At 41.1% G+C, this 72,089-nt stretch overlaps 1 protein-coding gene across 1 annotated transcript; it reads right to left on the reverse strand.

Moving 5' to 3' along the window:
- Nucleotides 1-21,051: 21,051 nt before the first annotated feature.
- Nucleotides 21,052-44,044, reverse strand: ZNF704 (zinc finger protein 704; the record flags this gene model as incomplete). Its single annotated transcript, XM_082499238.1, has 7 exons — nt 21,052-21,507; nt 23,282-23,376; nt 28,422-28,526; nt 33,540-33,801; nt 35,841-35,941; nt 39,438-39,670; nt 43,963-44,044. 7 exons carry the CDS (start codon nt 44,042-44,044, stop codon nt 21,396-21,398), a joined length of 990 nt encoding a protein of 329 aa, XP_082355364.1. The 3' UTR covers nt 21,052-21,395.
- Nucleotides 44,045-72,089: the final 28,045 nt, after the last annotated feature.

Raw genomic sequence — 72,089 nt, forward strand, 5'->3', positions numbered from 1 at the left:
CATGTCTAGTGGGGCAGGTGTAGGTGTAACAACATGAAAGGGTGCCTAGTGCAGCTGGACTTCCGAGTCAGATGAGAATGTGAGTAGTCCTGTCCGTCTTGTCACAGCCCTCAGGCTTTGACAGTTCACTCCTGGCAGAGCTAGTGGTATCTGCTTCCTGTGACCTTAAATGGGCTCACCATTGAGGGAAGTTATTGCAAATATTTGGTTTTCCACTTAATGACTCATTTTCTGATCCTCTGGAGTCTAAATAGAATGGATAAATTGATTTGAGTGATATGGACAAATGCTTAGAGGAGTGAATAATGGAGACGTAGAGCATATATGCCTCACTGTGACAGTTGTGTTATACCATACTGGTGGGAAACAGAGCAACAAGAAAGATATCAGAAGCAAGACAGGAGACTTGGACTTCCACAGATTTATTAGGGAAATGCACTCAACCACAAGTAATGAGAGATGCTCCATGCCTTGTACATAATGAGATATTTCAGTATTGGTGATAAAATGATACAAATACAGCTCTGATCTGCAAGGATCAGTGATGAGATTTACGTTACTCTAGCGCTTCCCAGCTAAAGCTGTTCCTAAAGCTTTCTGAAGAATATAGATAAATCCTTCTCAAATTTAAGAACTATTTTTATCTGATAGATCTGCCATGTTTGCGTTGTGTAAGATGGAGGATTTTTGTGTGCTCAGGACTTAAAAATGAAAATTTAAAGGGCGGTGTGAGGGGGTGGTGTGTATGTGTGTGCCCTCTGGGATGTGTTTTTTGTGTTCTTTGAGTTCCCAGCCTGGATCTGGAGGATCAGCCTACCGGTATTTCTCCAGCATCGCCGTGGTGGTGTTGACTTTTGCCACTATTTTTGGCGACTGCAGATTCATTGCGTACCACAAGAGGTCAGCACTGGATAAGGGTGCACTTCCCGTGAATGGTCTTAAAAAATTTTCAGGGGTCGAGAATGCGCAGTTCCTATCCGTTTCAGTGAAACTGAGAGCACTGAGTTCCTTTCAGTAACGGTTTTATGTAATACAATTTTAGGTTGCACATATTTTTAATCATCTCATGTCTCCTGAAAAGGATTGTTTTCTAGTTATTTTCCCTTTTTCTGCATGTTCTCATTTTGAAAACTAATTTTGTGAAAAGGGTCTCTGAACCATATATATATACACACACATACTCCCTCTCTAGCTCTCCCTGTATATGTGTATATGTATTATTATACACTTATTATATTGCGTATGTTAAAGATGCTGCTTATAGTACTATGAAAGAAAGCTAAAAAGCCTGCAAAGCTAACAGTTAAAAAGTCTGTCAAGGAAGGGTAAATCTGCTTCTAAACAAAAGGGAATATTGACATATTACTGGAAAATACTGAAGTTAAAGTTTGCTGGACCAGTGATCCGCAGAGTCAGATCAAGACACTTGTAGCTATTCCATAAGATTGGTTAAAAACAAGTTTCGTTGTTTAACCCAGTCCTTGGTAGTGATTCCTCCCTGTCTCCCTGTCCATAAATTTTTTGTTTTGTTTTGTTTTTACAACCCGACAAAAAATCAGTGAAATCCTGTTTCACAGCAAGACACTGTACTATAGCGACTACAAAGCAAAGCTAAGACAAAGAGTAGTGAGAAATTTGCTTGTCGTTTACCTTGCATTGAAACAAATGTGCTTGAAAACTTTTCTCCTTCCCCAAAAATTGTAAAAGAAAAAGAAAAAGCTGCATCTGCTCATGGTGATATCATCTGGGGATAAAGCAGGAAAATATAATTCAGGAAGGTGCAAGTTCTTTCTTTCTCTTTCTCCTCTCCAAAGCTAAACTTAGAACATAAATCTTAGCATAATGTTTGCTTTTTATTTTGTTAGCCAAAAAAAGAAATGTAGCTTAGTCTTTAAACCAGTATGGCAATTTTTATAATCTAAATATTTTTCTTGGCTGCATAAAGAAGAGTGGGTGGGAGAGGGAGAAAAAATTTGGCAGTTTAAGCAAATAAACTAGAAAATAATGCATTCAATTAAGGGACACCAAAAGAATGTTACTGTTTGCTAAGTGCTATTATCATTGCTAAGAAGTTGCTTTGGGTGCATCAGGTTTCCACTAGGACATCACAGAAGAAAAGATTATAACATAAAGATTCTGTAACACCACATTTGGAAAACAGATCTCAAAGGTACAGCATTAAAAAAAAGACAATGGCAATATTTGAGGTATAAAATGCACGGGCTATTTGAACATTTTTTTTCTTGCACCAAGAGTATTTGAAGCCCAAATTTGAATTTAGTGAATTATTTTAGCTAAAAGAAATGAGGTTAGAGGAAGTTATTTATGCAGGCAGGGAAAGAATCACTCTTTCTCAAAATTTTCTAAAGGAAGTACATAAGGGTGTGAAATACTTCTAACCCGAATGTACCTAAAGTAGTCACTTCTTAAAACATTTCAGAACTGGCTCAAAAAGAGACCAAGCCTGTGCAGGAGGGGAGAAGAGGGACTATAGGTATGGAATATTGGGCTAAAATGAAATGCCTTTTCTTTAACGTACAAAAGTAGAAAACATGTTGTTTGCATAAAGAGAACTGTAATGGTCTGCGTGCCTGTCTTCAGAAACATCAATTACAGCAGATTATTATCTCTTAAAGTGGCATTTAATTAGTGGAATTTAATCTGAAATACCACTAAAACGTTTCCCTGCTAACAACTTCAAATACCTTCCTTTTTATATCTACAGGAATCAGCTGTAGGATTACCTGCTCTAATGGTACAAGTCAGACAGCTTTGGGTACCTGCCTGGCAGGAGTGGGGCTATGAAGTCAACAGACTCCTCCAAGAGAAGCTACAAGGAGCACCCTTCGCTCCAGCACTGCCCGTTGTCCACGGGATTACATGCATATTCAGGAAGGGACCCTTTGGCCAAGCCAGACAGTTAGTGGTGACACACATTGTTGGGCAGCAGGGCAGGGTCTCCTAGCCCGAGCTGTTTTGCCTCTGACTTAGAGCACAGATGAGTTTAGAGATCTTCTTTACTAGGGGTGGATGACCAAGTATGCCTGTGTGTGGTGAGGAGGTGTTGCTTGAAGGGAGGAAAACGCGAACAGAAAAAGAGTGATTAAACTGCTCATTAAATTTAATAGCCTTGCTATTTATATTGAAGTTGGCTTTGCAGCACTGGGTAGGAATGCATTAACCAAAGGAAAATCTAAATATGACCTAACAAAGCTAGAAGGGAGTTGAGAACTTGGACAGAAATGGTACTAGTTTACACTTTCCCTTTTTTTTATTTTCTTTAACAAACTACTCCATCTTTCAGGAATGTCTCTCCATAAAGCAGTAGCTTCATTAGCTTTACCATGAGAAAGGCATATCCTGTTCAAATGAAGCTTTGCCTATCAGGAGTGTTGCTTGTTGTGCACAGGGAGGCTACTCCTCCACTGCCAGGCAAGAGCAGGGCAGGAAAAGCGTTGTTAGCTTAATGCATCAGGAACACCAGTTTTATAGCATGAGCCTGGAAGTGGGAAACCATAGTCACTAGCTAAAGGCTGCATTTAAAATTCACAGGGCCAAAACTTAAAATTCAAGGGCCACATGCCTGTCCTATGTGTCTCAGCTCATGTTATGGTCTCTAAATATCTGCGTTCTGATCAAAAGGAAGGAATTCAGTCCTGTTTGTAATGAAGTCAATGGAAAGGCTATCATTGACTTGTGTCAGTCCTTGGTTGATGTGCTGACATTTGTGGCTGTAAAAGAACTAAAGTTCACAAAAACAAGTAGCAAAAGTTATACACAAGGGTTTTATTACATGAATAATTTGACATACTCCGCGGTAGTCATATACAAGTGCATTTAATTAATGTTTTGTGGACGTCATAACAGTCGGAATATTTCAGCTGAACAGTCAGTATTTGGCTGAATTCAAGCCAGTGCAATTCATGACATAACCATAAAGAGGAAGTTACAGGTCTACAATGAGGTTAGACTAGATAGCAACAGCATATTTATTGTCACATCAAAGCATTACAAAGTATGAAAGCCCAATATTTCACCTATCTCTAAAATGATATTTGTACAAACCTGTCATAGATATCTAAATGTAAGGATTCGTCGCATCAGTAATGGATCATGACTTTCTCTATTTTTTGGAAGTTATTTCAATAGTTAAAACTATTTGGGGCAACAAGAAGAAATGTAAACATCTGATGGTCCTTTGAAAGTCCCTTCTGAGAAAATACATTGTGTGCCACAGGAAAAGTGCATTCTAACTGCGGTGTCTGCTATGGCCAGTGTGACTCAAATTCACATAGCACCAGGTATTTATCCATTTCTGCAGTAAAAAGTTAGAAAATCTTTGTATTAACTCAGAAAAGAGAAAACAAAGTCAAAAGTTTTTTTCTTCTTCTTTCTGTAAAGGAACAACAATTAAATAAAAAAAACCCCACCCAACATTTAAACAGTTACCTCTTATGTACAAAGGAACCAACAGCTAGCAAAGCGCATAGCCAGTGAACAGTCTTTATTATTTTTTTCCTTCAGGTTCATGTACCTGAATATATGACTTTATTTACAGGTGGACAGGTATCCACAGAAGTAATAATCAGAATACTTCTATTTGGCTAAAAGTTGTATAAAAAAAGACAAAACACTTTTTTCAAATACTTTCCAAATATATATATATATCTTAAAAGTATTCAGTATTTCCATTAGTGCCAGAGTTGGAAGCTCTTTCTCATTTTAAAAAGTTAACTTTGTGATAGTAAGTGACAGCAAAGGACTGACGGTTGCAGTCAGAGCTTTGATTTGTGGGACTGCAGCTGGAGCTACTCCAGGCCCACGGGACAGTTGCAGATTGCAAAGAAATGCAGTAGTGTCTTTCTGTTGCTGTTATAGGCCACATCCTGGTAACGGAGATCTGCCAGCTCCAGAGAGCCTCCCGTACTGCACTGAGCGTCCCTACAGCCACCTCTGCGTAACCTTCCTGGGGGCAGGTACCTCCACTGATACCAACAGTCACCGCGGGAGATATGGCAGCTGATAACCGCTGAAGACGTCCCCTCAAGCATTTTTTTCAAGTCATTGGGTTCTGTGGATCACATTGTAGGGGCCCCGGTAAGGAATATGTTTTTCTATTGAGCAACATACAAAAAGCACTGCATTTTTTTTTTAAAAGGACAGTGTTTAAAAAAAAACAACAACCAAACCAAAACCAACCTAAACCCCTCTGAAATTGTGAAAATATTCTTTATGCAAATGGACAACTAGCATGGGCAGGTAGCTCAATAAATGGGAAAACATAATTTCCACACTAATTCTTGTAAAGAATATAAAATTAAAGGCCTTATCCCATCAAATACAAATACATACTGTAAAAATATTTCTCAATTAAACATAACCTAGATGAGTGCACATCTCTGGATAGATAAGAATACTACTGCTTTCATACTGGTATCAAATATTTAAAGAGTTTGCATATAAACAAAATCTTTCTTTGTTGTTGAGTCTAGGCTTGCTTTACTCTAAAGCAAGGATATTCTTAATATTTCTATTTTTTTCTTTCTTTCTTTCTTTCTTTCTTCCTGTAGGATAAAACTGTAAGAAACACACTTCATTCATTGACCAGACTAGGCTGATGAATATTACAGCAACAACCCAAAATTTAAGTAAGAATGTTGCATGCAATACCTTTTTCATTCATTTAGTAACACCAGCTACAAGAACAAGTCATCCACTTTTCATCTTTCCCACTCCCTTCCAACAGATGGTACACTAAAATCAAGATCTGATCCTTTTTTACACACCCTAGCCCTGAAGTCCAGTCAATGAGTAGGATGAAGGATTGAGTGTTTTGAGCAATGTATCATCTGGGGCAGCAGGTCACAGCCGTGAGACCACAACCCTTAAGGAGCCATCCGAGCCCCCTAAGTGGTGTGCTGCAGAGCACTGTGGAGAAGTGGTGGTAAGAACAAAACAGGGCTGGTAGGGTGGCTGAAAAGGTTCTCACAAGAGGGGAGATTATGGCCTCCTCCTTGGCATAGCTTGTTCTAGTGTTGCTGCAAACTCCTCCTGACCCTGTGTGAAAGAGCAGCTGCTGGTCCTGCTCTGCTGCCTGAGCATGCAAGATGCAGAGCAGAAGTGCAAGAGGTGCCGGGGCTGGAGCAGGAGCAGCTCTGGCTGAGTGAGCACAGGTACCACATTCCTCTGCTTGGCCAGGCTGGGCTCAGGAGTACAAACTGGTCCCCCAGAGTGTGCCAGGTCCCTGCCTTCAACACAGGCCCCCAACCACCTGTTCCTGGGGCCCTGCAGCTCAGCACTCCTCCGTCCTGCGTCTTGGGTTTTGGAGAGCAGAAACAAGACAGGAGACAAATACATGCTAAAGGACGTGGGAGCACCTTCAGCTCCTGAAGTCTGGGGGTTGCTAACCTCGGGGAAAAGGTTGAATTGATTCAAGATACAGTATGCAGCTGTATGAAAATGCATAGTTCATACGTATACATTCATTTACAAAGATCAAAGGAAGGTTCTTTGCTATGTAGTTTAATCACCATCTGCTTTCAACAAACATGCAACCTGACAAAGCTCCAGGAGAGCAGTTAAACGCACAGCTTGTGAGTTAATGGTAGCTGAATGGCATTTCCCAAATAAACAATTAGCTTTTCTTCTTGCTTTTTTGAGATAATTTTAAATAGCTTTTTATTCAAAGACTGTTGTTTCTGTAAAAATGTGTAACAGATTTGGGGATTTTGAGAGATTCCAATTCAACGGTGGTCTGAGTATTGACGCACCCTGCTAAGGTTTATTAACAAGTATAAGCCCTGTAAGACAAACAAGCAAACCAACAGAAACCTGTTTTTGACTATGGTCTGAGAGCTAGATTTAGATTAAAACAGGATACTTTTAAAATGCTGAAATTCTAGTTCAGTAGTGAGTAGTGCTTTTTTGCTTTTTTTTTGGCAATAGCTGAGCTAGCATTTTGAAAATCCTATGAGTTTGCTCACTTTTACTTTTATTTCAATTAACCCTTTGGAACCTAGCTGCTTCCCATGAGGAATGTCTGTTGTCCTGAGCATCCCTGAATGTACAACTGTAATGCACCAGGCAGGATGGGTTTAAAGACAAGGAGAAAACCTTGGTTTAAATGATCTATTCCAATCTTGTTTTCCATTTGTGCTTTTTCTGAAGAAAAACTGCTTTCTCACTTGTGATACTTATTAGAACAGTGGTTTGCTACTAAATGGAACTTTAACAAAGATCACTGCTTTTTACTAATCAAGATGTTCTATAACTATTTAATTCAGCAATGAATTGACTTTGTTGATGATACTTCACCTTCATGTTTCTTCATGTTCTTAATTTTTACTTCATAAAAGTGCTTAATACACTTACTAGATGACTTAGACTCTTCCTTGCAATTTTTATTCTATCATATATATGAAAATTGCACAAATGCATTTTTGCAACTAGAAAAAATATAATAATCAGATAATCGGGATTCTCAAGGAGTCAAGTAAATTTATCAAAGCATTTTTTGCAATCTAAGTGAAGAAACATTGCCTGTAGCTAGTGAACTGATCATTCACTGGGAAATGAAAAGCAGAAAATATTTTTTCCCTATAAACAATGAATATTAAAAATGCAAGAGGATGAGATTTGCTCATTCTAAACCCCAGTGACCAGAAACAAACTATTCATTACCTGAATTACTTGAGAAAAAAAAAAATCCTTTTTGATTTTTAGGAAAAGCTACTCTGTCCAAAGCTGGGTTAGTGCATTAACAAAATCAGGAGCTAGTGCTCTGCAAATTAGTAATTCAGTAGTCTTTCTTTCAAGTTTCAAGTCCAAGCACATACTTCTTAGTATTTTAACTCTGTTATTTTCATAGACTTTTAGGCATTAATATACACATTGCTCATTTCACAAATTTTTTAATTTAAGAAGAAGATCTAAAATGTTTGGAGCGTCTGGAGTTGTACTGGGAATGACTCCCCGCATATCTGAAGTCTAATGGAAGTGCTCTTGGTTGAGCAGGCAGAATCAACTCAGATGCAGACACAACACTTTTAACACTTTTTTTCATATAAAGCAACAGCAAAATTCTTAGAGGAATTTTGGAGAGCCCAAGTCTGTCTATTTTTGGTATAACACTAAAACATTCTCGGTGGTAACAGACTGCAGAGGCATTTTAATGAGTTATGGTCAAGGTCCCCTGAATTCTGGAGTTCTCCCCAGATGCCGGTGCTACAAGGAGACAGTGAGTTTAACAAAGGTCTGCATAGTGACATTTTGTTGTTCTGTGGGTTTTTTTATCTTAAGAAAAAGCATTGCTTCTAATAAGAAAGTTTTCTGCTACAGGCAAGTCACTGGCAGTGTGGAATTACCTTATCTAAATCTGCTGTGCTGGTACACAGATTGCCCCCAGAGGGCAGAATCAAATCAGATTGCAAAGGGGTACATCTACATCCAGAAGTCTTCTCTTTTAAGCTTTCCTTCAAATGTACATAAAAATACAGAAACTAGTCAGGCAACAGAGCTGTTATTTGTGCTGCCTGACAGACTGCCACCTTGGAGTAGGCTGTTACTGCTCTTGCTCCTCAGCCAAACACAGAGTTTTCAGAGACACCCTGTGCTTAGTGCAAAGGCTTTCAGCTTAAGTTTTTTCACAATTGCAAGACTTCAGCAGCGTTGTGCAGCACTCATCTCTGTGGCAGGATGTGTAGGTAACATTAATTTATGCTTTCTCTTCAGCACAGGTATGCTGCTCACCAACATTAAGCATGTAGCTTGCCTGCTACTGACAGTGCGCTTGCCACGCTCCAGGGACTCCCATTAGTCCCTGAAAGGACAGAACAGCTTTACAGTGTGCTGAAATAACCATATCCTGCACATCTTTTGTAGGCAAAACTGAAGCTTGATTAAAAATGACAAGATGATACATTTGCAACTCAAGGTGAGACTGTGCTCATGCTGTTGGAGCAGCGGTTAGCTTTTACTTTTACCTATGGATGTAGAAATGAAAAAGCAGAATGTCTGAAAGTCTCTTAAAAGGAACGGGGGGCTCTGGGAGGTCATTGGCAAACCAGGGATTTCACACCGTGGTGTCAAGGACTTTAGAGCTGTGTGTGGTCTGTGCACACACATGCTCATCAGCCTGGGAGAGGGGAACCCAGGAAGGACTCGCCCTGGGAAGGAAATGAGAGCATCGCTGTCTCGCTCGCTCTCTCCCCTCTTTACTGCTGTGTGCTTTGTTTTTCAGGTATTGTAGACTCCCACTTTTCTAGATGTGATCTGGAATAAAGAGTTTGGACAAAGTAAAAAAGGTCTTTATTTTTCAATATACTCCACAAGATTTGAAGGGATTGTGTGCTGTGGTAGAGTAGCTGTTCTATGTTTAAGGTGTTGAAACTGGCATCTAAAAATTCTTAAGCTAAGCTACATTGAATAGTATTAGGGCTGTAAGTTTAACACCAAAACCAGAGGGAAGATGAGTTCTTCATTAGCTCGTTCAGGAACAAAATTGTCTTTAGGACACCAGTTCCCAATATTAGAGGGGATGAAGGCAGGAAAAAAATGGAAATACCACTGTCAACCTAAAGTGGGGCTGCAAGTGTAAGAGTCTGGAGAACTACTGTTTAAAGCAGGAAAATACAAACTTCTGTACAACTGCTGGTGGTGTCTCGTACTTGCATGAGTTCGGCCCCTCCAGAGATGAGGGGCTTCTGTATACAGCACTGCATTAGCATACTGAAAAACTTATCTCTTTGGTAATTAAGTTAAACTGATTTGAACTTTTCTGTGAGCTCTTTTCATTTTAACCCGGCTATTAAATAGTTTTATATGCCTTTAAACTAGATTAGGCTAATTTTTTTAAGACCCATATAAATTAAACTAATGCAGCTTTTGCATATAAGCAAATCCAACGTCTAGAACTTTGTCTCCTGCTTATTCATACTCCATTTTAAACCATGCTGTCCATTAATGTATTGAATTTACCAAATAGTAAATCATTTCAGAAGCTATAATATTTCTCAGTGTACCATTAAAAACATCTCTGACCTAAATAGATTTTTTGCTGCATTTTATGGAACTTGCATTTATGGAATGTTTTTATAAAAGCATCTCAGTTTCATGCTTAATTTCTAGTTAAAACTAGATCATCAAACCCCTTATTGTTTTGTACATCAAAAATACATGGCCCAACAAGTGAAAAAATACATAAAGTGCAATGAAGAGCAAATTAAAGCTCAGTAACTTTACACTGAGTGAAAGAGGAAATGCTCTGGTCCTAAAAATAGTAATTCAGAAAAAATGTTTTTAAAAAAGAACTTAGATTTACTCTATATTCTCTAAAACAATATTTGACAGGAAACAAAGAAAGAAAATAGATGTGGGCAGACGTTTCCCTTTTGTGAGTGAAGCGAGACAAAAAGATGCATGGATCTAAATACTGCGGTCTTATGCAAGCAGAGCATATTGGAAATCCCATATTCATAAAAACTGGGCAATTAGGCTTTTGTTTGCCTACAGCTGCTTAACTTGTGCTAAATTCACCCCCTTCTATGATGGAAATACTTTTCTTATATGAAATAATACATGAGTAGTAGATGACAAGAAAACATAATTGCCTTTTTTTCCACAGAGTTTAAAAAAACGTAGTGCAATTGATGCTGACAGTTATCTTCCTTCAGTTACCTTACGAGCCTTTACCTTTTCCCTGGCATTCCCATTGCTATCACATTGATGCTGTAATAAAAAGAGGCTGAAAAGCTGCACTAGCAAAGCAGCTGAGGATCTTTCCTATTTGCTACCACGTCCCAATAAGAAGTATACCCTGGTTTTCTGTGGCCCAGAGATCTCATATATCACCTCTCCCCACCCCCCAATAAACCTTGCCAGGCCCGAGACTACCCTGAATAACATCAGACTGGCTCCAGGACGCCCCTGGGGTCAGGGGAGGAAGGTCCAGTACAGTTCCTTTTCACGTCCCTTAACTCCTCCAATATCTATCTGCTCAGCAAAACTGTAGCACAGTTAAGATGTAGTCTTAAGACTCATTGCAGGTAGGATTACTGATCCAAATCCTCTTTTTTCCCCTATAGACTCCATTTCATATCAAAATCAATGCTGTTTTAATGGTATTCTAGTAGTGCTAAGCAACCAGCCGTTAGTGGAGCCCTCTTGAGCTAGCTGCTGTTGGAGCACGTGCAACTCCAGGCCCTTACTGAGACTCCAGCCAAGACAAGGTGAGATAAAGGCAGTATTATCACGTCTGCCACACGAAGAGCAGAGGCACAAACCCAGCAAGCCATATACTGATTTAGCCTTCAGGCATTTAGAATCATAGAATCATAGAATCAGTGAGGTTGGAAGGGACCTTTAAGATCATCAAGTCCAACCATTAACCTACCCTGATAAAAACACCACCACTCCTAAACCATGTCCCTAAGCACCTCATCTACCCTTTTCTTAAACACCTCCAGGGATGGTGAATCCACCACCTCTCTGGGCAGCCTATTCCAATGTTTAATAACCCTTTCAGTGAAAAAATGCTTCCTAATATCCAATCTAAACCTGCCCTGACATAACTTGAACCCATTTCCTCTTGTCCTATCACTTGTCGCCAGGGAGAAGAGGTCAGCTCCCATCTCTCTAAAACTTCCTTTCAGGTAGTTGTAGAGGGTGATAAGGTCTCCCCTCAGCCTCCTCTTCTCCAGGCTAAACAACCCCAGATCCCTTAGTCGTTCCTCATAAGGTTTGTCCTCCAGACCCTTATACAGACCTACACTTTTAGGAGTGGTTCAAGCCAGCATAACCCAGGATATTTCTCTCTAGGAATGTCTCTGCCAGGGGGGCAGGAACAGTGCTTTGGACAGCAGCGCAAGCTTATACCAACTTAACCTGCTGTGGAACTCCAGCGTTCGGTGAAATGTAGAAAGCTAAATCTAAAATATTCCCAAAACCTCATGACTAACAAAGATATTGTCTGGTTCCTTGCAAATGCAGGGGTGGCTGGTGCTGTCTTAGAAATGCCACTGGGAAGTTATGCCTACTTTATAAAAGTCTGCTAATAAAAGACTTGCTTAGGAAGCGGAAGAGTTGGGAAACAGTTGGGAAGAGCCTCCTTCACCTGGGGATCAAACTCACATTGGCCTGGTTTTAGGGCTCTTTGCTGCGTTCTAGCAAGTCTTGGGAAAAGGACTTAGTTAAGGTTACGGGGCTCTGTGAAAGCCCAGATGGGAGCATGCTCCCACCGGCCAGTCCCAGAGCTGCAGCATGGCTCTGGAAGAAGGGAAACCACCACTTCTGATTTCTGCTCTGACAATACTGTAATTTATTCAGTGACCATCTGTAACACAGAAGTTCTCCAACAGTTTTATTTTAATCTCTGAAAGAAAGAATATTCTTCAAAAGAGCATTCTGTACTGTAGGTCATGACCGAATGCAGATAACCACCTCCCTCAAGCTGGACACAACAAGTGGAGCACTTGCTCCAGCTGGCAGCACACAGGCTATGATGGTGACTCCCTTCACAACAGCTTGGCTCTCCTGGATCCTGTTCTGAGAAACCTCCTCCTGTAGGATGGATTACAGCCTGAATACCATGTGCTTAACAGCTCTTAAATTTGTCAGGAGGTGACACACCCAAAGTACTGCTCCTTTGGTATCACTAGAAACGGAGCCAACATCCCCCGACAGCCCTACAAATGTGCATAGGTATGTATCCATCCCTCCTGCAAAGCTTAACGGCAAAATTCGCTTCTCAAGCACTCAGAAAAAGAGATTCACAATTTCACACTCCCAATTACAGTGGAAATAGTGACACAGAGGAAAACCCAGTGATTTCAATTCTACAATTGTGTGAGCAGTCCTGGTCAATGCACTTATTCACAGGAGTAATTGCAACTCTCCTGAGAAAACCTGTAATGCTTTGAGGGCTCAGCTAGCTACAATGCTATCTGCATTTTGCTCTTAATTGTGTAACAAGACTTTTTATCAGGCTTGTAATTACAAAAAAAAAAAAAAAAAAAAAAGACCAAACCAAAAAACTCCTGTAATTGACTGGTTAAGACGAGTTTCCTCCTATTAGCATCCAATCCTGAGCAATTTTATTTCAGGTCTAACCTGACTGACTCAAGCCTCCTTCAACTAATGTCTCTAAATTTGGCCCTTTGCTAGAAGTCAGTCAAACAGGGAAACAACCAAACAGCCTTCTGTTCAACAGATTATTTCTGTCTTTCAGTGAATTCTGGACTCTGAGCATAAGACAAAAACAGTAAGAGAGACAGGAAAATGATGTCTATGTCATTATTTAACAACCAAAAAAGAAGGTGTAAGATAGCAAGATATACCATATTTGGCAACCTGTATTCTATTGACCCCATGGTACAGATGGAGAGAAGAAATAGGTGAGCAGAGCTTTTAGTTTGATTGTTCAAACCCTTTTCATAACTGAACAATGAACCCTCAACATCATCTCTTCCTGTATAACCTTCTGCTTGCATGAACTCTCCACATAAATTGAAGCAGATTATGTTGTATGATCTCACTCAGACTGCAAAGTATGATGAAGAAATCTCTCAATTTTAAAAGTTATTTTCAAAAGAATACAATTTCAAGCCAAGTATTGGTAATTTAGGAATGTCTTCACAATCAGAATACAAACAAATAAAACCCAATAATAAAATGCAAGAGACAAACAAATACTGAACACCAAAGTTGGCTTTTTCATGATATCATGGGAAATTTCAGACTAAACTGTCTTTGTAACCAAGGGCAATGTATTTTTTTTCTTTCAGTAATCAAGATTTTGTATAGCTTTCTGAACGTGCTTTAGGTTACTTCCACCATGTAAAACAACATACCACTATTCTACGTGATTTACAATTCCCCTCTCCTTTTGGTTCTTAGGAAATCCCAAATCCTGTTTCATAATGTAGAATGAAATGGTTATAAAATGATACCAACATTATCATTTCAGAGAGGTAATAAGATCCCAGTGCTATAAAAGTCAATTTTAAAAGAGTGCACATTTTGCAGTGATGTACAAACACACATCACTTGTTTCCATTATTTAGCCCTTTGTAAGTATTGCACCTTGTTAATAAGGCTACTGTCTATCTTCTTTAAACACTAAAAATTACACATAGACAACATCACTTGTGGCTTAAAAGCACAGTATTCCTAAAGTTTTTAAGTCAACTTATTTATTTCCTTGCATACTCAGAGCTCCTATGCCTCCAGTTGCCTGGAGGAGTGTTGAGCATACAGGGAATATAGATACAACTATGTAAATTTATATAACGTGACCTGCTTGTCATGCCTTCTTTTTTTTTTCCTGCTGTGCTCAAATAAGCTCCTTTGAGCTTGATGGCAAATGGAGACCTTTTACCAACCTAAACAATGCTTTCACATGCTGAAATTCACAGTTAAACTTGTCTTCTTTCTCACTTTCCCTTTGCAATGCAAAAAATAATTATAAAAAAAAATAATTCTAAATTTGACTGGTCTTCTAAATACAAGAACAAATTGTATAAAATCAGAAAAAGATTGATTGTCTTACAAAGTGCATATTTCAAACAAAGCTGTAAGAGTATCTGCTCGTGCCAAGGCCTGATTTGAGAAGAGCATAAAAACGTGTGCCTAACTTCAGAAACATGGATAGTCTCATCAACAAACTCCGCAAGTGAAGTTAAGCACATACTTGGGTGCTGTGATGAATCTGAGCCTACATTTTATCGTTGGAATGCAGCCTCTATGCAGCCAGACCTGCTAAATTATAGATTAACCTACTGCACCCCTTCCCTGACAGATTTGTTGATATCACTGTAAGAATTAATTACTACAGTTAAATACTGATACTAAAAGTTCTGATGACAGGTGCTATTTACATTTTTAGGTCCCAATATTGAAGATTCTGATTTTTATTCACTTCAGTATAAATATTTGGGAATTTGCAGAATGGAGTCCCTTGGACACAGGAAAAAGAGTTGGTAAGAAAAATTATTACACACCAAAAATAATTTCTTTGCATACAAATAAAGAAAAAATTGAGAATTTGCATATGTATTTCTTCAAAACAGTAGTTAATGTGGTTCAATAAAACCTTGGGTTTACTGAAGCTGATACCTTTGCACATATGAAAAAAAAACTGTGGTGGCACATTTTCTTTTAATTTCAAGTAGAATTAGCGCTTTGCAAAGTGGAGTACTCAACACCTCCACGATATCATGCTAACATATTATGATTTTGCTTGCTGAAGTAGTCTGGTAAGAAATAATCCAATTAGAGACAAACTATGCTTTGACCAAGCAACTAAATAAACAAGAAGCCTTTATATTTACAGTAGATCCTGAAAAGATTTATACAAATGTATAGGTTTAGATTGTAAGTAGGCTAATGTATAGGTTTAGATTGTAAGTAGGCTATGGTTCAAGCTCATTTTCTATATTTTTATAACATCTTTTTTTCTATTTGGAATTTCATAAGCTATAGCATTAAGTTAGATCATATTCACTAATTAGTGCTTCCTTCTAATTCAAGTAGTGACATATTGGTCTTTAAATTTTGGCCAGAATAGGAAAAAAAAAGCAATTTCTTAGCCATCTTCCATTCAAATAAACCTACATCCTGTCTTTACAGCCCCTCTTATGCTCCCTGAGGAAATTTGTATTGACTATCTTTTTTCTTTTTTTTCTGTCTTCCCAAGGCAGTTTTTTACAAACATTTTAGTAACTTTTGTTTATCTGACCATTATACATCATATACTAATTACTGCAGGGTATATCATACTAAGAACTCCAAAGTCAAACCTGAAATTTTTCAGAGGATTGGCAAACGGTAAACGCTAACATTCAAACATTTTAAAATGTTCGAGTCCATCTTTACCATTGAATTACATCAAGAATTTGGATTTAATCTCGAAACCCTACCTCGTTAATATAATATTGTGTATACACCCAAGTAATAGGAAAGCTGAAACAGCATTTCTACTGCTAAATTAACTTCCCTCCAGGGTATATTAGAGATCTCACATTCAGATTCAAACACGGAAGGAAAAAAATTCTTGGTGTTAAGACATGTTAAAGAAAACCAGAACACTGTCTTGTTACTAAATTTATCCGTTCCCTTACATTTCATCAGCTAAATGGCCAAATGAATTCTTGCTGTGAGCATGAGCAAGCACAGGAGCAAACCAGATTTTATTTTGCTTGGTGCCATCAGAAACAGACTAATTTCTGTTTTCAAGGTCTTTCTGGATTGCTAAAAAGATGGTCTGTGTGAAGCACGAAGAACATGGATTAGTGTTTTTCATATTGAGTAATAAACTCAAAAAGTTGCAAGTGGAAGATACACCTCTTCTTCAATCTTGCATTTGGATAGAAGCGAGAGTATGGTCAACGGGAAAGCACTGCAGTCTAAGATGGAAAACCCAGCTCAAGTGGGCACTGTAAGTGCCACATCAACTAGAGGTGTACACTGCCTTTTTTGCAATCTTGAAGCTTTTGAAGCTCCACATAGATGCAGACAAGGGCAGCTTACATCTAGCAGACACAGATGTATTTAGACCCTCAGCTTGATTAATTTTTGCTTATGACTTACTTTCTAGCTATTTTGCTAAAGGTGCCATAAAACTCTCCTGAAGTTATACCAGAACAAAATCTACGCTATGACGCTTTGCAACAGCTCACCAGAAAAAACCTGACAAGTGCAGATTAAATCTGCACAGGTCTCCATTCCAGTGCTACCATCTTACAGGAAGATTGAATGAAGTGTAAATATGAGACCAAGACGAGACTTTGCAAACACTTCCGTATAAAAATTCTACGAAAAGGCGCAGCGCAACTTTCTCCAACAGATGACTGAAGTCTGAACCAAAAGAAACAAGCCTCACTGGCAACCTCCAATGTCTCTGCAGGTGGCTAGCAAGCTTCTGATTTCACATCCTGTTTCTGAGATGGCATTTCAACATATTTACAGGCAGGGGAAGAAAGAAATCGCTTTGTACTGCCACAGTTACAGTGATTGTCCTGAATTCTCAGCAGGGCCACTCTAGCTGGTCCCAGAACACAGCAAGAAATAGAAAACCAACCCGACTCACTGGATCAGAATGAATGAAAAAATGAAAGTCAGTGACAAGGACATCTGGGATATCGCATGGAGCTGGAATCCCTTCTTACATGCACGTTCTACAAGAACTTCTGGCTAAAGCTTTGCCTCCTATTGTGTCGCCTACCTAGTCGTTACCTTAAAAAATGAAGGGGAGAAGGAATGAAGAAAGTGATTTCGGTGATAGTGAACAGGTGCAAGGAATCTGTAGATCATTAGATGGTGAGCGTTCACACCAGCCTAATGATTTGGAAAAAGAAATTCACCTGATAAGGCATTCTGCCTAGCGTATTCACACAAGCATATCTGTAGGTCTGGCTTACACGACACCACATACCTGCTCGGTGACTACTGGTATTGGTTAAAAGTAAGTGTAAACCTGCAAATAGGAATGGACAAGTTTTTGCTCACTTTGCATCTTGTGTATCCTGTTACATACGTGCAAGGCACTAGAGAATCAGGCACATCGTTTTGGGTGGAAAGTGTTGTATGACTTAGATGATCCGAGTTTGTTAACATCCAACAGCTTCATACAGGAGAAGCTGGAGCACAGCCACATTTTTTAAATTGCCATTAAAATTTCCCACTTCTAAAATTATCTCCTTTTCCACATCTTTTGGGGAATGGGAAGTGGGAAATAGCTTTGTTATAGCAAGAAAAATATTTGGGACCTATACAGTTCATTTCCACTCTGATACTGATGTTGGCAATTTCTGTTACCAGCATCAATAACACTAAGTGGTTAAACACAATAAAATAGAACCTTTTGGTTTTGTATCTCAAGAAGAAGTTCTGGCTCTTGACATAAACGAACCCACATCCAAATCCCTGTAGCACACAGAGACAACGTGATGTGTTCAGGCCATTCTTTCTGACTTCGCCGGGAGGTCACAGACAACGACCTACCTCCCACAGAGAAACCAAAACCAGGGGAAATGGAGTGCACTGATGAGGATAAGTGACCAAAGCATTCAGGCTAGCTCTTCCTTGGGAAAACACAGAAATCTGACTCTTTTGGAGAGGCTGGTGCAGAAGTGTGAGATGAATCAGATGTCAAGGAGGACAGCGATGCAGCTTAAAGCAACACTGAAGCAAGAGACTGAAAAATGGAAGAGGTTATTCCAGATTACGCTGGGTACTGCCAGCACCAGAAAGGCTTTGCTGACGCTCCTGCTCTTGCTGGGTGTGTCGGGAGGGCGAAGGGAATCTTGGCGGGCGCCGAAGTGCTCGTGCGACATGAAGTAATCCGAGTTCAAAGCACGAAGCAACTGGTGAACGCTTCATGCAGGTCCAGACGGCCAAGCCATCTCCCTGTCGCTGGCCACGGTAACTCGAGGAGTGCCTACTTTTGAATCAAAATGCCACAGCCGTAAGATGCAAAACTGATTTAATATAAACTGCTGATTAAAGGTTGTGTAAAAATACTGGTAATTTAGCTTTGTCCTGGCAGGATTTATCAAGCGTCTTCTGTCCTCTGTTTTGTTAACGCCAACTTTCTATCCCGTTTTGATGATTCGTGGCTTTTGTGCCTATATGAAATCCGTATCAAATTTGTACCAGAGGGCAATCTGGTCTGGCAATGAAACCATTCTTCTGTGCAGAAATTTATAAAGAATAATCTTATTACAATAATTCGTAAAGTGCCCTCAGGAAAGGTGCTCACAATGCCATGACATTATAGAAACAATATACAATCTGATACATTATTTAAAAAAAAAGTCCTCCAAAGCCACAAAGGGAAAATATAAAAGGAAGGGAACAACAAATATGTAGGCAAATACTGTCAGTCTAACAATAGTCAAATTAATTATGGAACGCTTTATAATTAGTCTTGGAGTGCTTGTAAAAATGAGGGGGCAAATTGGCAGGAGTATCTTGGAAAAGACCCAAATTTTCTAAGTTCTACCAAAGTAAATACATCATCAGCAAGCTCAGTGTTTGAAGAGGAAATGAGTATGAATTACTATGAGGTATTTTACTAAGGAAATTGAAAAAATACAACATCCAAAGAAAACCCAGGACCCACATTTTACTAAGAGGAAAGATAACAAAGCAGTGGCTTTGTATATCCACTGACCTTTAGTGTCTTGTTTTATATGTATAAAGAAAACAATCTTTCTCCTTGTCTCTCTGTTGATCCCAGATTTTATATATATTAAAACTATATATATAAAAAATATATATAGTTTTATAAATACTCATACACACATAGATGTATATATATATTTCAGGGTCTTACTAGATTTCGGAGCCTATTTTCTTTTTTCTTTTTTAAATGACTTAGGAACACAATTGGGCAAAAAATCAAGTAATTGCGTGCACGCAAGCGTATCTTGCCACTTGTGCATGTAAATTACACAATTTGTAAACAACTGCAGAAATAGCACGCTCAATTTAGGCATCTGATTGCCCAATTAACTCGTTCAAAGAAAATCAGATGATAACCTTCGGTAGCTCCTATTAAGAATTTTACTCCTCAGTACTATTTTACCGAATTCATAGTGGATATTTGAAACAACTGCATTGTCAGTTTGTGCTTTTACATAGGCATAAGCAGCGACGCACGCTCAATAAAGCTATCAAGTGAACTTTGGACCAGATTTTAGAAAGCTGTTTGAATACTTACAGTCCCCTTATTTCAGGGAGAATAAGCCAGCTTAGACAAAAAAAAAAAAAAAAAAAAAAGAAGAAAAAGATCTGGTCTAATTTCAAATGGTATAAAAAAAATATCCAGGTATTTGTGGGCCTCCCTGCCTCTATTAATAGGCAAAGTTTTGCATCTGTGTCTTTAATTTTTTTAAGGTGCCTTGTTTTCTTTAACAGGCAAGTATTGTTTAATCATATACATTCATATCCTAGTAAATCCTTACTTTATTTTTGCACTGAAATAATCATTAATTAATGGCAATTTGATACAGGTTGAGACAGAACACCAGCTTGCCACATTCTGGTGTATACTTTCTGATGGCCAGAGAAACTAAAGTACCCAAATCTATCCAGGTACTACAAGTAGAGAAACTTGGTAATCCATGTATCAAAATGAGTGAAGAAATGGACTTCTACCATAAATACGTTGCTCCTTTGCTGTTGTACTTCTTTTTCTGAGATGACGTTGTGGAAAGGGGGTATTTTCTTTTCTCTACCAATTTTTTGCATCAAATAAATCTTAGCAACTTTCGGGGGGGGGAGGGGGAGCGGGGAAGCTGAGCAACCCATTATCTTAACAACGATCTCTCAAATAAGAGAAAAGGAAGCAAGAGCAGAACTGCTGGGCTGGATCATGTCCCTGAATAGGTTTTACATATCATCCTTGTGGCTGCATTTACCAGTTCTTTATAGGCCTCCTGCAGCAACAGACGTGCTGGACCAACTGTTCCTCCTCCGTCGGAAACAGGAGAGCAGCAAGAAAAGCTACTGGAGCCCCATTATATTCTTACGAGTTCCAATCAAGCATCACTGGATTTCTTCCCTCAACTTCTTGTTGTGACAGTATCTGCTGGTGACTTTCCACTGCTGCTTTTCTTCCTCTAGAGGATCAAAATCCAATTTGGTACTTAAATTACTTTGTTCCACTCCACTGGTCTGTGCCCAGTTTAAAAATCTTCCAGGAGCACTACTGCTTGTCCTTCTTGCAAACTCAGACTTTGCTTTTCTCCTATAAACAAACAAAAGAAAATCCCAACTCCTCCCCACATCCCCTTTTCAAAAATATAATATAATCATGATCATTTGTATCAGGAGAATTACTTAGAGGTCTCCAGTCTTAGTACAGCTTTTGTTGAGTAAACTGTAGCTTATATGACTCAGAAGTGTTTATTAGAAAGCTTTGAAAAAGAGATCTTCGTTTCAGGAAAAGAAAAATTGTTCAGTTTAGCAAATACAGATGTTCACAGCACAGAGACTGAAATGGTTAAAAATGATCCTAAGGAGCAAGTAGCTCACAGAGTTAGCAAAAAAATTAACTTTTTCCTTTCTTTTACAGAAAAACACTAATAGCTGCTCTGGTTTCCATACTTACTAAGACAGAATTTTGTTGTATGTTCTTGGTTTTGCTTTTTTTTTTTTTTTCTCTATTGCTCCACACAGGTTTTGATTAGTGCTTCTCCTTGGCTACAAGTGCTTCACTTTGAAATACAAAGCTCTTTTTAAAAAAAAAAAAAAAAAAACAAACACCCCAAAAGAACAACCAAAAAAACCCCAACACCACATCACTGGAGGGAAAATGGGAAGTGATACAGTGCAGCTGCAGCGATCTGGTTCTGCTGTTGTCCTCCCCCATCCCCAAATCCTCTGCATAATTTCAATCTTTAGTCGATGAACCTTTGGCAGGCCTTCTTCCATCGGCAGGCAGTACACCACATATCTCTGTTCTCCATCCCATAGACCTTCCGACACTTTTTCCCCTCCCCTCTAGGCTTCCTGTCAGAGAGAAAGGGAAGCTTGTTAATGAGATGCTTTCATAGCTTTGCTTTATCACCCTAAGATCAGGACAACAATCTCAATGGAGTGCAGCAGGCAGAAACCCCCCCAGTGTTTCAAATGGATTTGGGTTGTTTTCAAGTCAAGTGGGAGCTGATGAAGCAGACAGACATACGGCTGTGACTCCACAGCTCCGAGGGACGAGTCCTTCTCCTCGCCTGGCTTCTACAGCCTCTGCAGCAGCTGCTGAGCCCGCTCCTCTGCTCCAGGCCTCATCCCAAGAACACAGAGCCCTGACTTCAGCCAGCTCTAGATAAATGGTACTTCAGCCACGTTAAGCGCCAAGCCGCAATGGACAGTCGTAGCTATTCTACAACGCAGGCCAGGTCACAGCAGGCAGAAGTCCTCTTTGCTTTAGAGCTGCGGTACAAATATTTTGCATAGCTCTGACCGGCAGACCTTGACTGCCAGCAGGGAGGAGCTACGCAGAAGAGGGGAAAAGCCACCAGCTCTGATGCTCGCCATGGTTTGCTCGGAGCTCACTGACTGAAAAACAACAAAGCAATTGAAAAGAAGTTTTAACCCTTTCCCTCATTTACAGCACGTTCACGTGTGCTCCTTCTCTGTCATCCCCAAAGTCAGCAAGGTGGGCAGGATCTGCTTTTAAAGCTACACCAATTGTCTTGTTTTCCATCTTATAACCACACTCAAAAGTTCACAAGTTTAGAAAATGATCAAAATAACTGCTAAAATGGAACTTTTTTTTATTCAACACACAGCAAGCCAGCAAACCTGAGGAGCAATGCTAAAAGTAACCCAACGCTCGCTACGGCAGTACTGTTTGTCCCAGCGTCTTTAAATCAAATAATGGTACAGACACAATTGTTTAACATCTGTATTACATGCTGCATGGCACACATGGGAATTGCCTGGTGAATCCTCTCTTGCATACCTATTCATTTTTTGATTCCTGAACATTCATTAATGGGCACAATCCGTGAACTGGGAAGATCCTAAGTTTGGTTTGTAGCATATGCAATGATCTGAGAGTCATGAAGAAAAATGAAAAGCATGAAATTTTCCTTTGGTCTCATTTTAGAATACAGTCACCTTTAGGACTGTGGGAAATAAGACATTTCTTTACTGTAAGAAATTCAGCATCACAGTTTGATTTTTTTTAACACAACTTTCGGAACACTTTTAAAGCAGACTACAGTCAAACATCAGTTAGCTTTAATGGAAGTGAATGTAGCTTATGCCTAGGAAGACAATGTATAAAAAGCATTGCTTTAATCTAATTTGTTGTAAGATGTGGTTTCTCATAATTCAGTTGAAGCCAAATACCATACTGACTGAATGGTGATAAACACTCGAGACAGCCCAGTCTTTGAGGGGGCCACGTAGTGAAGTTCAGGATGCTTCAGCTGGAGCAGCGAATCTGGGCAGCGCTGCTTTACAGGACAGCTTAGATCCACATCTGAACTCCAGACACGCCTGGCATAAGGCCTGCAGTTTTGCTTCACAGTCTGCCTTTCTCGTTTCGCAACAACACACTCTCCCCTCAAACTTTACCTTTGATGGTAATGAGAAATGAGAAGCAAAATAGGTGCAGAATAGCTTACTCTGAAGCGTTCTAGTAAGAAACTGCCTGACAACTGCAATCATGGTTGGTGGTGTGGTTTTTTGGTTTCTTTGGCCACTAACGTCTTATTTACTAAATACCCTCCAGGTTCTGAGGCTGCTGGTCTGTCAGCAGGAGTTAATGGTCCCATACCTCAAGCCAAACGCTACTCTAGGCGGTGATGAAAGAACTGTGTGGGACTGTTTCTGCTCTCCACTCCCTGCAGGACGATTATGAGTTGGTGAGACCTGTCAATACAGACAAAAAAGCTGCTTACGAAGAACATACACATACGAATGCAGTATAAACACTTTTCCCAGAAAATGCAATTCATGATGCATGGTGCCAAGGATACCCAGGAAAGCTTATTATATAACATACAACACAAGTAAGTTGTAGGTCTTTTTAGACAGATGACCATTTAGCTTTAGGTACGTTATATTAGTTCCATTATGTTTCCCTGTACTTCCAGTCATCCAAACAGAGCAAACCAGAATACAGATCAGCATTATTTCAGGTTTGGGGAAATACAGAAAATGCATTCATTCTTATTTAAGAATTCTGTATAGCTCTTATGAAAACTTTCTCCAATCTAAACAGAGAAAACAGCTGGAAAAATAAACTCCAGCCTGTGCTGAGATCAATACCAGTTTCAATACCTATGAAATATCGGGATTTCATGTGTTGCTCCTGTCTACAACTTGGCACTTTTTGTGGAGAGACGGCTTTGGAGAAGGGGCTTTGCTGCAGGGCAGTTACGATGCAGCCCTCAAGGTTTTATTTGGAGTGCCTTCTGATCAAGGCTGCTAACATGATGTACTGCATTACTTATTTCCTTTATTCTGCACTGTAAACCTTCTCAGCAGGTGTCCTCCTTTGTGAAAGTTCCCGAGTGAAGGGTGCAGTTTGGTCTTCCAAGACTTTCCGAATAAGCTTCCTACGTGAGCCTGGGGGCTGGCAACATTATTTGACTAATCACATGGCATAAATCTTGGCCTTAAATAATTCCTAAACTATTTACTGCTAGGGTCTTATTTTGCTCCTGAGTAAAGGCCACAACCACTTGACATCTAAAACACCAGAAAAAATTTACAACCGCTCATTTTTTGTTATGTACAGAAGGTAGCAAGCTTCATTTGGGCATCTGGTGCATGGAGTCACTGCCTCCTGCAGCCAGGAGCTGCAGACATTGTCATCGCTCCCTGCATTGCTATGGCTTTTCACTCCTGCCCTTTTGAAGTCTCATAATATCTGGAAGCACGGGAAATGACCTGACTTGAAGAGAGTTACTGAATGTGCTTTGATTTTTAATATAGTCTATTTTACAACTACTCCACAGTAGCAAAAAACTAATACTTATAGTGGAGTGCAGACACTCTTTCAACTTTTACTCTTGGCTGGTAACTACAGAAATTTCTGATTTAACTGCATGCGCAGCTCATGCTCTGAACAAGTTTAGACCATTACTGATATATGAAATGGATCTCCGAAACTTGAAAGAAATTTCCTCTCTCTCTGCCTGCTTACCATAAAGTCATGTTTTATACATCCAGAGACTACCCTGGCTCCTTTTGTCCTATCACTCCACAATACTGAAGGCACCTTGTTACCTACTACTTTTTTTCCTGTCTTTTATCAACCACTTCTCTTGTTTAACCTAAGAATGATTGAAACACTGCAGATAAAATGCAAAGCGATAACACTTTTCTAGTCTTTGGCATTTACCACACGCTGCACCGTTTTCCGGTCATTACCAGCAACCAGAGATCTCCAGTCAATTCTGCTAGCGTTCTTAAACGTTTTAAACCACGAAGTTTTAATATGTACCACTACTAACTGATACTCAACATATTCCTTAGCTGTCACTGAACAGAAAAGTATTTTGATGGCCTCCTATGTTATCAGCAATTATCCTGATTGTTTCCAAACACAGAACAGGCTTGAGCAGTAATCACCACGTGCAGACTGGGTCTGCTCTCACATTCTCCCGAGAGGGTCTCTGCACGATGGTTTCCATGGATTGGCATACCAAGGCAGCTGAACTGCACTGAAGTGGAGCTTTAGTGTATTTTGATACGCTTTGCAGCAGGTCCAAACAATACCGGTTAGCTGTACTCCTTTGAAGGCGACACTAAGCGCTGATTAAGAGGAGGGCGTGAGAAGGCAATCCTTGCCCTCGGAGGCTTTTCACATTTGAAGTGTTGTCTAACACAGAGAATTAATGTGAAACGATAGTGTTTGTTTGAAGGCAGGACCTGGAGTTTCCAGTTACATCTCCTGGGGGAAACCGTGGAGGAGATTTGTGATCTGTAAACATCAGATTATCAAATTTAAAAGATATTCTCGCCTGTTCAACCTTTTCAGGTCTTATGAGCAGGGAGGTAAAAATCAGCAACACACGGTGGAGATCATGCTGGCATTCAAGAGAACTTTTATCCTACATTACATAAAAGTGGACTATATGGTCATTAAGTCCTCCAGTACCAAGAGATACAGACTCCACCGTTGCTCATACCACTTGCATTATTTAATTTGTCTTCCTTGTACATCCCCATGCTGTGCCTTATTTTTTCTCCTAGTTCCATCTCAAGTGATAGAGCAAACTTGAACTTGTCTCTTCTGCTTCATGCAGAGAATTGCACCTAGCAATGACTCATAGCTGTGCCAACGCTCAACCTTCTCTTGCACCTACAAAGTTATCTCGGCAAAATGGTAAGAAAAAGTTTATTTCCCATCTACCTTGGGAATCTAGCGTATGCATGATTCAGAGCACAAAGTCTAAGGACTTTGGAGGTTCCCTTAATTCTCTTCCTTTATGACTACAAGGCTTCTAGATAAATGCCTACAGTTAGATACCCTTGAGCCTAAAGCAGCCACATTCTGAACCCTGACTGATCCAGCTGTTACATACGGCTTCTTCTGAGGCGCTGAGGAACTTGCTGATAAGCACACTCACGTTCACAAAGACCTTTTGGTGCTGCTCTGCTAAGATCTGCCCAAAAACAAGGACTTAATGCAAGTCATGATGTCTGTCTGAACAGCCCAGTTCCCGGGACAGCAAGCAGGGAGTGCTCAGTGTCATCGAAATTCAACGTCCACAGGAATGAATGGGGAAACTCCTAAGGTAGGTGTCAAAAAACCACAAAAGACGCCTATTTTGAAATTTCGTCTCTCTCATGGACTTAACTGCTGACATACAGGTCTAGAAAGGACACTGTTCAAAACCAGGATTCAAGAGCCCTTTAGCGGGCTAAGGACATGATGGTCCCATTCCAACACCACCAGTAACATGAAGAAATGTGTAGACCTGAACACTTTTGCAAATCTGTACCTAATCCTTTACTGCTCAGTGGTTTATCCAGGCCCCAAAAGTATCCCAAAGCCATTTGAGAAAACTGCTTGAATAAATATTAAGGGTCAGGCAAAAAGTAATGGTTTGAACTTACTCTCTGAAGTTCCCTTAGGTGCCACATACGTTCATCTAATCTCAGGGACCATGTACATATACAATTGCATGAGTTTATAGTATGTCACATCGTCTGGGCTTAAATAAACCTCATAAGAAAGTCCCCTACGCTATAGCCTTCTGAAAGCAGTTACACTCAGTGTAAGGGTGGGAACTGACAGAGCCCTGTTTTCACAAGGCAACATCTAATTTACTTTGAAACAGGAGAAACAAAACTTTCATTCAATATACAGTCATTTAACACCACTTCGCATTTGCACCCTCACTTATTGCACATCCTTTTCCACTGCAGGCAAGTCCTTGTAATTCATAAATGATCTCACTGATGACAGAATAGTCTAATGTTTGCAAACCTAGAAGGTTTTTGTTCCTTTTTTTTTTTCGCTAAACAGTCTTATCAATGTTGTTAGACAGAGACATAAAGGCAGTTCATATGGTTCCCTGAGCAGTTTATAATTCTGCCATCATCACTGCTTCCCCAGGTTTTTGTGTGGGGATTATTTTTAAATTGTACTTAAATCATTGGCATCTCCATACAATTCTCGGAAAGTGATTTGGCATTTCTTAAATTATTTTGAGAACTCTCAACTCTACAGCCACAGATCAACGTTGTTGCTTGAACAAGTAAACTCAACGCATACATGTCTAATCCTGTCCTGTTAAGTGTCTGATTTACAATGTGACTAATTGCATTTTTAGATTCCCAACACTCCTGGCACCAATTTCCGCTACTCCACAAAAGGAGCCAGTTTCGTAATTACTCTGTATCAACCCCATTGTTGGGAAATCAAATTCTCGAGGAACTTTATGGATATCACGCTCTGTCAAGGCACTCTTGTTCAAATTGCTGCCAGCATGATGTCTTTCACTGTTAGTTGTTCCTTGATGGAATTTAATAAATATTCATTGGCAGAGTGCAGTGTAATTGATTCAGCCACTTTCATTTTTTATCAGCCCTGCAGGATGCCACAGCCTCTGCAGAAAATCTCCAAGATTTGCCAAAGGTTGACAGTAAGAAGCTTTGGAGATTCACTTGATGAAGAGAAGGGAGAGAAATAGTATCTCTTATCGCCATGTCTAATGTGCACTGTCAGGAGGAAAAAAAACAATATGGTTCTTTGGATGAGCAGTGTGCCTTAAATAACACACTTTAAAAATTCGCACATTCATAAAGTGTAATATTAAATGAAACGTTATATCAAAAAAGTTTATGATTACAGAATATCAATTTATACTGAAAAATGCTTTTCAATGAAAATTACGATACATTACATTAATATTTATTTCTATTTATTATACAGAAGATTTTCCACTACTCATAAATAGTGACTTACAGTTACTTTTAGTATTCACCATGCTAAGCACTAGAAGCCTAATCCCTCTGAACTCTTCATAAAGGTTTTTAACTCCCCCTACAGTATCCACACCTATATTGCGTTACATTCAGGACCACTGGAAGTCTATGTTTAAGCAAACATCCCACTTCTGCAGTCCTGTTCATGAAATTAGGCCTTGTACACTAGCTTTTTTGAGGAAACAGTCGGAGTTGACTTTAGATCTAATACATCTTCATTAAAATGACAAACTTCAATATATATTGATATCAAAATGCAATATGGATGAAGCATATTTTCTATATAGCATATATTTCAGTGTTAAAATCAGCCATCCTGGCAAATTGAGGCATATTTGTTTCTTGTCTGTACCTGTTATGTCAGATTTACTTCTACTGTGAGACACTGTAAAACAAAACAAAAATTTCTAAAAACTTCTCATGTTTTCTTTTTGTTTTCTTTTTTTTTTTTTTTTTGGGTGCCGTTCACTTACTGGAATGCCGGTGAAGGTAACTGGAGGCGACTGCCAAGAGATGCTAAAGCTACTACCATTGGGAGTGAATTTTGCTGACCCTGGAATGTTCACTGGAGGAGTGGCCTGTGTGAAAAGAAAATAATATTCCAGTAAGAACCATTCCTCTTCCAAAGCATTTCAAGGGATCTTTCACTCCTTGAAACTGTAAATCTACGACAGACTTTCTGAGGTGGAAAAAAACTGCATGGTCACTAGCATTTTACCTTTATGAGAGGGATAATCATGGATAAGCCAGTAAAGAAGGGACATATTTATGTATCACTGTTCTTAAAACCTTGTTTAGAGAAAGAAAAAAATCTCAAAAATCCACGCAAAACCCTTAAAAGCTAGATCTGATAAAAACCCCACATAAAATCAAACATTATATACAAATAACTTTTAAAATGCCAGCTAGTACCAAAAAAATATTACAAATTACCACCTTTCCCCAGTGAAAAACAAGGCAGTATTTAATCTGATGGCAGCTGGTTTAAACAACTGAAGACCAGTTGGCCAGTCTCCTGGGACAACATGGTTAATGATCAACACCACTGATCATTGGTTGGCCATTTCTCGTTCATCAGATAAATGTTGTTAAGAATCATCCCAATTAAAACAGTCTTTCCTATTAAAAACAAGGAGCTAAATATCATCCTTGGGATTCAAAAAAACCCAGCTCTTAAAAGACTAAGCTAAAGCTAGTATTTGAAGGCCCCCCGGTCCCCTCGAACTCTTAGTTCTTCCCATCTGGACTGTAATACCTCCTGCTGCCCTGGGGTGCAATACCTGATAATCTGAGCTCAGACCATTGAGCATCTTTCATCTTGTGCCTTCCCTCTGGTTTTCTCACCGGGATCTGAGCCCTCAGGAATTCTCCCCTGCCCGCTTTTGCATCCCATTTAATTTACAGAGTCGGGAAACTCATACCTTTGCAGTAACCCTGCCTAGCAGGAGTGCAAGCAGCCACCATGAACACAGGCTCCCTTTGACTCCTGGATTTCAAGCTTTCACCACAAAAAAAGGCTCCTTGGTTTAAACTTCTAAAGACCTTGCTATAAAAAAATTTTTTTACTTCTGCCTTTCAGTTGCCTGCACCTGACAATAATGCAATACACTTATTTAAGTAGTGTTTGTGTTTGAGGCTGCTGAAGTTGTCTCACCAATTCAGGGAACAGAGCGCTTCCCTGAGCCGCCAGGCTGAGAGCAGTGATGACAAATTACAACCTGATTGTCCCCATTAAAGATAATCTTCACAGTAAACACGTGCTGAAGCAATCCCCTGGAGTCTCTCCAAGGGAAAGAAACCGAGACCACCAGATGCCTCCACCTATGGCAGCGATGCTCTGTGGGCTGCTGAGCCTGTTCACAGCTTCAAGAGAATCCACACAGACACGAGGAGCAAACGTCCACTGAGCTCCACAAAATGTAAAAACCTCGCTGAAAGGCATCAAGAAAAATTTGGTAACTCCAGATGGTACCAGTAGTGCTTCATCATAACCCTGTTCAAACGGGAAGGAGTGAGTGACCATGGCACTCGTGCCAGAAAGAACTGGAGGAAGCTGGGCGGGCAGCGAGGCGGCACTGCCTCTGTTCATCATCCCACCAGGACACCAGCTCAAAGCTGGGGTCAGCACAGTGACTTCCTCAGGTATTCGAATAAGACCTGCAAAGGAAATCCCAGATGCTGAAAGAGCCTGTGCTTGTAGTTCCTCTGTAGCTGAATTTAACAGGTACAGGCACTAGTTTCCTAATGAAACGTCAAGTAGAATCACAGAATCGTGTAGGTTGGAAAAGACCTTTAAGATCATCGAGTCCAACTTGGCGCTGCCAAGTCCACCACTAAACCATGTCCCTCAGCACCACATCCACACCTCTCAAATACCTCCAGGGATGGTGACTCAACCACTTCCCTGGGCAGCCTGTTCCAATGCTTGACAACCCTTTTGGTGAAGAAAGTTTTCCTACTATCTAATATAAACTTCCCCTGGTGCAACTTGAGGCCATTTCCTCTTGTCCTATCACTTGTTACTTGGGAGAAGAGACCGACCCCCACCTCGCTACAGGCTCCTTTCCAGTAGTTGTAGAAAGCAATAAGGTCTCCCCTCAGCCTCCTTTTCTCCAGGCTAAACAACCACAGTTACCTCACTCAGCCGCTCCTTATAAGATTTGTGCTTATGTATGAGAAGTTTAAAATTGCTGTAATTTGCAGTTGCCTAAAATACTGTGGTGCTCAATTCTTTTCTCTTAGTGCCTAAATACCTGCCTCAGACATGATCAGATTTGGGCAGTCAATCACCGTGTTCATTTGTTTCCCAGACGTGTATCTTTGCTCATCAAGCACAGTCACCTTTTTCAGGCTAATGGTATAGATAATCTTTTCCACAAGGTTAGCAACCACAGTGTTACAATGAACTGAAGAGCATCTACACCCCGATCTCACTTTGCTTAGAGACCTCCATCTAATTTCCAATCAAAATATATTAATGGATAATTTATAATTATTTATTTGTACCAATATTGCCCTTATATCTGAAATAGCACAGGCTTATCCTCGTCTCCTCTCGTGTTTGTCCTCTCGCCTTCTTCCCCAGCAGCAATGCCATCCTCTCCTCACCTCTGCTTTGCCCGAGCTGTCAGTCCCTGGGCTGGAGAGGCTCTCCGTGTCCTCCCTGCCCTCCCTCTTCACTCTAATCACCTTTCTACCTCTTCTTTTGGAGCCCAGCATCCTTGAACTTGGTTGACCAAAACTCTACTCAGGATCTCAGTTGAAGTTATCCGGGGGTCTTGTACAACAGCATTAAAAATCCCTGTCTCTCCTAGATATTCCTTACCCAAGGAAGCGGATAACTTTTTTTTTTTCTTCACAGACCTGTTGTTGTTGGCTGTACTACTGATGTCCCCTGAGCTCGTTATCAGCAATGTTTATTATAGTATTTATTATAGCATTTGTCTAGTACCAAAATGATTTAATGAAAATGAGACCAGGCCCAAATACAGCTTTTCATTCAACTCCACTAATAACATTCAATGGCCCTTTCAAAATAGCTCACTGCTGTTCTCCCCGACTCCCCAGCTCTCCCTCTTACACTACACCTTTCTTACTAAAGGTATTATATTTGCTATTTTCCAGTCATATGGGAAATGGTAATTAACAGATCCGTTTAGGATTTCTGTGACCCTGATTTGGGTTCCATATTTTTTTTTCCCTTTTTAACAGGAATCCTGGGATGAACATTATTCAACCCCCCTTATCTCAGTTCCTTGAGGTGTGAATTTTGCCTCTTCGCTCCCAATGAAGTAATTTCCACTTTCGTGCTCTCATTCATATGAGAGACTGTCTTTATTGCTACATTCCCATTCAATACTTCATTTCAGTTTTGATACAGATAATATTTTTATCAGAAGTAAAAAAACAGTTTTGAAATTCTGTATATGGCTCACTCCAGCAAGGAAACTGCACGAAATATGGAGGTATTAAAGATGCTGTCGTCACATTCTCTTCTATTCCCTTTTACACAACAGATTAGTCACAAGAATGCTTAAATGCTACAAGTGAAAGCTGGGCTCTATTCCTCCCCTTGCTGGTGAGAGCTGAGTCTCCACCTTGCCTCCCAGAGAGTGCTCTTCTTGCCGGGCTAGAGGGACCCTAGCACAGGATGCCACCGACTTGCTCTGCAGAAGCTGACTCCTTTGCAAGGAAAACCTGAACGCGACATGCAGGAGGGACCCCATCTCCTGCTTCCAACATTGTGGACTATGTCACTCCTCGCTGATGAAAACGAGTATTGAAAGTATTGAAACCAGAGCAACTTGAAAAGGTGACAGGGCTCAGCCACTTGTTGTCTCGTGTTGTGGAATACACCAATTCAAATCCAATTCAAGCGGCTTAAACATTTGAACCAGTATTTCCTCAGGCAAGTGCTTTACTCAAAGGCTGCTTATATAAAAGGATCGGGTGAGTCTCCAAATTGCAGGGAAGACTGTCACGACTGCAAATCCCAAATGAAGTGAGACTCCTTTCAACAGCCTAGACTTGGTGCCTCACTTGGTGAGAGGCAGGGCTTAAAGCAGACTGAGAAGAAAAGTCTTTCTCCTAGCTGGCTTCATCAACCCCAGGTTGGTGTGTGCTACCCAATGCAGCTCCCACCTGAGACGCCAAGCTTCCACCATGTTTTCTGCCAGGCACGAGAGTCTAAAACAAGGCTGTGAATTCTGTGTGGTTCCCTCTGTCCTTTTAGTGGGTCTGATCCAGACACACAACAAAAAGGTTTCACCTGCACAACGCTGTATACAAAAGTTATAACATCTGATAAATTTAACAGAGTTCAGTTCTCTGGTGCATACCCAGGTCACGGACCACACTACTTCAAAGCCTCTATTCTTTTCTCATATGGCATCCAGACCAAAACACGTCAAATTTTAGTGCACTTTTACAATTAATGCTTTCTGTCTGAACTTAGTTGGAAGGTTTTGGAGCAGCAGTTTTTGGATATGATTGGATTTTTGCCATTTTCAAAGCATTACCTCTAAGAGTAGAAGGATACCATATATGCCTTTTCATTCTTGCTGCTCTACTTCACATATGCAAACTGACATCTCACACTGTACAAATAAAGGAAATGAATTGTTTCTGGCATCCCTTGGGTCCTTGCCTACAGATGTATCCAGTACAGGCAGAGCTGAAATGAAGACTCTGGGAGGGATTTGGCTGAATGAGAATTTTTACAATGCAGGAGACCACATCTGAGCACGTCACCTTGGGCCCTCCTTATGGTCAGTGGAGAACTAACTGATGTAGGCAGCAGGATACACAGAGTAACACATCTCAACCTGAAGTATGTACCTATGTGTGGCTGGATAAATAAATGTGTGGCACCCCAAAACCCACTGGCTATGATGGGAGCACAAACAAACAAACGACTAGCTCAGAAGTGGACAACTAAATTTAAATGAGACAACCCCTTGGGCTGCCCTGAAAACTTTTCAACCCATTAAAACTAGACTTGGCTGTTTAAACCCCAAACATTGTCATCTGTCATTTCTTTATATATTAACGACATTAGTGTAATCAACAGAGTTCACTCTCACTAGTGTTACCTGGTAAGCATGGTCCGTGTGTACGAGGTAGAGGTTGGTAGGAGCTGAGCGGCTCAGAGGTGTCATCAATTTAGTCTCAGTTTTGGCACAGGAAGTTTCAGGACGGATTGCGTCTTGGGTGGGAAAGGAAGGAGGAGATGCTAAAGATGGAGAGACTGGGGAAAGACTGCTTAAGCCATCAGCTACTGAGTCCGTGTTGAGCCTGATTTCTGTATAGTAAAAATCCTCCTCTCCATCGCTGTAGTCAGACTCTCCTACACGTCTGCATCGAGACAAAGAATGAAGAGCAAGAACCCCAAGGTAAATTTTAAGTTCTAGATGCATGAGCAAATATATTCAATAAATTAATATTCCCAGTTTCAACCCTACCTACTTTATCAGCATTCTGGCTGCAGGGAAGGGGGAGAGAAAAAAGTAATCATCTAGTCTGAAGGGAAAAGAAGCAGGAATTAGATTTTTTTCCTCTCTGTGTTATTCTTGACTAATTCTTCGACCTTGGAGTAGATGTTTAATTTCTGTGCTACAGCTTAAATATCAGCTTCTCATTCTTAAGTATTGAAGTTAACAAGAATCTCAACACTCTCTGACTTCAGAAATGACAGAGTGGCCACAGAAGGATGGGTAAAGATAACAAACGCAGGCAAGATATACTTCACTAATGTTATGGCAAACAGTATGTAATCTTATCATAGGTTACTTAATTAAACCAAATATAGTTATGGCTGAGGTTCACCGTAACTTTCCTTGGCATAACAGAAGCTGCTGCTAGAAAACAGTCTCACCATGCAACTCACTCAGACACGGATAAAGGACATATCCGTGCTGGCTTGCCAGTGCAGAGCTTTCTGGTCCTACTCTCCAGAAGAAAACTTACTGAAGGAGGAGATATAAAAGGCTTGATTGTCTCTGCATCCCCTGGCACTATCTGCTGTGTGTTTGTGCACAAGCGCTAGCAGCGAAGCAGCCCAGTCAAAGCAGTAGTTCCCAGTACATGTTATCTTGAAGTCCCAAACAACCATTATTTTAGCACACTCATAAATACACTTGCTACACAGATGTAACTCACAGCTCATACATGCGTATTATCTCCTCCATATGGGAAATCTGGGAGCCCTAAGGGTCCTCCTGCCTGCACGTCCATATCAGGGCTGAATGTTGCACCCCTTTTTTTCCAGGCATGGACCCCAAAGAACAGCCCCGCAGCCTGCTGCCCATATACCACTACCTGTGGTCCTCTTGCCACCTTACTCAATAAAACTCACTGAGAGCATGGGTTCAGCAGATTTGCAAGGCTCTACCAGAAGTCCCACCTGCTGGACGGCTGCCAGTCACTCGCAAAAATCCCTCTCTTTGGCAAAGCTACAAGCTCCAAATTCCAGGGTAGTTCTGCTGGAATTTTCTCCTCTCCTGTACCATGAAAAGGATGTGTCCACAATATACAGGACAAAAAGCAACATTCACAACTGCATTCTGGGACATATTTTATCTGTTTCTGATAGCCTATTTCTTCAGAGCCTAAGCCCAAATTATGATGACCTTTGCAAGACTCTCCTGAGCTCCACACCAGACTACTTCTTCATGGTCACTTTAATTTTTAAGCACTGGATAACACAGACTGACACCAGAGATATATTTCCACATATCTAATGGGTGAAGACCATGAGTCCCTGCTGTATATATGAGACAGCGAGGGCACTTCGCGCAGGAGATTTCAGCTGCAAACTCAAGCTCTGAAAGAAGCTTGTGTCATACCAGATTCATTTGCTTTTGCTTTTACTCCAAGTAGCACACACATGGAATTGCAGCTCGGTTTCTTTTTCTTAGGTTTCTTAGGCGGGGTTTTGGGGGCTTTCTCAGCTTGGGGTTTTGATTTTTTTTTTTTGGCATTAATTTGACTCAGAACTCACACAAGCACCTGATCTGATGTGAAAGAAGGCTGGGCAGTACTCATGCAAGACCCTGAAACCTGCTGCCTTTCACACAGTGTCAGCCTGGACGCGACACGCCGATAGCACATATCAAGTAAATGCCACTCAGTTGTGAGGCTGACAGGGAAGTGCAGTGTGACCTAGAGCTGTATTTGACCTTCTAGGAAAGCTCTCAAAAGTTCAGGAAAGAAGGTGCCTTGCCATTGGAGTAAGTTCTCGTTCACCTTGATGCACTACTCCACAATTTCCTCAGAAACCTATGGCTTTGAGACAGAATAGCCGAGGACAATTCAGTTCATCTCCCCAGCCAAGTGTGACTGCTCTCCCCTTCTACACCAAATCCCTTATACTTCTGAAGAGACTGCTCTCTTACCCAAGGTGAATGGTCCGTATGTGTTTCTGAATCCCTGCAGCTGTGCTCAGTACCTTCCCACAGTTTTTCCACAGGCATTTGAACATCACCTTCATGGAGTTCTGAAAATTGTGAGTAAAGCAACATTAGTTGTATGGAGGACAGAAAGAAAACCGAACCACCCAAACCAGGATACACAGTTAAAAAACACTGTGAAGGTTCAGAGCCTCGAACTCCAACTTTGTAATGATGTAATAGTCTCTGTCATCAGTGCCATACTACTGAACCCAAGAGAATCCCAGCGAAAAGCAGCAGGAGGAGCTTGTGACAAAACTTTACCTCTCTCCGCTCGTTGGCATGGCTTTTTCATTTGCAAGTTCCAGTTTCTGTCTCCCCACTAAAGAAGGCAGACAAGATACAAACTTCCTACACTTCTTTGGAGCCTTTCAAAGAACAACTGATGAGGACTTCTCACTTAATGCAAAGCATCTTCTTAAATTAAGATCTTCCTAAAGCAAGCTCTTATGAATATTTCTGCTTGTGAATTTTGCAACACATCAAAAATATTGCGCCAGAAAAACGTAGCTTCTGCAATGACAATATTCCCCCACGAGCTGGCAAAACCTGTTTTTACTTCATTCAGAAGCTGCTGTGACCTTTACTTGGCAAAGAGAATGAGAAGCCATCTGGCTGTGTTAAACGCTTTTAAAAGAATATGTGTATAATCTCATTTTAATATTCTTGTTATATTCTTTAATATAATTTCATTGGCCTAAACTGAGTTATCATTGATTTAGAGCGCAGCCAACAAGGCTATAACCTGCCCAATCTTCAATATTTTGAAGACTCCGGAGAAAACTAGTCTTAAAGCACTGTATGTGGTAACAAATAACACAGATGTTGCAGAACTGTATAGATTTTTTTAAAAGCTAGTTTTAGTCCAAAATGAAACCTACTTTATAAATTTTAACTTAAAAAAAATCTAAATAATTTGTACTTCGCAAAAATATTTTTCTCTATTATTACAGAATACCTTATTAAAGAAAACATGAGGAAGAGCTTCAAAATACTGTATTATTATCCTATAATTTTAGTTACATGTAAGATTAAATGAATATATTCATATAAAGTTTGATTAAAAAAAAGAAAAGGAAAAAGCACATCCTTAGAGTTAAGTTCACGCTTCATTGTCTTGAATAAAAGTTGACTTCATGCTTTCTTCAACTTGGACCCTTTGGAACTGCATGCCAGTAGATGGTAAGTTTCAGCATTTGCTAGAAAGACGATGACTAGAATATAATTTTTTAAAGTCTCAGCAGATGGGATATTTAAGATACAAGTTGATTGTAGTAGCATGTTCTTATAGTTACTTGGCAGTCTAAAATCTCCTGTTTGAAATTATGGATGCTAAGGGCTTTAAGATTTGAGGTACCTGATCATACTGTTTGGATGAAAACCTTCTACTTAGGAATAAACCGCACATCAATTCTGTCTATAATTTTTTGATCTGAGAACACAGCTACCATTCAAATAGATACAGAACTCTTTTTTCCTAAAATTAAATATAATCTATCTAGCAGTTCTGATAGAGACATTTCTTACTTTTAAAATATAATACTAAATACTATCACCTCTCAAAAAGCCATAACCAACCACAGCGACAAGATGAAGACCATGCTTATCATTTACATCTTAGGAATTCTGATATGACATCATGAGCACCATATGCATCTTTATGAACACAGAAAGGTTTAACATCAATCTCCAGTTTGATGGTAAAACCAATCTCCTAGCTCCACTGTGGTTTTGGCTTTATTGTCAGCACTAAGAGTCTGCAAAACTCCATGCATTTTAACGTAACGAAAAGAAATCTCACTCAGTAGAAATACAGAACATAAGCCATGCTTCCATTTCTGTTTAGTCCAAAAATTGCCCAATCAGGCTTAATGTTTTATTTAAAAAAACAATGGAACATAAACGGTTTGGTGAGGAATAACTACATTAGTGGAAACTTTTGAGCAAACGACTTTCTTAACAGGAAGTGGTTGCTAACATGACATTTTCCAAACATGAAATGGAAGAAATGTTAATGAATAAAAGTAAGGTTACCAATAAATCTATGTCAAGGTTTATTCCTTCTGATTTTTGCAGCCCTGAAGAAGAAGTAACCTGAACACTTTTGTTTCAGCTTCTAAACGTACAAAGCTGTATACTCAGATAAAGTACCACGTTGGGGCCAGGATAAAAAAACCTGCAGGAAACACAGTTCATTTATGAAACAAAGTTTGGCAGGCAATGTTACTATTTATCCAAATTAAACATTTGCCATACAGACCAAAATTCCCAGGAACCAGAACAGGTAGTGTAATAGATCTGTGGTGGGTACATAAATAGAAATATATGAAGACAACTTAGAAAACAATATAAAGATGGCAGCTGCAAACCCATCTGTCTCATCACAGCTGAGCGATAAGAATGATGCTAATAAGCTGAACTTCAACTGAGAAGTAAAAGGCAAAGCAGCACATTTCTGCTTTCCTATTCCTCCTGTCCCACACCCCCCGAAATCATCCCTGTCTTTAGTTTAACAGACAGCTCTAACTTCTAATTTATTAGAACAAAGGTGTCCTCCAAAATATTTTTTTTCATTTTCAGCAAGAAGCACAAACATTTTACACCCCTCTCCCACAAGCAAAGGCAGAACAGTGTGGGTCAGCAAATAAGCAACTTCTAGAGCAAAAGAATAAATCTGAACAGGTTTAAACAATCATTAAAACTTCTTCCTGCTTGTGATGAAGCAATTAACTGTCTCAGACTGAGCCAGAAACAAAGTCACTAAGGAGAATAAATTCTCTGGTTTTTCTCCTTACAAAAAACCCTTTTTCATCTTGCTATGTAAAACCTGTCCTGTTGCATTGGGAGGGGAGGAAACTTGGACTAGTGCCATCTCTTTGTTTTCTTTTTCTTTGAAAGGAGCTTGCTTGCAGGCATAACGGTGCTTTTTTGGGGGTTATTTTGGACTTTGGTTTTGGGTTTTTTTTTCTGTTTTATTTAGTCTGCTTTTGCACTCCTACCAAGGATAAATTTGGCCACTGCTAATACTGTATCAAAAGCCATCAGGTTTCATCTCTCTCTCCTTTTTTCACTCCATATGCTTGCACAGAGAAAGCTTCACAGTATTAAGGTATCTGACATGCTGTCAGACAAACAGCACTTTCAGGGAACAAGAAGTATTAAGGCCATATCCAGTTTTTGTGATGACATGTAAAGGCTGCCTGTTGCATCCTGCATACAAAGAATTTGCCAAAGTAGGAGAGAAATCCCTTGAATGGCCAGAGGCAACACCTTCTGGAAATCGCTCTAGTCTTTTCTGAGCAGGAGGCTCTGTAGAACCTCACCATCTGCCATCAAATATGTGGCGCTGATGGCAGCGTGTGTGAGCAGTAGGTGATTAGGTAGAACGAGACATAGTGACTAGGCTGAGTACCTACATTAATGGGATGCCAAGGAGGGATACACATACAGAGCTGTTTGGGTGACCTGTTCCTTTCTCACAGCAAAATACGTCCGCCAACATCCTATCTGCCCACGGGTATGGAAATTTAATGAGAGGCAAACCTTTCTCTTCCTAGGAATGGGTTCATCAAAGAGAAGGTTGCTTGTTTCAGCTTCATCAATACCATCATCTGGCTGGGAAGGTGTCCGAAAAGCTTTGAAGCTATCAGCTGACAGAGGTGGAGATGGGGTGGATGGGTTGGACTGGTCACTGGGAGCGTTCCAGCTCCAGTATCCACTGCTGCTGGTACTAGAAGGCACAAATCCTCCTTCTTTCCAAGATCCATTTAGGGATTCTGTCAAGAACAACGACAGCCATCATTACAACAGTATCACGTGTTAGGGCTAAGCAGCTCTTTTATATGAGGCTTGGATGCTGTTGGTAATTAACTGTACGTTCAATAAAGGAAAGCAAAAGTGTTGGATGAAGAGAGGACAAGCACGTCTATCCCACTGCAAACAAATTACATATTCTACACTTGATTTTTTCAGGTGTTTTTACAAAAACAAGTATTTCTTAAAAAATAAGTGCTGGGTTTGGAAAAATAACCTGTTCTGGAGCATAAACCCCAGTAAGCAGTCAGATATTGCATTCATGATTAAGGGAAAACTTTCAAATACACCTTCAACTTTCAACAGGAACACACGACTGTGGTGGGGCATCAGAGCAAGCTCCAAGCCACCCCACGGCCAACAGGAGATCCCCTGGGAAGGGGACATGCACTCTGAACACCAGCACACTAACTAGATCTGCAAAAACATGATCACCATCCCAGTACCAAAACACCAAAGAAAACCATAATTACACTCTTAACTGCCTTCTCATTATCTCCCAGTGTACACACCTCTGCCTAATTGGAATCTCTAATTGAGGTGGTACGTATCCTTGGAAGGATATTCCTTTTTCTTCATACACATGTAACGTTAGGCATCCGGTTTCAGAAGCAGTATGCACAGAGGCTGGATCACCTCCACACCTACTCGCTGGAGAAACCCCCTCCTCGCTGCAGCAGCTCCCCTGACATTCGGTGGTAAGCAGACACTCAGACTAACAGGTTACTCTACAACACGGTGCGTGGGAGTAACAGCACCGCTTTCGCAGTCTGAGGCATGGCCTGAGGTCACTTGCTGAGGTCCTCAGCCGTTAGACATTGGCATGTCACTCTTCCCAGTCCCTAAAGGGCTTCTGGCAGGAGAGGAGTACGTAGGCCATCAGCTCAGCAAACGTATGGCCCGAGCACGTCCAGCGGTGCAACCACAGGCGACACTGCCTGAAGCTTCGGGTTCTCACAGGGCTTGGGCACACACGCAGGGACGGTTTCGGTGCAGCTTCTCCCTAATTCGGGCATTGGAAGCTTTTCCCAATGACAGCGTAGGTGCCTGAGTATTGCGCAATACCCGACTTTGGAGCTGGCAAGCAAATAACATCTTATCTGTTCGTGAAACATTACTTAAGTGTGAGACAGGAGTCTTTTCAAGCCAGCGCCTGCCTTTAAGAGTTCTGCAGAAGGTCGCTCCTTCATTCCCTCTCAATTTCTTACAGATAAATTTAACTAATGACATCAGCAAGAAAATAACGTCTACCACCTGCTACTAAAAGCTTAACCCAAAACCAATGAATTTTTTTTTCTCCTAATTCAGTTGGTTTTGGACGAAACCCTTAATCATTAACATCAGCTGCTCACAAAACAGATCGCAGTGCTCCAGCATGTAAGCACATGCATAAAAATACCCCCTTGCCTGGGCAGCAGCCAAGTCCCTGCACTTACTGCTCTGGGTCCCAGAGAATAAATGGGATCAACCCTCCATTGCCCCAGCAAATTCCTCTTTAGAAAAGGACATACACGTTTCTGGTAGTAGTAAGTTAACATATGAAAATGTCATGTTTTGGTCCACGATTACAGCCTTCATGTGACTGTAATGGAGGTGGATTTTGTTTCTTTTAAGTATGTGTACTTGAGTCTCGTGCCAAAGCCAAGAAGTACATCTGGTATCAACTTGTGACCTCAGCATAGCTTAAAATTTCCATTTCTTCAGAAAAACAAAGGAAACAGCACCCTTTCAACTACTACTTTCTGACACATTTATGGTGGTACTTTGTATTGTTAGAGTTTACAGCTTCTCCTCACTTTGCTTAGAAAGAGATGTAAATCAAGAACATTTTTGAAGTAGAATGGTAAAGACTAAACGAGGCTGACAACAGGGAAAAAACAAACACTGGTTCTCATTAATACTAACAACTCTGTCAATGTAAAGAAGATAAAAATATAAATAAAGGCAACTTACTCTTATTTCGGGGCTCTTTTCACATTACTGGAGTAACCAGACCAAACATTGCTCAGCTGCAGGGAAACAAGGACCAAACTCTGATCCAGCTTACAAGGGTGACCATCCCCAGTAATTCCAGCACAGATCAGACTTTAATCACAGAATCACAGAATGACAGGAGTTGGAAGGGACCTTCAGAGATCATCTGGTCCAACGCCCCTGCCAAAGCTCATTTACCTACAGCAGGTTGGACAGGAATATGCATCCAGGCAGGTTTTGAATATCATCAGAGAAGGAGACTCCACAGCCTCTCCAGGCAGCCTGTTCCAGTGCTCCGTCACCCTCAAAGTAACGAGTCTTAATATTAACACTAATGTTATTTTTTTTACTTCCAGGCAAAAATCCATTTGTTTAAACAAATGTCCCTTTAATTACACTGCTACTTACTGCCCTTTTTTTTTGGAAAAGGATGTAGAAAGGATTAATCATTAGTATATTTGTAGCTCATATTACTAACATCAGAGCCTCGCCTTGCAACACCAATTGAGCTTTAATTTCTCAAATCTTCAGACTTTCATTGAAGTCTTTGCTCAGGCAAAACTAAGATATTCAGGGAGACAGCTTCAAAAATCTTGTCTGTGACTCCTGAAAACACGTGAATTACTTTTTCAGGCTTGTCTTCCCAGATTTTGGGAAATAAACAGACAGGCTATGTGAAGAAATATCAAAGAGCACTCAGGCTGCATGAAGAAATATCAAAGGCGGTTAACAGCTACCATTTACCTATTAGCAATTCAAAAGGGCTTGTTTGGAAGATCTTTCCAACCAACAGCTGCCAGCTAAGGTGCACCTCCTGACAACTGTCGTCTGCTCCAACTGTTTAAGGTGGCAGATACTGCCCTGCCCCACACGAGAGCAGCTCCCCGTGACCAGGGATCCAACATGCAATAGGCGTGTGCCTTGGCCACTCCAAATCCCTGCCTGGCACATCAGCGCAGATCCACCTTCATCTGTGGTTTCGGCTGTGATCTGGAGCAGCTGGAAAGCAGGTACGTTTTTCCCCTTCCACTGGCCTTCCCTGGGGGCTGGCAACGTCCAGCTCTGAGGTGGGACAGTCACTGGGGATGTCACCGCTAGAGGTTTCCTAGGGCTCCCCAGAGCAGCGATACTCCATAAATACTTCTGGTTTGAACATTTGGTAAGTGTGTGGAAAGCGCACAGGCAGGAGCCATGGGTGTTCATGGCTAGACTTCCAGCTGAATGGGTAAAATTTAAGTTTTCTGGAAAGAAATGAAAAAAACCCACACTACTTGTTCAAAAATCTTGAAAGCCGGGACATTTATCATGGTACAGATTCCTTTTAAGTACAGCACCATTCAGTGGACTGCCTCTGCTTCCACGATGAACTGCCAAGACTACTTCCCTATTAATTTGCAATTAGTTAGTATTCCTCAAAGTACTCCAATTATTTACAGAAGAAGCGCATTTAGTAGTGACTTAACAGTTATGAGTAAGAGAAGCCAGTCATACAAACAATGCTGAGACATCCTAACAAGGGTGTCCTGATTTAAATTATTCCTTAAAATATAACACTTAAAAATTTCTTGTAACTCCAGTCAAGCTTGCATAGATTAATTATATTCCATTAGCAATCTCATTACTACCACTAAATTTTCAGATTTATTTTTATTTGTGTGTCTTCTGCTACACCATGAATGGAGTAGTCTTTTAAGGAATTATGGATTTGATGGTAGAACATCAGAGAGAACAAAGGACATGAGAACTGAGGGTCCAATCCTGCATTGGCAGAAAGAGACGTGTTGGTACGCAGACCACTCATGCACGGCCTCTCAGCTGAGGGCTGTGATCTGGAAGTGGTTTGCCTCATCGTAGTGTTGAGTAAAATTTGATCCAATTTCCACGGGGTGGGGAAAGGAACCACTGCTGTCCTGTTTACTGCATATGTGCGAATGCAAATAATCTGTTTGGAAAATCAGCGTTCCAGCGAGGTCAGGAGACCTTCCGCAGTACTCATCTCCCCTTTATGAAATGAGGCATCTCCCGTTTCATAAACTGGAGCCGCTCTATGGTTACGGAAAAGGCTTCTTCTAATTTCTGCCAATGCTGCACCAAAGACCTCAACTACATCGGGGCAAAGCTCACTCAGTATGATCCCCAGCACACATGGGTCACTGGCAGAAGACAGCCACTCACCCTTTGTCCTCCACCACGGCCACAGCTCCTGGAAACAAGCTCCCTCATACACAGCCCTAGCACCTCTCCCCGCAGCCCCTACCCAGGCACCGCTCTGAAGGCTTACCGTTGGGTCGGACAGGAGGGCTGCGGACCAAAGGGCTGGTGGATAAACTGGTGAGTACCATGGCTGCTGTTACTTTATCCATGTCCAGTTCTTCTGAAGATTTTCTGAAACACAGTGAATGGGAGGAAGGAAACACATCAGCAAATACTTCACTTTCTCTAGAGTTCTTTTTTTTCTTAACAGACCAAACCCTAAGCCAGTAACTGAAGCAAGCCACCAAGCAAAGTTCTCAAAGCTTTTGTCTTCTGGCAACCTGAGCATACGAAGTGACTACATTAAGCAAAACAGCTCATCATAAATAGGAAAGGCAGTAGGAAAAGAGAATACACCTTTGTATAAAATTGTCAGGACTATGGTGACCCTCCATTAGTTTGACCCTGCTCCTTTTTTTCATAATTACAGCTATTCATATCCTTAAAGCTAAGTTGGTTTTGTTTTTTTTTTTTCTTGGATGAAGACACAGAGATGCAAAACCAGGTAAGATTATCCAGTAACACTAATAACTGTCATGGTTTCAGCTGGGACGGAGTCGACTTTCTTGCTAGCAGCTGGTATAGTGCTGTGTTTTGGATTTGGGATGAGAATAGTGTTAATAGGGCACTGGTGTTTTCAGTTGTTTCGAGGCAGTCAAGGCCTTTTCTGCTCCTCACACCACCCCACCAGCGAGTAGGCTGGAAGGGCACAAGCAGCTGGGAGGGGACACAGCTGGGAGAGCTGACCCCAACTGACAAAGGGATATTCCATACCATATGATGTCATGCTCACTATATAAAGCTGGGGGAAGAAGAAGGAAGGGGGCAACATTCGCAATGATGGCATTTGACAGTGTTTAATCTTCCGAAGTAACCATTACACACGACGGAGCCCTGCTTTCCTGGGGATGGCTGAACACCTGCCTGCCGATGGGAAGCAGTGAATGAATTTCTTGTTGTGCTCTGCTTGCATGTGCAGCTTTTGCTTTACTTATTAAACTCTCTTTATCTCAACCCACGAGTTTTCCTTATTTTCCCGATTCTTCTCCCCATCCCACTGGGGAGGGGAGGGGAGGGGAGGGGAGGAAGCGAGCAAGCGGCTGTGTGGTCCTAGTTGCTGGCTGGGGTTAAACCACGACAGTGAGATACACTGCTCTCTGTAGGGTGGGGAAGAACCATGAACTGGAACTGAGGGATGCGATTTTTTCTTTGTTGCTTCTGCCTAACACTATTAAACCTCCTGTACTCTCCGAAAGACCGATCCTAAATTTTTCCTAGTCAGATTCTAAACTAATTATTTATAATAATTAGTAGGTTGGCAGAAAACCAGTGCGGTGGGGGGAGTTTTCTGCAGGTGTGATAGGTGCCCGAGCCAGCGGAACCCATCGCTGCCTTAGCTCAGCCACCCTGGGAACTGGCCCTATGTCACTGCTTCGATTCATGCAGTTAAGACCAATGAGTTCGGGGGTGAGGGGGGGTGGAATAAATCAGGAGAGCAGCAAAGGAGAGGGCATGGGGAAGGGGTGATAGGGGAGAGGAGGGCAGCCAGCCAGGGGAGGGAGAAAAGGATTTGGAGACAACGGATGCCTCCAGAACCCAGGCTTCAGTGACGTGATGCTCAAGGAGCACCGTTTTTTAGACAATGGAGGATTTTCATGGGCTGTAAAAATGTATATACTATCCCTTCTTTTTCCTCCCCAAAGTAACTTTTCCTGACAGGTCAGCAATACAATGGTACAATGTACAATTTCTGAAGAGTGAATGTATCAAAACTACTAAACCTACTAGGTTTAGCAAACTTTAGCTTTCCATCCTTGTGGGACTGTGGAACCTAGGCAGACAGCTTCTTGTAAACATTTGCCTTCAAACATACAATTGATCATCCAAGACCACCTTCTCATTTCCTAGAGATCAAGTTAAATTTGTTCTTACAAAAGGACACGTTCCCCCCCGCCCCACTCTATTCTGCATTGTGGGGTTTCTAGAATTTCCTCTGTGCCTTGAAAGGAGCTCTAACTTAACTGATCAGGTTCAGTCTTTATTTAAAGCCCAATATGAGAAACATTCAGCTGCCTGATGTTTTCCATCAACTGTTGATCAGTAAGGCACCAAGTCACCATGCTGCTTGCAGTCCCCTTCCTAGAATCCCGTTTCACCTACCAGGGTAAAGGCTTATTAACTGGAAACTATGCTACAGTCAAAGCCTCTTCATACTTTGGAGAGCAAACCTCAAACTTGTCCATGAACAAGCGCACAGATGCTTTCTGGCTGATGCAAGGACCCACACAGATGCCGATGAACACTCTCCTATGCCGCACAACACCTTAGCTCTCATGACTGTCTTTTGTAACACATCAGTGCCTGGAACCAAAACACTGATGATGGTTCTTACTGCGTTCTGATTATATCCATAGAAACCTTCCTTTCCTCCAGCCAAGGCTTTTGCAAAGAACACAGCAGCCATATGGTCATCATTGAGTACTGGAAAGGTCTTGGGTATCTGCTATAATCAGCTAATACCTGAATCCATCACCCATCAGGTCCTCTCACCTGAAAAGGAGTATTTCACTCAGAATGCCAAATTCCTCTGGGTCTGGAAGACTTTTCCTCAGGGATGACATTGGAGATGCTACATTTTCTGGAGACTAACCCTGCCAGATGATTTTCCAATTACCTAATATCCCAGTATGAAAATCCACTCTCTGAGAAGCATTCAGCTGCTCTGTAGTCCACTCCTGCAAGACTACACTGACTGTCCCTATTGCTTTATCCAGCTGTGCGTGAACCACTAATATTTCCACTTCTGCAACATATGAGGACAAAACGAGCACAGGTTCCCGATATGCTGGAGAAGCTGCTCCCTGGTGTTTGCAATCAGCCTTCCAACAAGGCTCTTCTGTGTGTGCAGTGACAGGACTAACGTGCTCCTGTCCAGAATTCCCGTCTGTAGAATTGCAAAATCACACTACAGCAGTTGTTGTGAGCGTTTGCCAAGTTGCTGTCAAGACGTCAGAGTCTAGACCCGGAGCTAATCCCAAAGTTCCTCCAAATAGTCTATAAATTTAACTTCTTCTAGCTCTCCTGTATTGATGCATCTTTTTCTCTTCTATAATGACTCAGACTGCTGCTCTGAAAAACCAACCTTTGCTGCAAATGACTTTGTCAATAATGTCCCCAAATTGTCAGCATTGGCATCTGTGCCTAAGATGAAAGTTTTCATGGGTAGGCAAAGGACAGGAGCGGTCATGACAACCCCCACCCCCATTTCTAATCATGCTAAACCTCACTCTTGCAATTACTAGAATGCTTTTTTCTACCTGATCCCATTTAAACGGGTCTTCAACACGGAAAGCCCAAATAAATAAAACTTTGGACTTTTCCCCAACCCATTTTGAATCACAGTCAATTTTACTACTTACTGCTCCTCAGCTGCAGCCAGCAAACAAGGAATGCTCTGCTCGTACTTCCCAGCCACGAGAATTTCAGCAGCTACAAGTGCTGGCTTATGTGACTCTGCTCCCCAACACATTTTTACAGTTTGGCTCATAATTGTAAACACACATATTTCATATATCACTCAGCCAGCACCGCTGCAGGAACAGCAGCCTCCGAGAGAGAGGCAAAGCATAAAACTGAAGACAGGAACCACTTAAGCCATCTGCATTTAGTCAGCATCACATGTGAGTCAACGTCTTAAGACTGCCCCAGTCTTTTCCAGCTCTCTCCGCTGGAAAACTGAACCTGCACACAGCTGTTCAACAGTATTTGCATTCAGAAGGGAGAGTAACTTGTCCGTTACACATCGATTGTTCACAAACCATTTATTCCACCATTGCTAAGGTGATTTTCTTCAGAGTGAAGTTATAATCCCTACCGTTGCTTATACTGTTATTAGGTGCAATGAAATCTAAATCAGTTGTAAAATCATCTACTACATAGCTGTGAAGCTTTCTTCTTTCCTCTAATCCCACATCCCAGCCTCCAAATGCAGCCTCCCAACTTCTGGATGGATATATTTGTGTCAGCCCAGCCTGCATTTGAGACCAAACAGTTTTGGATCCTTTATTTCCAAGTCTTCATAAATCCAAACGCATGCCAATAGCTGAATTTTAATGAATCAGCTGAGACATAAGCAGCAGAAGTCAGGGGCACTTGGGGACGGATTTTTTACCACCACCCCATGTCTCTCAGCTTCATGTCTCTCTGCTTCCTCAGCAGGGAGAATGGTTTCACATGACCCCTGCAATACTCTAACCTGGCCAGCCTGGTCTTTAAAATAGTCCTTCTCTTTAATAGCCAAGATCAAATTTAACTTAGTTACCACCCTCACTCTTATCCAATCCTTTCCTTTGTTTTTCTGATGAATTTACCATTTTTTTAAAATTCATTCAATGGTGTGAAGAAACTATCACATTTTCCTCAGTCAGAGCTCTCTGCGAGGAAAAGCTGGATTTAAGCTCCAAAAGATGAACAAAAGAGGGTCCAAGATGAGTCCAAGGCTACACAAGTGTCCCAAACCGCTCACCTGTACCATAGCCACATTGAAAGATGACACAACCACTGATCTCCTACTGTCACATTTCCTCAGCTATTGGCTGAACCCCCCCAGGACTTGTGTTTCCTTATGGGTCTGAATCCAGCTTAAGCTTTTGATGCAGTTCCTCCCTACTAGCAACTTTCTGGCAAGAGGACGTCTCCCTGACCTCCCTTTGTGAAAGGTGCACAGGTCCTCTTCTGGCAACCATCACCTTCACGCTCCCTGGTAAACCTTATTCCCGTCTGGACGCACCTATACCACACCTCTGTTGTTTCTTCTCTGTATCGGCCACACTATCATCTATAGTTGGAACTTCTTTTTTTTTTAAAACTTTCTCTCAAAAATCCTTAAAAATATGTATTTTATTCTAGTTTTGAAGTCTTTGGTCTATCCTTTATTATTTGGCTGGCTTAGACCAAAAAGCATGCAATTCTTCCTCTTGGAAAGACTGCATCTTAGGTCAGCACTTTACCCAACCATATTTTAAGGGTCCTGGACAATACTCTTTCAGCAGAGAAACTGGTAGCAGTAGCAGGTATTTTTGATAGAATAGACCTTATTTAAAAGGACAACTTAAGTTCATTTTAAACAAAGGAAAAATAAAAAACAAAGAGAATTTTTTTTTCCCTGCCCACAACTCCAAAGCTTTCAATTAATTCCCAGACCCGCAACCTCTAACTTCAGCTCAGCGATGCTCAAAGCAATGACGCACAGGTTCACCCTATGGGAAATGCCCTCCTATGCTCCAGAGCTGCCCCGACACAGCATGTATGTGCACCAGGCAGAGCTTCTTCACCAGGGCTCTACTCCCATCGAGAAGGTAAGAGGACGGATTGGGGACGGCAGCATCTTGCAGTTGGACCAGGCTGCAAGGGGATGGAAACTCCAGCGCTGGAGATGAGCCCACAGAGAAGGGAAAGGGAACGATATTTCCAATTACTTCAAGCGGAGGTTGGCTACAGAAGCTGATGATCACAGACCCAGCCTTCTTCTCCAGAGCCACGTCCCTCTGCTGTTCCAGCATCGCTGAGCTTGCCTTTCCTTATCCTACTTTCTAAACAATAACCACCGGAAGTCCACATGCCCTAAAGGCTTACATTTTTCTTTGTTTTGGCAGAAGCATGCGCTTACCTATTTCTTACTGCTATCCTCACCAGAAGCATCCAGTAAAAAAAAAAAAAAAAAAAAATAGAAAATTTTACCTAGGATTGATCAAGAGCAGCAGCAGTCAGGCAGAAAAACGCTAGCGTGCTCTGTTAGCTGGCTTCTGTCCTCCACCGAAAAAACAGGTTATGACAGTGGTTCGCAAAACATCTTGACCTTTTGTTAGGGATGTTTCATAAAAATATGTATGCATTAATATGCTACAACAAAGACAAAATAACAGTGTATTTCGATTGCTCTCTCCCTCCCATACTTACACTTCTAAATGCTTAGAGAGACAACTCTGAAGCTTTACTTTGACCACGTGATTATAGCCACATCACACTGACGCCGCCATACTGAGCCCTGTATCAATACTGATACATAAACATGTTGTTACAGGCTTTTGTATACCAAAAATATGATTCATCCTACAAGGAATCATTGTAGTCAGCGCACTGGTAATAACAGAAGTACTTCTAAAAGAAATAAAAATCCTAAACTACATTCTACAGTTAAGTAGAAAGATTTTAGGTTTCTTCAATTCACCATTAATGACAAAGGCAACATCCTAACAAGGAACCAGCAAGAAAAGCCGTGCATGTGGCTGTGACTCCAGGTATCTAAAGTAACTACAACAGAGCCATCACGAGGGACCTGGACAGGCTTGAGAGGTGAGCCTGTGCAAACCTCATGAAGTTCAACAAGGCCAAGTGCAAGGTCCTGGCAGGGCAATTCCATGCACAAGTACAGGCTGGGCAGAGACTGGATTGAAAGCAGCCCTGAGGAAAAGGACTTGGGGGTGTTGGTGGATGAGAAGCTCACAGGAGCCGGCAATGTGCGCTCGCAGCCCAGAAAGCCAACTGCATCCCGGGCTGCATCAGAAGAAGAGTGGCCAGCAAGTGGAGGGAGGTGATTCTGGCCCTCTACTCTGCTCTTGTGAGACCCCACCTGGAGTACTGCGTCCAGCTCTGGAGCCCTCAACATAAGAAGGGCATGGACCTGTTGGAGCTAGTCCAAGAAGGGCCACAAAGATGATCAGAGGGCTGGAGCACCTCTCCTATGAAGACAGGCTGAGACAGCTGGGGTTGTTCAGCTTGGAGAAGACTCTGGGAAGACCTTATAGTGGCCTTCCAGTACTTAAAGGGGGCCTACGGGAAAGGTGGGGAGGGACTCTTTATCAGGGAGTGTAGCGATAGGATGAGGGGTAATGGCTTCAAACTGGAAAAGGGGACATTTAGATTATATATTAGGAAGAAATTTTTCACTGTGAGGGTGGTGAGGCACTGGAACAAATTGCTCAGAGAAGTTGTGGATTCCCCATCCCTGGAGGTGTTCAAGGCCAGGCTGGATGGGGCTTTGAGCAACCTGGTCTAGTGGGAGGTGTCCCTGCCCATGGCAGGGTGGTTGGAACTCGATGATCTTTAAGGTCCCTTCCAACCCAAGCCATTCTATGATACTCTTCTTTCTTGAGCAAAGATCTACAACATCATGCAGCAGAATATTTTTAATCCATAAAAGACCTTACATTTACAATAATATTTGGCTACCATCTAACAACTCAAAATACTGACAGTACAGATAAATAAATGATTTTGCTAGTTGCTGTTAGGTTGGTGTGTTGATTATAAAGATTAAAAATTAATCTGCTTGCCAAAGACAAAAGGAAAAATTATAAAGAGAATGATCCATATAACCAGTCCAAGGTCATAAGCACTCTTTGGTAAAGGCTGTAACTTTTCACAATAAAGCAAAAAGCAAAGGGAAATATTTTCAAAGATTATATTAAATCATTACAGTACTGTAATGATACATCTTAAAACTTAAGGGAGCATTAGTATTTACACATCTAAAAAGAGAACTAGTGTTTGATACCCGAAGCACAGACACAATAATACAATGCTCTAATTAGGAGCTAGGGATTTCTGCCTTTGCTTATCATGGCCAAACATAGAATTAACCTTTTCCACTCTTAACTTTGTGATATTTGCAGACTAGTTCATATACAGAATAATTGCCCTTTCTGTGTCTCTCTCTGCTGTTCTGGTTATACTCCAGCAATTCTTTAGGATACTGACAGCAACTAGAAATTAAAGATAAAAAAAAAATAAATCTTTATTATACTAATATAGGAACTTTTCTTCTAAAAAACATGTATACCTGAACTTCTCACGTAAAAAAGAAAAGTGTTTCAAAGGCCACCTCAAATCTCTCCACCACTCTCAGCCAAGCTGAAAGATTTTGTGATTCAATTATTCAAAGGACCTTTGGAAGTCTGGCTGGTCTGTTAGAGGCTGAGCAGAGTCGATAGAAAGTCTGTATCTGCATTACTGATGACTATCTGGACTGTAATGGTTTAAAGAAAGTAAAAAGTCTCTGTAAATTAGTTGCATCACATGGGAGACATTCACGGAGAGTGGTTCTCAGCATCCTGGAGAAGAAAATATGTTTAATAGAAGAACTGAAGAGAAAGTGGTGTGTAATGCGGGCAGGTTTCAAAGTCTTTTATTCTTCCTCGCATCAGACCATGCATCACCTTCCACTACTCTGCAAGAAGAGGACTCTAAAACCAGACATTTCTCCAGCCATTATCATTAAAAGCACTAAAACTTGACAGAAAGCAATGAAGTTGTTTTCCCAACCATTTTATAGATTTAGATAACCAAGACAATGAGATATTTGGTTCCAAAGGCTGGCTGACGTACTCTCCCATACACGGTGGTCTCTCCTGTCTCTCCCTCAGCTGCCCCTGCCTGCTCCTCCAGCCCCCGGAGGGCAGATGGCTTCTGGAGGTGCGTCCCCAGGGAGCCCCTGGAGCATCCTTTCCCAGTGTCCTTCTCCCTGTGGGGGTACAACCCAATGATGCTACCCTGCTGATTCTGTAGGCTACCACTGCACCAGGCATCTTCAGGGAGCACTGGCAACTTTGCAACCCGGTGGCAGAAATAGCTGCTTTGCCCTCTAAGACTCCCCAGAAAAGTCTGCTTAAGGCAAAGCCTGCAAAACAGATGGAAAATGTCTTTTTTTGTTTAAGCCTTTTTATCCCCACTTCTTAAGCAACTTGTCTGCCTTCCTTGAAGGCAGCTGAAATTTCAAACCTATCCAAATGGGAACAGGACCGAACTCTAGGTCTCGCGCTCTGATTTACAAAACACAGGATACGGTGTGCTGGGGGTGGGGAGGGACAGGATGGGCACTAAAACACTGCTCTCGTTACTGACCAGTGATGGGTTCTACAGTTTTTAAATGCTCTGCATAAATGGGAACAGTTAAGCAAGCCAAATTCAACACTTGGAGATAAGCTGCAGTTTACAGGAACAATTTATTCTATATATTGAAAAAAGTTGATCTGATGAATAATTTTTACTTTTCAGGCAGCTGCGACATATCAGAACTTATCTGGTGCAGAGCCCTCTGGGCAATGACAGAAGCTGGAGTAGGAATGCGACACAGAAACCGTCTGCTTCAAAACAGAACAATCAAATCAACAGTAATCACTTGATAGATTATGAGTGCAAAGCAGAAACTAAATTCAGAAAGGAGTAACAGAACCCTGCAGAGAACAGTTATCCCTTACGGTCACCCACAAACCTTGAAGATTTTCTGTTCCATCACTTCTACTTCAAGGGCCGCTTGCTGATGCAAGGAATAACTCGGTCTCTAAAAACCAAGTCTCAATAGCGCCCTGAAGCAACAGAACAATTATTCCAAATATTACCCAATATATTCACGTTCATCCCTTTTCTGCCTTTGCCTTAGCTGCTGTTTTAGCTTCTTCACAGGCACACCCCCTTTCATAAATGGGATTGCGTCAACGGGGTACTGTTTACAGAAAGAAAATGTCACACTTGTGAGCACTGATGCTTTCTTCAGGGAAAGGGGAAGCTACAACACCCAAGCTTGCTACAACACCCAAGAAGTGCTGCTCAACGCAATGCAAACTAGCATGCTGACAATGGAAAAAGATGGAAACTAAAAAAGCCCCAAAGGTCCCAGCTCATCACATTTAACAAGAATGGTGCCAAGAAGCACTGTGATGTGCTAAGAAGACAGCTGATGCCACCTGACAGCGCACACAGAGAGGGTAAGGCACCTTGCCTCTCCCAGTAGCTGGCGTTCCCACTACAAAGCCTGCTGCTGAAGAGCAGGGGTGAGACTGGGAATGACTTCAAACTGGAAGAGGGTAGATGTAGATTAGATATTAGGCAGAAAATTTTCACTCTGAGGGTGGTGAGGCACTGGCACAGGTTGCCCAGGGAAGCTGTGGATGCCCCATCCCTGGAGGTGTTCAAGGCCAGGCTGGATGGGGCTGTGAGCAACCTGGTCTAGTGGGAGGTGTCCCTGCCCACGGCAGAGGGGGTGGAACTCAATGATCTTCAAGGTCTCTTCCAACCCAAACCATTCTATGATTAGCTGAAGATACCTGTATGGCAGATGCTACAGGAACTTCATCTTTCCCAAAGTAAAATACAAAATACAAGGACAGAAATGTTTTGCTCTTCCTTCTTCTTTCCCCCTTATCTACTGCAAACGGTACAATTCCCACGTTGTATGAATTTAAATCTAACATTCCAAAAATACGTTTTATAATATCAATGCCTATATACAGTCCCAGCACATCTACATGGATAATTTAAAACAATTTATCTCTAAAAACCTGCGGTAAGTCAATTTAAAAATAATATTTAACTGTTTTTTTTCCCTCCACGCATTAAAATATATTTTTTTCTAATAAAAAAATTGATGAAACACTTGAAAAAGCTTGCAAGTTTTCCTCTCACCAAATCAAAGAGCCACAAGCTTGCTGTCCTGTTGCTACGTGTAGCCACTAATGTGAAGAAGACACAAACGCTTTGCTGAAATCAAATCAGTCTCAAAAATTACTCACAGGGTCAGTTTCTGTTTATTGTTAGCATTTACATGTCTGTCTTTTTGTGCTTTCCAGTTCCTTGGTTTTTTTCAAGCTAGAAGCAAACAGAACTGGAAAGAAAAAAGCCACCCATTCTGGACAAGGCTGTCCACAGCCACCAGTACTGCTGAAAGAGATGGGGAGACTAGAAGGAGAAACACCTCTGAGATGACCCTCTGCTTCTTGCCAAGGTGAGGTATTACATCCCAAAGAGTGGCATTTCCAAAAATTAAACTATTGTTTCTATGGCATATATAAACCAATAGGTCACAACACTGTACAGTATCTTCCAGGGTCATCCTTTGCTATTGCAACGATCCAGGAGACACACACCATGGTTCACCTCACAACTGGTTGGGCTTTTGTTCTCAATCCATTAGAAACCTGTTTCAAAACAGGGAAGGCACAGAACTAGCTCATCTTGTCCTCTCCACCCCCACCTTCCCTTCATCTCCATGTCCTTGGATGAGTTCTGCAGAGCTACGCTAACAACAGTACCTGGGATAGCTAGTTCACAGCTATTTTATCTATGCACACACGTTCCATGGAGAGCATCCAGGGGGCACCTCTTCAGATGAGTTCTCTTTCAGTCTTCCTGATCATCCTATAAGCCTGTGTTCATCTCTTGTTGATGTGAGTATATCCATCACGAACAGAGCTGCTCCAAGCATTACTGATATGGTCTTGCCCACATCTTTTACAAGGACAGTATTATTTCCCTGGCTCTGCTGAAATCTCTATGATTTGACAATCAAGGATAGCTCAGTCACCTGTAATGACCAATACAACCCCACTGCTGTTCTCTTCATCACTTGTTTACAGCTAATAAAGTTGGTATTAATTGGTGCTAACCAGCGTATTTTTTTTTCTTTTAAAAGGGTGACTAAAATGTTTCCTTCAAAATACAGTAACAAACAAGACTAACATTTACCTTTACATCCAACCTTATTACAGGTGAGATTTTCATGATTTTCCTTTCTTGGTTTTCACGTTCTCAAGAAAAACCATTATTGAGATAACAGCACTTCCAGATACTTTTCAGGTAGGGCAGTAGGATATACACTGCAATTATCAGGGATGCATAAACCTTTTATATGTGGGGCTTTGAAGGCCGTTTGGTCCGGTACTCTGTGGCCAACACTGACTGTTTCAAAGGAAGATCCAATAGGGACATTCCCACGACCAATATACCATCCCATTCCCAGGAATTATGAATTTCCTTACACTCTGTGACGAGATTAAAAAAAAAAAAAAAACGCAAACAAAACACTCTAGATCTTCCAATACATCTGCTATCAGCTATGGCTCTGGATACTCTTCCACATTATCTCCCTCCTCTATACATTATCCTCACGTCTGGGCTTCAGTTGCATTCTATGGCAGGGAGCACTGCAATCTAGTTATGTTATTTAGGAGACAAATATCAGGTTTGATTTAGTTACTTTTCTGATTGTTCTGTTGTTTTCGTGCTACCAGACATGGAGATCAGAAGTACGATACTGTACTGAAGATGCTCCTCCTTAACAATCCCATCGATGATGACTTTAAAATAATCTCCCATGGAAGGCCTCTTTTTAGTCTGTCAACTATTAAAATTGTTTCCACATTTCCCAACTCAGGATGTTCCCTCAGAGTACAACTTTCTAAGTGATAAACGTCGCACTGAGCAGTGGTGGCAGATGAGTCTTCATTGCACCTCAAATTACGAGAGTTAAAATTCACAAAACTAGAGTTGTGCTTTCAAAACACACCATGGGCACGTGTCACGGTGTGAAAAGGAACATTTCACGCACAAATCTGGCAACACTGCAGTTGGGAATGCTCATGCTTGCTGGAACAGCACGAAGCAAAAAAAGATTTGCTGTGGTATGGAAAACAGTACTATGCCCCCCCTACTTTGCGTTACGCTACATTAAAGACCATCAAGTAAGCTGCCATAGTTCACTTATACTACGCAACATTATTGTACCTGTATCAAACTTTCACATTTCCCTTAAACTAAATAAGTGCTCTATTTTGGACTCCTTCGCCACAAATTAATGTAGATTTATTCATTTATGAACAGTCCTAACATTTAACAGCAGCAAAACCGTGGTGATTTGTGACAACGGTGGATCCACAACAGATTCTCTTTAAAGCCACTGGGAAGTCATGCAAGCCCTCGAGAAATTTTGGAGCTCTGATTTTTCACCTTCGGTCCCCTTCTTTGAAGGAAGGGAAAGCATTGCCCTTTTATGGAGAGACAACAATGAAAAAAAACCCCACAGTTTTCATAGGTTGATTGTATTTTTAAACTACATACAACAATCCTGGTGGAAAGAACTGACCTGAAGTTGGAATCTGACCCTGTAACTGAGATGACTGCAACAGGGTAATATCAAATCATCAAAAAATCCAGGTTGCACAGATGAGCAAGTGGGGGGATAACACATCACTGGAGAGCAGGGGAAGACTTGTATTTAATAATATGCAAGCGGCAATATATGAAACACCTTCCAAATGGTAGAGGACCCGGAAAAAGCTGGGGGCAGCAATTACCACCCATGGTCCTATCAGGAGAGTGGAGGGTTTGGGTAAACCCAATCTGCAAATTATTGCTTTGCCATTTGTTTCCAACTAGTTTACCTATGATCTGTAACATTGTTATAGGAAAAGGTAACCAAAGTACATACTTTTATTTTGATTGAAATAAAGACATAACTTTATAAAAATGTGAAAATATTATGAAAATAGAAATGGATTAGGCGGTCTTATTAAACTTGTTTGTTTTTTTGATAAACCACTGTGAGCATACAGTTGGTCAATTTAGACAGATTAAAACTGAAGGGAGTTATTGTGAATATTTATAAATACTCTTGATCTAAATGTTTTTCTGAGATGCTTTTAACATCAAACATTCATTGTGCTAGAATAGGTTTGCTCTATGAATCCAGGGGTGAGGTTTTTTGTTTGCTTATTTTCAATTACATGAATGCTTTGCATTTAAAATAATGAAGCCACTGACTTAATACATGGTAGCAGAAGAATTCATCTGGCTTAACTCTACTGTCATCTGTAGTGTTCCTGTCTGAAATTCAACTTTTTTTTTTTTTTTTTTTCATTACAAGAAACTAACTGAACTGTGACCTGCATATATCAAAGGGAAATTGAAAATACACTGCCCAGCCTCTGGCTACGACTAGGTCCAGCTTGTTCTCCAGTTTGTTCTGCTAGATGGAAACACTCTCCTTGGTAATATGTGTATTTGTGTTAGTAACTGTTTATGAAGCCGTAACACTGTTGTATATTTTTAAATAACGTATCAGAGTATGCTTTTGCCTTTTTTTTTTTTTTGCCTAGGAAAATGCTGCTGCAACAAATATTACAAGCAATAATTACCATGACTTAAAAGAGCTAGTCACTTATCATGGGTCTGGTATTATGCTCATGTTGTCCAATCTCACACGTGCATAAAGTTACTCCTGATACGGAGAGGTACATGAACAATAGTCATAGTCACCGGAAGAAATCACAGCAAAAAATTAATTGTGATGAAGATACTTGCTTCCTCTTGAAGATACCATCTTCACCACCCTCCATACTGTCCCCTGGAAGCTGTATTCTGTATTAAACCACAGATGCACATTGTAAAAATTTACCAAGGTCTTACTGAATAGTTATAAAATGTCTATGTTACGATTGATACTACTAACCTTATTTCTACTTCTATCTACCAAAGACAACACACACAAGATGGCATCATTTTCCATTACGGAATTCAATTCTCGTGCTATTCCCATAGAGGGAAGTGGATTCCTTCCACCGTTAGTCAACAATTCGCAATGTTTCTCATCTTTTTTCTATTGCCGTATTATCAGCACTGGCCTAACACTCTAGTTTCTTTGTCTTCATATGAACAACCCTAGAAGCAGCTGAGCATGTGCACCGCTCCATGATAACAAATGAGAGTATTTACAGTCACAGAGGCATTGACATTTAAAGTTTTTGCTAAAATTATTTAAATAATTCTTTTCACACACTACACAGCGAATGGCACCTCTTTCTTCAGAATTGAGGGAAGTCTCAGAGAAGCTCTGTTATGAGTTTAGTCTTAAAATTGTACCCACTAGAAACATAGGCTTGGAGAGCCAAAGGGAACTGCAAATGCGAAACATCCTGCTTTGCACCCTGCCAGGCAGATGGTCCATAACTTCCATAAATTCAAATATCCTCTCTTCCTCAACTTCTCGTGTCTTGTGAAGCTCTGCTCAGGTTCTCCTACACTCCCCTTCTTTCCTGATGCCAGGCTTCCCCTAGCACGCCTGCCTTTTTCTACAACCAGCAGAGAATTTCTGAGAGAAAAAAAAGTCCTGCTACATTTTAATGAAAATTCAAAGGCGAAGATAAATAAAGCCATTAACAAATAAATACATCTTTTAATAAAAGAGGAAAAAAGGACTAGCTTCAGCCAGTGAGAATCTGGCAGTCAAGGTCTGGTGCCCGTTTAACATCCACTTTGATCGAGTCCTCTCTGCAGTGCTGGACAACCGCAATCTCTGCCTTGCTGCTCTCCTGGGAGTCCCCAGTTAGGATTTTAGCTACTTTGGACAAAAGAGATGCAGCCTTCATGGAGAATACATGACTTCTCTATTAGTCACTGTCTGAAAGCAGCATTAACCCAACAGCAGTTTTTAATATGATACAAACAAGACCACTTTCAGAGATAAGATTACACTTCTATCCTGTAGACACGCTACATTTTGTGTAACCTGGAGCACTGCAACTAAACACTGTCTTTGCAGAACATTACTGTGTTTTGAAAATTTACCATTTTCATTTAAGTAGTAAGATGTCTTTAGAAAATCCATAATCTCTTCATTTCCACCCCCCAAAAAATTAAGGCAACTGAATTTATTCTTTTTTCTTTGTATATCTCAACACAGACGTAAACACTGCAACGCAGCTTCAAGCCTCCAGGGGAGATGACAGCACAGCCTAACTGCAGCCTCTCCTCTACCATCACCTTTTGGCTTTTCAGAATAGAGAAACTGTATCATTTCTCTCTTACTTTCCCCTCAACGACCTCTTTCTACACACACACACACACACAACCTTGACTCTCTGCCCCTCCTAAGCCCAACTCGGCAGGTCACCGATTCCCCCAGCTTGCTTAGGATAATCTTATTTCACCTCCAGCGCAAAGTCCTTATACATAACTTGACGTTAAGGAAAAGACATAGGTAGGAAAGTTTTCCTGGATACACTACCCATCCCATCTCCTCCTACCTTTAAAAGCCCCCCTTCGCCCTCCCAATCCCACCGGCATGGTCTAGCTGACACCAGTGACTACGGAGGTGTGTCTGACAACTCGCCCAGCAAAGAGCCCCCCTGGGCAGCAGGAACTGCTCTCTAATCCTCTACATGACAGGTTTTGCTGTTCGCACAGCAGATCTTAGCAGATGAGCAAATCTAGGCCAGCATCTTTCTTTACAGCATGCTGTGAGTAAGGAAGCACAAGTTTGTCTTAGCAGGCTGTGCCATCTTCAATTTGTGGAAGTTCTTCCTTTCGCTAATGCCAAAGCACTTGGCTCAAACACTCGAGTCGGGTTCTCACCCTGGCAGGAGCCAGCTCTGGTAGCGAACCCTGTGAACTGAAGCCCATTACAGCAGTAGGAGTGCATCGATAGCTCGCTGACGAAAAGCATGACCCCGGGCCACTGCAGCCCACCGTCCTGTTGTTGACGATGTCAGAAGTTTTGTAAATGATCCCAAACTCTCCCTTTTCTCAGAGAAAGAAGATGCTGCTCTTACAGTCGTGGCTGCAGCTTCAGTAGTAGTAGGCTCAACTCACCCCTCGGTTTGCATTATCAGAAAGGTATTGATCACTGACAGCACAGAGAGACATCCCCACCCCCTCCCCAAACACCAATGTGCTCCATAAAAAGGACCCTGAACTGCCTGATTTGGGACTTCTGGAACCGTGGGACTCAAACCCTGGCCAACTAAACCAGATTAAAGCAACATTCACGACAAATAGTTCAGAGAGGAAAGCGGCACTTCTGTGCTTCAGGGATGACTGCTAATAGTGAAGAAATACAGGGCAGCGCCTGTTGCAGAGCCCGCATTAATTGCAAAGGCTGGAAGTTTTACTAATGTTTTGATAATGTACACAATTAAATTGGGCTAAATTGGGAAGAGAGAGAAAGAGCATGTGTGCATGTGCACAGAAAATTAGAAAAGAATCATTTTACCATTCAAAACAATTTTTTTTTTGTTCTACATCTCATCTTCCATCCGCCTGCATAGGATCTTATAGTTGAATTTTTGGTTCATTAATTTCATATAAAATAAGACAAAGAACCACATGTCAGATGCATATTTTTCCTTCACTTCATAGGACCATCTTAAAAAGAGAATAGTTAACTGGTAACGCCAGAAAAAAAATCATAGTCACGTTTGTGTCTGTACATGGCCCACAAACAGGATTTGCTAACAAAAAGTATTTAGCTATAAACAGCACTATGCAGAGCACAATAAATCACTTTGAAGCAAGCACCTGTAATGTCACAGCCTCCAAAAAATGTTTCACAAAAATATTATTAAAACAGTAACACGTGCTTTAGGACTGATGTTTTTTGGTCTCACTTTGCAACCAGGCCCACGTTCTAGAGAACTGAAAATAATCTCAAGGGCAGATTCATATTGTGACGGTTTCCGCATGCCTGCTCTCCTCCCTGCCTTCCTTGCTCAGTGCCGCGCTGAAGGGATGCTCTGTCACAAGGGATACATCAACCGGCTGACCAGCAAGGCTGTTACCCAACGCGCCCATCTGCGGTTCTCCTGCTGGCTGTGACTGCTTGCCTTCGGACAGCCAATCATGTCGGCATCCTCGCTTTGTATTTAAAAGGCTCTCCTTGTTCTTAAAATAACTCTACGGATGACATTTGTGTGAGTTTCTCACTGCCGTACCTGGCTCATGAAGAGCAGCGCGCCGAGTCCTGGCAGTACACCACCGACTGCGTACTGGGAACTGGCAAAATCCTGCCTTTCCAAAGCAGAAACCCAGCAAAAAAACCCTGAATGGGAGATTAAAAGCGAAGTCCTCATCCTCAACCATTATCTTTTGCCTGAGATCTGATGACATCCAGGCTGACATCCGATGACCAAGCGTGTTTGTGGTTGAGCTGCCCAGCAGGGACCCCAGCCCAGGAGAAGAAAGAGAAAGCTGCTCCCTCCTGCTCCCACTGGCCCGTCAGTGGTCTGAGCGCCCCGGCACTGGGAGACGTATGACTCCCACTGGTTTGAACTGGTTTGGTTTCTGTGCTTCTGTCTGGATAATGGAACTGTTTGTAACCACAAAGGTTTGTGCTCAATTTAATGGCATTTAGATAAACACACACTTAACACCTACCCCTTAGCCAAAGATGAGTAATTAGAAAACAGAGATTGGATAGTGCTGGATGTAAACACACAGCCAAATATATTAAAAAAAAAAAAAGAAAAAAAGTAGCTTTGGCCAACTTTTGTAGTTCACATGTTCCTTCAGCATACCTCACTCCCAAGCAACGTATTTGAGACAAATTAAAAAATTTATCTACTGATGTGAGAACAGGCAATTGTAGCATAAAGCTACGTGTGTTTGGGCTGTTTAAGCATATTCATGTGCTGTCAGTTCCAGCAGAGATGTTATTTTGGTATCCAGACTTAAAGGTGCACATCTGAACCACCTTAATCACTTGATGGTGGAAGACCTGCCAAAAATATAATTTTTCCAAAGTATTTCATGAAAATCTAAAGCAAAATAAAACTACGTTGTTGCACGTGTGTTCACAGACATGCTTTTTCTGGAATAAGCAGTAATTTGGGGCACACAACCTACCAACTTGGAAGGACCAGTTTTTCAGAAAAATGTTAAGGTGGCAGCTTTCCCCCAAAAAGTGGAAAGAAAAAAATTGCTGCAATCAGACAATGTGATCAACAGAGCCTCATGCATCACTTTTGAATCAGAGATGCACAGAAGTAAAACTGATTTCACATTTTAGCCCAGAGGGCATCCGAGTTATACAGAGAAACCCAAATGTCTAGCGCAACATTGCTGCAGTATTTATTACTGCCGTGGTGAAAAGTCAAAATTTTGGATAATCAAAATATAATAGTCAAAGAAGTAATCGTAGCCTTTGTTTTTTGATTCACCTTCTCATTTTTTATTCCTCAAAAATAAGCAGTTTATTTCTCAGTTGATTTTTTTTAAACTATTATTGAGAAAAATCACATAAGACTCACCAGAGTCACAGGAATATGTGACGTTTTAGAAGTTGCCTTCACAACAATTTTCACAAGTAACTTAAAATTCAGAGCATAATCCAGCAAGCAAGGGCTGTGTTGTCACCAAATACAACATGGAACAATATTTCTATACTATATGTAATATGTTCTCTAACACTGCAAAAAGTTTGCAATAGTAGTATCCAGAATTTCTGAGTTGTTATGAGTGAGTTTGGGGTTATTACAATGTCAGTTCTGAAAAGGGGTATTTGCTTCAAAAACTGGAAGAAGAGACATTGCTATGACAGAGTGAGACTTTCTCTAATGATTTCTGGCAGTAATCTGCGTAAGGTCTGTTCTCAAAACTAAATCACAGGGTCAAAATCTGTAGGGTCAATATTTATCCTTGTTAACTCGAGCCTCACTTCAGCTTCAACTTCTGTGAACAGAAGTCTATAAAACCCAAACATCAGAGCAGCTTTTTTGCAGCCAGGTTTTTACCTGTACTTTTAAATTAAGCTTTAGAGTGAGAATCCATTTTCCACCCTGAAAGTTGTGATTTTTACTACTTTATCAGATGAAAATTATGCATCTTCAAGCCGTGCCTTAGAACATGACATAGCAAAGCTGTATGTGCAGACTGGTGGATTTCAGTACACTTACTGACCACACTTTCCCATGTTAGACTGCTGTGAGAATTCATTAGCTGAAATTGTTTCAAGCAGCCCACAGTCCTCTGTGCTAAACAAAAAGCAGACATGATAAAAAGGGGTACCCTTCCCCCCCCCCCCCCCCCCCTATATTTTCACTCCGGAAATATTTCATGAAGTTATATGCTGCCTTTTTCTTCTCTTAGTCAAGGTATAATTTGACAAGGGAAGTTTAACAAGTTGAGCCACAGCCTGTTAATGTGCAATAGCAATTGATTAAGTAACACTTTTAAAAATTCATTTACAGCAGTGACAAGAATATAGTTATTGGTGGAAAGGGAAAATAAATACCTGTTCTACTCAGAAATCAGCTGACAGCCCTGGTGAGTTGCTACTTGATTTAATTTCCATTAATTTTCCACTGGATAAATTCCCAGCAGGGAACACAGAAGACTCAACAAGAAGTTTCTGCAAATACTTGGCTCTTTTAGCCAAGTGATCCTTTCCTCTGTGCTGTTTTTAAGCCAAACATGCTAAAAACAATGGGTTTGTGCATGACTGGCTGTTCCAAGCCTTGTGGAAACCACCGAAAAGCAGGGTACCACCACTGCACAAAATGCTTTGAGAAGTCCTCAGACTAGAAAAATCGCATGTTGGACTAATGAAAACTATGTATTTTTTCAAATTTTTACTTTTTATCATACTTTCCATAAATATCAAGGGTTTAATCTTGCAAAATTCAGCTTATGGCAACAATCTTACCAAAACACATAGGGTTTTTTCTCTGTGACAGAACCTCAATCCACTGAGAAAATGCCTCTTTGGCATTTATTATAAGATTAAAACGCATCTGTATTATGACTTCAGCCCTATAAAAGACAGTGTGATGAATCACTTTAATTTTAGTTAGTTAGTTATGAAAATGAAATGCAGGATTAAGCAATAGCTAAATAAACTAAATAAACTGGATAAATTGCCCTACATTTCCCAACCAGGAAAAAATGCCCTCATTAATTTAAAACTCAGTTCTGGCAACTATCTACTGGAAATGGTCACATAAAAATGTACATGTCGAGTCACTTCAAAATAATTGTTTTAAAAATGAGAGCTCCTGAAATGCTCTATAACTAAACAGGAGCACACGTTAAAATACATCTGTATGGCACACTACAACAGTTACGTTACATATAATATATACTCACACATATTATATGTATGTATATGCATATATATACATATACAGCACCAAATCACCTAGCACAGGTCCCAACGGATAGGATGGTCAGTGCTGGGGAGTAGGTATCACAATGGTGCTACTGCTCACCATTCCTGCGACAGTGCAGGATTAGGCCCAGGTGATGGACCACCAGTCGTGTTGCCAGCAGAGGAACTTCAAATCTGCATCCCCCATCTCCCAGGCAAAGCTCTTACATCTGCAGGAACCTGGAAATCTTGGCTGTGCTGCAGGAAATCAAATCCCAGCCCCAAATTCAAAAACTGCATTCTGTCAAGTTTGTTAATATATAAAACAAAGAGGTAGTTTTTCCCCTTCCACCCACAGATCCATCTTCTCCCACCACATCTACAGTCAGCAGTATCTTAAAAAAAAACCAAACAGCAAACAACAGAAAACAAAAAGTATTCAGAAGGCTTTGGTAGCAAATCTAGGACACCCATGCCTGTATTTAAGTTTTTAAATGCAGTAAAATATTGCCTCTAGCTAGATTAATTCTGTTTCCCAGGAACAAAGAGAATACAGTTGACAACACTGATTATTCTCACTCTCCCACAAGCCACTTGCAATCATACTAGATTTGTACTTTCCATACGCTTCCTTAACTACCTTAATTGAGGGATGCTTTTTGGTTGCAGCTCTGAAACCAATTTTGTATCCTTATCAGGACTAGCAGGAAAGCAGCACTACATGTCCCTCCAAGCCCCCATGCTCAAATACCCACATTTTAACCTCAGTGCCTAGAACCGCGCATTTGTCGGTGCAACACCCAGAGCTGCTCCTTCTGTAGGATCTGCAAAGCAAAGTATGGGTTTCTCTCAAGAAGTATTTTTCTCACAGAAGCCTTTTTGCATTTTAAAACAAATTGTCTTTAAAGTTTTACAAACCGCTGCCATAAGCAATAAACATGTTTTTAAAATGCTCCTTTTGAGGATTTTTAAACCAAAAACATAGGCTACACGACACTGAGCTTCAGTTGAAGGACTGGTTAGAACAAACCTGGCTGTTCTACCGGGTGGGATTCAGCTCCAGTTTAAGACACCTATACTTATGTATACAAGTGGACTATGTGCCTGTACTCCCACACTATCAACAGAAACATGGTAACAATAATTAGCAGAGCACAGGGACCAGCCATTACCAGCATCTTACCAGCAGGGTTAAGATTGGGCTTGCCTAAATTTAGGTATCCAGCATCTTTGAGATGCCCTAGCATACACCCCCTGTCCGTTAGCTACTGCTCCCACAGCAAGGTCTCAGGCACTTCCCAGGTGACATCCAGAGCTCCATACAGGCATCTCAAACACCTGACGGCACGTAACATGGCGCTGGATGTTTATGTTTAGCCAACTCCATCTCCCACTTGGTGTTTCCTTCGAGGTAAGATCCCATAATCAGAGAATGGTTTGGGTTGAAAGGGACCTTAAAGGTCATCTAGTCCAATTCCCCGGCAATGAGCAGTGACATCTTCAACAGGATCAGGTTGCTCAGAGCCTCACTCAACCTGACCTTTAATGTTTCCAGGGATAGAGCATCTACCACCTCTCTGGGTAGAAATGCTGCTGTGCCAGCATTTCACCACCCTCATCATAAAAAATGCCTTCCTTATATCCAGTCTAAATCTACCCTCTTTTAGTTTAAAACCATTACCCCCTTACCCTATCACGAGAGGCCCTGCTAAAAAGTTTGTCCCCATGAACTGATCTCTAAGTCAACCGGCCTCTGTACTGAGGAGATATCCTGACCACCGTGACAGCTTATACAAAATACTTACATTCCACTATCTGAAAGGAAAACCCAATTCTTACTAAATTTTTCAGAATAAGAAATTTCCTGTATTGAATCAACAACTTTTACCAAGGTACTTCCTGTTGACTGACAAGCTTAATCATAACTACATTCCTAAAATTAAGATATACCCTACTATCCTGTAATATTTAGCTCTTTCCAGTAGACCATAAAAAGCACAGTAAAACAGTCCCAATTTTACATACATAAAGGCAAAAGAGCGAAGGAGTTTGGCCAGCACCAGTTACACCATCATTATCAACCGGTGCTTCCAATTCAGCAGTGAATCCCAGAGCAGAATCCACTGTTACTCCTGGAACCAGCAGCATCCCCAACAGCACTTCAAGGCAACTTTCCAAAACAACTAATTAAGCTTTACTTCAACAAAACCACAGTGTGGGTTTGTCTCAAGACTTCTAAGTTTGGGTAGCAGGCTTATTTTTGCTTTTGTTTTTGAATGCAAACTCCTTGCTGTCTTGAAGATTAAGTTCATCCTTGAGCACAGCTGCACATAAAGTGCTGCAAAATACTGGGAACTAAACAGTGTTTATTCAACATTGCGGGTTTTGTTCAGCAGGGCACGCTGGGTTGGCAATGCTGAAGGCATTCTGAGCTTACCTCTGAATAAGCGCATTTTGGCACTGCTCCCATTCACAGCGTGAAATTAAAAGATTACTATTCTGAAAGTATACAAGCTAGCATGGTACACAGTTTGTCTGCTACAGATCAAGCTGCTTATAAGGAAGCAGGTGCTTAAACTGCAAGTCTATTTGCTTTACTCCAGGTTTTCCTAACGGTCAGGAGTGGGAGAAGGACAGGGAGCGCCAGCCGGCTCCCAGCTGAAGCCTTTCATAGGTGCTGAAGAGCTGCTACCTGCTGCCCTTGCTTCCAGAATATTTTCATGAAAATAAAAAAAAAACAAACCTCTTTCTTCATCTATTTGAGTTATAGAGACTACAATAATTACACTAAGTCCTACATCTTCCGTAGCAGTTTGGTTTTTTTTTTATTAAAAAACTATGTGTACTACAGTATAGAGAGAATATTCTTCCTTTACCTTCAGGGAAGAGAACAGGCAGTGCAGCATTTCCATACTCTAATTGTCCCGTGATTTTTAGAAAATGATGATTTTCTGATTTGGCAACTTTTTGGTCAACTTCCTGCTAAAATCAGCTTGGTCTTTGAATTGAATTACTTCACCCAGCAACATGCTCTTTTAGGATTATTCCCCAGCAAAATATTCAGCTGTTTGGTCACTTTGGGGTCTTCAGCCAGAGTCTCCCCCCCAGACCCCAAACCCAAAGCTGAAAGGGGGGCACAGAGATATTAGAGTAACCAGGTGTCGTAACTCAACCCCCCCTGTATTAAATTTCAGATTCCCCTGTATTTGTATGGCTTGCCGTACTACAGTTACTAAGACACCCACATCTAAAGGCAGCGGCTGAAGTATCTTACATCAGGAATGAATTAAGGCTATAAAGCTGTTAAAGACAGTAGCAATAAACAGGACTTTAGAAACACAGTCCTCACCTCAGGAGGTAGGTGTTGCACTGAAGACCAAGGTACCAGGTACCTATGAGAAACCAAAATAATGTTGAACATTTATCCTGTGTTCTGCTTCTTAGAGAGGTCCCAAAGTATTTTTGAGCTCCTAGGCACAATTCCGCTCTCACCGTTTGCACCCCACACCTCAACCGAGTGTTTTAATATTTCGAAAAAATGTGTTAAACGCGTTTCTGAAGAATTTCAGTGAATGTAAACATACAAATCCACCAACACCTCTAGCCCGCGGCTATGCAGGAGGCACAGTACAGCAGCAGCAGCAGTTCCCAGATCGTTTATCTGATTTTCAAGCAGCTGCTCTGACCCATTTGCAAAATGGCATAATTTCTGTGAAAAAACCCAAAACAAAAAAAAACCCAGACTGGATCTTCGCTGTTTCAGGAGGCCAACTTCCTTCACAATGCAGGCAAAATTTTAAAATTCTGTTTAAAATTTGATTAAGGAAAATCCTTACTAGCTTGTATTTAAAGTAGTCAAATTCCTGAAAACAATGAAGGGCAAAGCTATTTTGTTCTCAGATATTTTCTCATGGATTATTTTAAAAAAAAAAAATAATGAGTCTAATCATGGATGGCTTCTAGAAATATAAGAACACGTTTGTTTTTTCTAACAGTCCGAGTTGTATACTTGAATTCCTGTTAGAAATGAAAACTCAGTTGCAGAGTGGAATAATACAGCCTTGTCAATGACACACTGTATCTAAACAAGAAACACATACATATATATATTAGATCTATGTACCCATCTTTCATAAAAAAGCAACTCAGATTGTTGTTGGAAACCAGTAGCGCAGAAACATTAAGGAGCAGGAATGGGGGGGGAAAAAAAACACAACCTGCTTATCCTTTTGGGAATGGTAGACATGTCATTTTCTAACAACATTGTGGAAACAAAATAGAGAGAGTTCACTCTTTTTTGTTTCAAACCGATGCTTGATTTCATTTAGTAGAAGCTCTCATAAGTCTTTAAATAATTCATAACGCAGCGCCTGTTGTTTAGTTCAAGGAGGGAGCTTGGAGAATGTTAATCAAACCAGAGATGAATTGGCACAGCTGTAATTCTGCGAGACCCCTCCCCGATGAGCTCATCCCCTACCAGTGCAAATGAGAATGACATCATGCTTGCAAAGCTGCACGCGCGCACTCACACACACTCACTCCCTCTGCCTCCTCCTCCTCCCCACGCAGGATTTCTGCTACTTTTTCACATAGCTTTTTTTTCCAAAAAACATCGTTATATACAGATACACCTAGGCAGAAGGAACAGAAGCTGGAGGATCTGCTGCTACATCCCTGGGTTTTGTCCTGTCGGGTCCGTCACAGCTCCAACACAGACACAAAACATAGATCTTTCTATTTTGAAAAAATTGAAACTGCGTATTTATCAGTCCAGCTCAAAAAATACTTTAAAAAAAATATTAGACGTGTCTTTGAATAAGATCCACAAGTACTTTTCAAAGGACTGCTCAATGCTCTTATTTAATCTTCATTGAGCATGCAACTTCATGCCCTTTAGCTCACAAAACCAGGTCCCAAACAGATGTGCTTGAAAAAGAAAACGTTCATATAGCCATGCTGTTGAAATCTCTCATTTCTCTTACCCTGTTTCAGTTAGCCATCAGACACTTGAAGCGCAGATACAAAAATATCCAACATAGGTGAAGAGTCAGAACTTATTAATAACAGATAACAGACAAACTAAACAATTAATAAAAAGTCCATAGACAGAAGTAATGTATGGGAATGAAATGCTCGGAGAACAATTTTCATACTAACCTGCAGAAATCCAAGGTGTTTTCCTAATCGTCCATGAACAGAAAGGGCAGCTGCATTTGTTTACTTTTATGAATGTGCTAGCCCAGGTCCATAACAAGCTTAGTAATTTCAGCAAGTACAGTAAGCATTAATATTAACAAGCTCATCTAGGTCTATTTCATACTCTTCAATAATTAAAGTTATTATTTTACTGGAGAAGTTTATAAAATTACTGATTGCAGTAGAAAGCACAACTCAGTTGTCCGATGCAGTCTGCATACCACTCAATGAAGCAAAATTGGAAACACCTCTCAGTCTCACGGCATCTACTGCTCTGGTAAACAGCCCACGCAAAGATCAGGTTTCCTTCTTCGTACTGAGTAAGAGCATACTATATAAACCCCCATATGAGAATGTAATGGGGAAGAAATATGATCTAAGAGAAGTTTTAAACCTTATCACTATGTATTCCTCATAAAACACACAAAAAAATATGCCTTCTGCAATTCTGAAATTTTAGATACGTTTTTCCTGTCCGCTTCTAAAAGCCTTTATAAAAAGCTACCTAAGTCAACATACCCAAAGCTAAGTAATGTAGTTTTCATGTGCCATATCACCCCTTGCCTTGTAGTCCAGAGCAAAACCAAGAGACCAGGTTTCCGCCCCGTGTGAGAGTGACAGAATATGGCTGCAGGAGGTTCACAGGCTGGCCGGTTGTAATTCCAAATTGCTGGATTTTCTAGGCTTCATGTTGCCTCTTGAACTATGCTATCTAAAATCCACTGTTTGGAGAAAGAAAAAGGCACACAGTGGATTCTTGGTAACAACTGAAGAGCTTTGCAGACAGCAACATGCAGGAGAATTAGAACAGGCCTCTGAACAAAAAGACTATAGCTTTTTAGATGCACAGGAAAAATAGAAAATGAGAAGAAACCAAACAGAGACAAGATACGGAAGCTGTGCGCTTGACAGCGATGAAGGATGTGGGGCAGCAGGATGCATTCAGAAGTTGGTACCACGCGTCCCAAGCCAAGATAGTGGGTGCATCACAGCAAGAGGAGCCTTCCAGCCACCAAGGAGGCACGGCTGCTCACCTCAGAGGGGAACACAAGCAGGGTGTTTTGAATGCGTTAGAAATGCCTGAGGAGCACTTGGAAAAACCGTAAGAAGAAAGGAATCGGTCAGAGGACACAAGGAGAGGGGTTGCAGAGGGGCAAAGGACCGTTACAGCCCGACAGGACCTGCCTGGTGTGGAAGCAGAAGAGGAAAAAGCCAGACTTTTAGGTTAGAGGACTTTTTTAGGTTAGAGTACTTTAGGACTAGACTTTGCACAGTGTTTTTAGTGTCTAGTACAGCGGTGTCATTCCTGGACTAGGACCTTTTCCAGATACTAACATAAAAACAAACCAGAAGGGGCTCCTTGCTCACTGAACTGCAGAGTAATTTCTCCATGAATGAGCAGGAAGCCTCATTATTTCAAACTAATACAGGTCCCAAACACATTTTCAGATATGAGATTAAGAAAACTCAAGAGCATATGCCCAGAAAAGCACAAATACATTAATAAAACCATAGTTTACCTATAGCACTGCACAGGCAAATACCACTACAAAACAAGAAGTCCAAAGCAAAGAATTGAAGGCATTCCAAGATCCTATGATCTCCTGGGCGTTCCACGATCTAGCTGGGGCTAACAGGTGGAACAGTTCAAACTCCTTTTGGTGAGTGGCAAGGTGTTGCGGTTTAACCCCAGTCAGCAACTAGGACCACGCACCCGCTTGCTTGCTCCCACCGGTTGCGATGAGGAAGAGAATCGGAAGAGTAAAAAGTAAGAAAAAAACAGATGGGTTTATCTCAACTCGTGGGTTGAGATAAAGACAGTTTAATAAGTAAAGCAAAAGCCATGCACACAAGCAAAACAAAACAAGACATTCATTCACTGCTTGCCATCGGCAGGCAGGTGTTCAGCCATCCCCAGGAAAGCAGGGATCCATCCTGAATAATGGTTACTTGGGAAGACAAATGCCATCACTGCGAATGTCCCCCCCTTCCTTCTTCTTTCCCCGGCTTTATATAGTGAGCATGACATCATATGGTATGGAATATCCCTCTGGTCAGTTGGGTTCAGCTGTCCCTGCTGTGTCTCCTCCCAACTTCTTGCACGCTCCCAGCCTGCTCGCTGGTGCGGTGGGGTGAGGAGCAGAGAAGGCCTTGAGAGCTTAGCAACAACCAAAACCACATCAGTGCGCTATCAACACCATTTCTCATCCTAAATCCAAAACATAGCACTGTACCAGCTGCTAGCACGAAAGTCAACTCCATCCCAGCTGAAA

Source organism: Vanellus vanellus (assembly GCF_965231255.1).
Source record: "Vanellus vanellus genome assembly, chromosome: 2".
NCBI classification, from domain to species: domain Eukaryota; kingdom Metazoa; phylum Chordata; class Aves; order Charadriiformes; family Charadriidae; genus Vanellus; species Vanellus vanellus.